This window comes from Triticum aestivum, chromosome 2B (assembly GCF_018294505.1).
Source record: "Triticum aestivum cultivar Chinese Spring chromosome 2B, IWGSC CS RefSeq v2.1, whole genome shotgun sequence".
NCBI lineage: Eukaryota > Viridiplantae > Streptophyta > Magnoliopsida > Poales > Poaceae > Triticum > Triticum aestivum.
Genome location: NC_057798.1, coordinates 505,947,815 through 506,019,903, shown reverse-complemented (window position 1 = coordinate 506,019,903; position 72,089 = coordinate 505,947,815). Strand labels below are relative to the sequence as shown.

Genomic DNA, 72,089 nt, shown 5'->3' with positions numbered 1-72,089 from the left:
GAAGGGATATGTCGCAAACTTGAGAAGGTCTTCATGAACCACCGGTTGGATTGGAAAGAATGAATGAATTGAAATGATAATCAAAGACAAAGGAATCTGAAGGAACCACCGTAAGAATTCGAAAATGACTGACGCAAGAGAATGAATCACCGGGAAGAATTAGAAGAACATATCTGCTTGAGGGGATTTAGATGCAAAAGAACAAAGAGATCATGAGCTGATTAAAGAACACTTGAACGAAGCACCGGGATAATTGGAGAATGAAAACTGGAATGATGGCCTCTGGTGAAAAGAAATGGGAAAACAACTTCTGACATACTCCGGATGGGTAAGAAAGAATATCTGACAAATGGAATAATTCGAGAGGATGATATGAAGCTAGAACCACGAAACTTTGCAAGAATGGGCAAGATTTAAGAGGAACTCTTCTTCGGTCTTCAAATGACAACGAGAAACACCACCAAAATTACTGAGATACTCCGGTAGAACGAAAACCGAAAAGGTTGAGCCAACAATGAAAAGAATTTGGACGAGATCTTGGAGAAGGCATGTGACTGATGAAATCCATTCTTACATCACACTTGAAAAGACTTGAGAATAACTCCGGGGAAATTAGAAGAGTCAGGTAAGATCCTGGGAAAAGACCTGTGGGTTAGGGCCCACTAAAAGAAAACACCATTGAAAAGGATTGTTGAAGAGATAGATGATGCACCGGAACAATTGAAATATTTGAATGAGGTGACAACCTCGAATTAATTCGAACACAGACGAATCTCCTGAGATGACTTGAACAGTCTAGAAGGATAAACTGGCGAGAGACGAACGAGCAGGGAAAACACTAGAGCTGAGGGAAAGAATATAGTCACTACCAAAAACTTCAATTGAGTCCACCGAAAAAGAGATGAAGAATGACGAACGAGACGAGAATTCACTGGTTGAAATGATTTACGAAAGACTGAAGAGGCTCCACACGAAAGGAATTGATGGTCGAAACAGACTCAGACTCCGGAAGAAGAGGGTGGGAGGGCGGGAAAACAAAGGCAACTTGGAAGGGGAAATCGATGAATATCTTGAAGAGGAAACACCGGTTAAAGGAAAGCCCAAGCTTCGCACGAGTAAGAAGGATACTCGATTACGGACTCTGGTTCTGAGAAGAAGAACAGGGAGGGCGGGTGGGAAAATAAGACAACTGAGGATTGAACTCAATGATGAAGAGGCTCGAGTCGACTTGACGAGAAATGCACCGGATGAAAAGAGCTGAGAGCCAACGATCCAGAAAACCAACTGCGTGATCCTAAAGAAAAATTTGAAGGGGAAGAGGAGTAATTCAAAACACCTGCGTCAAGATTCCTTACCAGACCGACGAAGGGACTGAGGAGTAAAAAGAATTCCTACTCTCCGATATAACTAGACTCCGAAAACAGTTTTTCTTCTAGACTCAACAACGGCCAAACTACACGATCAATCAAGGGGGCTCCTAGGGTCGGTCGAGGCTCTGATACCAACTTGTCACGCCCAATATGCGACCCTATCCAAAAGGAACTCGAAGGTCCCACCAAGGATAGACCCGCATATTGAAACGCTTTTGCAAGGTGGATATCATTACATCAACATTACATAATAGATGGGGATACATACAAGAGGCTTACAATGCCACATGAATACAACATCATGATACATCAGAGCACCATCCGACTACGGATGAAACACAAACAGAAACTCAAACGACATCCACCCTGCTAGCCCAGGCTGCCGACCTGGAACCTATCCCCTGAACGAAGAAGCAGAAGAAGAACTCAACGCAAGCAAGCATCGCTCTCGCGTCATGATCATCGCATATAACCTGTACCTGCAACTGTTGTTGTAGTAATCTGTGAGCCACGAGGACTCAGCAATCCCATTACCATGGGTATCAAGACTAGCAAAGCTTAATGGGAACGGAAGGGGTAAAGTGGTGAGGCTGCAGCAGTGACTAAGAATATATGGTGGCTAACATACGCAAACAAGAGCGAGAAGAGAGCAAAAGGAATGGTCGTGAAGCTAGCAATGATCAAGAAGTGATCCTAAACTCCTACTTACGTCAAACATAACCCAGAAACCGTGTTCACTTCCCGGACTCCGCCGAGAAGAGACCATCACGGCTACACACACAGTTGATGCGTTTTAATTCGGATCTGGTGTCAAGTTGTCTACAACCGGACATTAACAAATTCCCATCTGCCTATAATCGCAGACACGGCTTTCGAAAGATTATACCCTGCAGGGGTGTCCCAACTTATCCCATGACAAGCTCTCGCGATCAACGAAGGAATAGACCTTCTCCCAGGAAGACCCGATCAGACTCGGAATCCTGGTTTACAAGACATTTCGACAATGGTTAAACTAGACCAGCAAAGCCTCCCGCTGTGCCGACAAATCCCGATAGGAGCTGCATATATCTCGTTCTCAGGGCACACCGGATGAGCCAGACGTCGGGTTGGCATAGACCCTGGTTGCCCAGGGGGCGCCGGACATCGCTCGGTTCGGACCAACACTTAGACAAGCACTGGCCTGGGGGGGCTAAAATAAAGATGACCCTCGGGTTGGCCGACCCAAGGGAAAGGGATAGGTGGTGGTGAGGCAAATGGTAAAACCAAGGTTGGGCCTTGCTGGAGGAGTTTTATTCGAGGCGAACTGTCAAGGGGGTCCCATAAATCACCCAACCGCGTAAGGAACACAAAATCTGGGAACATAACACCGGTATGACAGAAACTAGGGCGACAAGAGTGGAACAAAACACTAGGCAAAAGGCCGAGTCTTCCACCCTTTACCAAGTATATAGATGCATTAATAATATAAGAGATATTGTGATATCCCAACCAAAATCCTGTCCACCATGGAGAAATCTTCAACTTCACCTGCAACTAGCAACGCTATAAGAGGGGCTGAGCAAAAGCGGTAACATAGCCAAACAACGGTTTGCATAGGAAAGGTGTCAAAGGTTAGGGGTTCATGGCAATATGGGATGGCTCGATAAACAGGTGATAGGTAGCGCAGCATAGCGATAGAACGAAGCAACTAGCATAGCAATGATAGTAGTGAGATCCAGGGTAGCGGTCATCTTGCCTGAAATCCCGCTAGGAAGAAGAACGAGTCCATGAAGAAGACGAACGGATGAAGCCGAACCAAGCGTAGACGAACGAATCCTCACGATCGCAACGAAACAAGAACTAACAAGAAGAGGCACACAACATGGTAAACACACCACACATGAACAAGGCATGATGCACAACAAGCATGAGGCATGACAAGACTACATGAAGCTACTCATGGCAAGAGATGATGCAAACAAGAACAACACAACAAGGCAAGTTTAAATGAGGCCGGGAACAACATATAACAATTCTGGTAAGTCCTCATATGCGAGTTTCGAAATTGGTCCAGATCTGAATAAACATTATGTTGAAGTTGTTAAACATCAAGTTAAGATGCACCAAGATGATCTACACGAGATTCTAGTCAAGTTACATATAAAGTTCATTTAGTTCAGAGCTACGGCCTAGAAGATATGAGCAAAACAAGTCAAACATGGCATTGATGCAAAATGCATACAAACATCAAGCAAATACCTCAAAACATGGATTGAACATGTTAATATGAGACTACATGCAATTCTAAGCAAGTTTCATAAAGAGCACACTCAAAACGGAGCAACGGTTCAACACATGCACTCATACAAGTTTAAAGGACAAGCTGTCCAAAACAGCGACTAGGCATATTGCAAGCATCAAAACAATACGTACAGCACCTCAACATAATAACAAAAGGCATGGACATGATTGACAGGTAAAGCACAACAAAACATGAACACTGAGCTATCTCCAGAAATCACTTGAACATGCTCAAACACACATGGTAAGATTGCAAGTTATAACAATTTCAGACTTTGCAGAAAATAACATCAGGTTGCAATGTTTAGAGCTATCAAACAACATGTTACAGTAACTTATAATAGCAAACAAAGGCATGGCATGAATCTAATAAATGCATATATCAAAAATCCTTTACTGACCATAAGCCACAAAGGATCAGAAAATATGATGGCACCCACGTAAACATAGCAAGTTATTAAACAGATCCAAACATGGCAGGAACAGAATTATGAAGGCATGTAGATGAGCTTGTGCAACTTACTACAGAGCAATACATGGCATGGCAAGGCAACCAATAGTAAGAAGGCATATTTGTGAAGCTAAGCATGGAAAGAGCATGGTCATAGGGTGCATGGATCACTAGGAAAACACATGGAAACAACTGAACTTAATGTTAACAGGCTGACAGCAACATTTTCAAGCAACTTTGGAGCAAGATAACAACAAGCTACAGCAACCTATAAATGCAACCAGGGGCATGGATGGATAGAGGATGACATGTAGATTAAAACATATTTGGTGATCATCTCCAGATTATGCATAGAATGATTAGTAGCAATATGTTTATATAGCATCACGAAATAACAGATTCAGCCTAGCAAAACAGCAACATCAAGTACACTACTTAACGAGATCGATTCACTCACCACAAGTCATTGCATGACAATACAAGCATAGCATCATCAAGAAGACATGTTTATATAACCAACCAAGGCAAGAACAAGTTCATAGCATGCAAGGATCAACTATAGCATCCTTGGCTAAATTAAATAACATGTAAACAATCTGTCAGGAAACATTTTGAAGCAAAAGTAGAGCACTCAAACGACATGCTAGACTACTCCATAATTGCAACAAAGGGCAGGGATGGATAGACAATAACCATATGTTCAAAACATCCTTACTGAAGTATCTCAGAATATGCATGGATCTCTCTATAGCATCAAGTTTACATGGCATCAATATAACAGCAGAACAGGGACTAAAATCAGCAACATCACGATGCCTAGTTTGCATGCTTGTGCTAGTCACCACATTGATCACAAAAATACATGGTAAGCACCTCTGTAAAGAAGACATGGCATAGTTCAAAACACATGAAGACATCAACCTCATAGGATGCACACATCAATCATGGAAAAAATGACAAAAGAGCTCGTTCTGATAACAGACAGCAGAAAACATCATGAAGCACTCTTACAACGATGATTCAGGCATATAGATGACCTCAAATGAATATGATGCAATGGAATGAAATAATGTACTCATCGAGACGAACAATTTGACATATTACACGCATGAAACGGAGCTACGGATGCAGAGATACAGCATGATGAACATGGCATGAAAATGTAAAATAACTCGGGACTTAGAGAAATCTCGGGGAGGGGAAAGTCAACCTCGTCAGATCTGGGCTGCACGGGGCTCGAGGTTGACCGGAGCATCGCCGGAGTTGAGGGAGATGGCCAGAGACGGCGAAGGGGACCGGATCCGAGGCGCTCCTCGCCGGATCCGGTGCCCACAGTGGCGGAGACGAGGTTGGACGGCGATGGAGGGCGAGGCAGGGGCGGCGGCGCAGCTCGGTCGCGGTGGCGCGTGGTCGGGGCGGCGGAGGCGGCTCGACGAAGGAGACCGGCTCAGGAGGCGAGGGGCGGCGCGGGCGAGCGGGCGCGGGCGACGGCGCTCGGGCCGGGAGGCAGACCGCGACGGCGGGCTCCTGCGGCCGGGAGGTGCGGCGCCCACGGCGGCGACCGGCGGCGAGGGGAGGCGGGGAGGTGGCGAGGCCTGCGGTGGCCGGCTGGCGAGGACGCGGGCGGAGGCGGCGCGCCTGCGGGCTGCGGGCGGCGGCGGCGACCGACCGGGCCTGCGCGGGCCCGCGATGGGCTCCACGGGCCGGCGGCGCGGGGCGGCGGCGGGAGGCCACGTGGCACGCCATGATTGGCTGCGGGCGCGGGCGCGGACATGTCCGGCTGCGGCTGGACGCGTCCGGCGGCGGAGAGGGAAAAATCTAGGGTTAGGGATGGATTAGACCGCGAATTTGGACGGGGAGGGCATATTTATAGATAGAGGGAGCTAGGAGAGTCCAAATGAGGCACGGTTTTCGCCCACACGATCGTGATCGAACGACCGAGAGCATGGAGGGGAGTTAGATGGGTTTTGGGCCACTTTGGAGGGGTGTTGGGCTGCAAGACAAAGGAGGCCTTTACGGTTACCCGGTTAACCGTTGGAGTACCAAACGACCTGCAAATGGCACGAAACTTGACACGCGGTCTACCGGTGCTATACCAAGGCCACTTGGCAAGCCTCGGGCCATTCCAAGAAAGTTTAACACCCACTCACAACGAGAGACAAAAGGGGGAACGCCGGAGGGCATAGGAGCGCCGGATTGCAAAACGGACAACGGGGAAAAGGCTCGGATACATGAGACCAACACGTATGCAAAATGAAATGCACATGATGACATTATAAAATGCAACATGCAAGCAAATGACATGGCAACAGCAGCGAATAACTGGCAGACACCTGGCGCATCGGATCCGGGGCGTTACACTTACCCCCTTAATAATTTTGATATCGCCCACTTGTCTTCTCTCTTATGCTTGCATTAGAACTGCTACTGCTTTTGTATGATCCTATTTTGATGCATAGCCTGATTTTGTAACCTGCAATTGTTACCTTACATGCTTATCCTAAACTGCTTAGTATAGGATGGTTAGTGATCCACCAGTGACCCCTCACCTTGTCCTAGTTGCCCCTGCTTTATGTTGGATGAGTTGATCAATGTGATCGGTGTCCAAAGCCCGGCACATCACATCACACCCCCTTAGTTGCTCGACTATGCATAGTTACTATTGAGTGTCGATGGTGATAACTCGTATAGCACTTCTGATGTTAACTTTGTAGTGTAGTTAATCGGCCGTGGTCTTAAAGGTTGATTCCTCCTTCACCACTTCCAATAACTACTTTGTCAAGCAACCCCTCAAGTGTCAACCATCGAGAGTGATTCCTCCAATTTCACCTTGACGGTTACATCAAGTGGGAATCCATCGAGGGTGATTCCTCAGGTTTCCCCCTTGTTATTTTGGACATACAGTTACTTTGACTTTATCATAGAACCATGATTAAGTCAGGTTGACCCCGAGGGGTACACGCAAGAGAAATGTGACGAGTGATGTGAAGTCGGGTCGACCTGGGGGGTACCTGCGAGTTTTCTAAGCGGCATGGCCGGGCATTCTTAGCCCTTGTCGTAAGTCCGTGAGACAGGGCAAAGGGACCACATATCATGGATCATTGATCATTACCTCGCGCTCCTAAGACACTAACGATTTGGATATGTGATCCGAGTAGGCCTCTGGCCTTTTTGCACTGACCACCATACGAGAATAAGTATGTGCCCTCTATGTTTTATGTATCAGACGAAAGCTCTTCGGAAGTCAGCGATGGAGTGGCGTGCACCCGAGTGGCCCGCGTAAGCACCTTCCTTGTATAAGGAGGTTGTCAAGACTAACACCGTCCGTGTTCGCAATGTGCAGGACTGCAAAGGGTGATGGGCCCAAGACCCCTACGCGCTTAGGATGTAGACCGGCGTGCTGGCCTCTCTGTTGAACCTAGGTAGGATTGCGGTGTGTTGATCGGCCGAGGCCGGTCATGACCTGATGGTGTGTCTGGCTGGAGTTGATCGAGCGTGTTGGGTAAGTTTCTGCACCCCTGCAGGGAAGTTGATCTATTCGAATAGCCGTGTCCACGATAACAGATGCTCGGAGTTGTATCCTGGTCGATACAGCTAGAACTGGATGCTGAGGCATGATGAAATGGATATAATTGCTCCGAGATACTTTCTCGCAGGGAGTCGAGGAAGGATCTCTGGGCGTGTTTAATACAACTTACTACTACTTATATTATGCTAATCTGCACTCTTCTAATGCTGCAAGATGCTAGTCTTCAATAGGCTAGGCTTTTCCCCTTCTCTTCTAGCATTCTGCAGTTCAGTCCATAGATACAACCCATTCCTTTGATACTGATGCATACTTAGCTTAGATCTGATGTAGGTCCTGCAAGTACTTTGGATGGGTACTCACAGTTGCTTTGCTACTTCTTTTTCTACCCCTATACCCGATTGTCGTGATCAAATGACAAAGCCCAGGAGCCAGACAACACCACCTGCGACTACTACTACCCTGAGGGTGCCTACTACTACGTGGAGGTCGACGATGATCAGGAGTAGTTAGGAGGCTCCCGGGCAGGAGGCCTTGCTTTTTCGATCGTTGTTGCTTTTGTGCTAGCCTTCTTAAGGCAAACTTGTTTAACTTATGTTTGTACTCAGATATTATTGCTTCTGCTGATTCGTTCGTATTCGAGATGATGTATTCGAGCCCTCAAGGCCCCTAGCTTGTAATATAAAGCTTGTATGACTTAAATTTGTGTCTAAAGTTATGTTGTGGTATCTTCCCATGAGTCTCTGATCTTGATCGTACACATTTGCGTGTATGGTTAGTGTACAATTGAATTGGGGGCATCACAAGTTGGTATCAGAGCCGACTGCTTGTAGGTAGTCCCCTTCCAACTTCTTGGCGAAAGTTGAGTCTAGTCCTTGGAAAATTTGTACTAACATTGTTGTGTGGCTTACGGGCCCACGTCACTAATGGGTGGTATTAGGATCTTTTACTCCTCGATCTTTACTCTGGAACTTAATCTCTCTTCTACTTGGGTTAAATGCTTTTGCTAACTTTAACATTAGGATCTCGTGATCACATCCACCGGAGATTTGTATTAAGCCTTTCTTGAACTGGGAGCCAGGATCTGCTTCATAGTGATCACGGACCACAGGACCCTTTTATCTAGGGCACCTTGCGTCGTCCCTTGTAGATTCCTCGCTCCAGTAGTTTTCCCTAACATTGATGTAGCGTTTGCTATGTCTCGTTGTTGTATCCCTCCACCTTGTGCCAGTGTGCCGCCTAGTTGCCTAGCTGCGTGTGTTTTCGAACTCATGCTACCGATTTTATCCAACTCTTTGTGTGGATCTGTATGTCATGTTTGACTACTATGATGTATCTATCGCACTTCTTTCTTTGTGCATGTTACTTCATGAATGATTCTTTATCTCTGCAACTTCTTAACTGTATTATCGGTAGTCATCCAAAAACCCTTTAGAGGACACTAGTCGCACTTACTAAAATTAGTCTTGAGAACATGTGAACATGAGACAACATCTCGTAACATGGATAAAAATGTCTTATGGTATCTTGTTAGAAGACCATCTCTTAGTTAAAAAAAGACAAGTCTCTTTTACCACACAAAGTTATATGGTATCATGAACATAGAAAATTCTAGGAGCATGATAAGAGCATGTCCAACACATGATGTAGCAATTGGTGCCCAAAAATAATATTAGAGCAGTATAGATAACTTTTTGGCACCAGAACAATTTCTACCGTAACAGTTGATGCAAAAGTGATGCATGAAAAAATTACCAGTAGCACAACAATATATTCATCGGTAGCACTATTGGAATGCACAGTAGCACATCTCTCTCAGGATACGTCTCCAACGTATATATAATTTTTTATTATTCCATGCTATTATATCATCAGTTTTGGATGTTTTATATGCATTATTATGTTGTTTTATATTATTTTTGGGACTAAGCTATTAACCTAGATCCCAGTGCGAGTTGTTGTTTTCCCCCTGTTTTAGAGTTTCTCAGAAAAGGAATGCCAAACGGAGTCTAAACAAAATAAAACTTTCATGATGATCTTTCTTGGACCAGAAGCAAACCAGGAGACTTTAAGATGAAGTCAGAGGAGCCTCGAGGCAGCCACAAGAGTGGAGGGCACGCCTTGGGGGGTAGGGCACGCCCCCTGTCTTGTGGGCCCCTCGTGGGTCTCCTGGCCTAATTCTTTTGCCTATATATACTCTTATATGCCCAAACCACCAGAGGCATCCACGAAAACACTTTTCCACCGCCGCAACCTTCTGTACTCATGAGATCCCATCTAGGGGCCTTTTCCGGCATCCTGCCAGAGGGGGATTCGATCATGGAGGGCTTCTACATCAACACCATTGCCCTTTTGATGAAGCGTGAGTATTTTACCTCAGACCTACGGGTCCATAGCTACTAGCTAGATGGCTTCTTCTCTCTCTTTGATTCTCAATGCCATGTTCTCCTCAATGTCCTGGAGATCTATTCAATGTAATAATTTTTTGTGGTGTGTTTGCCGAGATCTGATGAATTGTGGATTTATGATCAGCTTATCTATGAATATTATTTGAATCTTCTATGAATTCTTATATGCATGATTTGATGTCTTTGCAAGTCTCTTCGAATTATCAGTTTGGTTTGGCCAACTAGATTGGTTCTTCTTGCAATGGGAGAAGTGCTTAGCTTTGGGTTCAATCTTGCGGTGCCCTTTCCCAGTGAAAGTAGGGCAGCAAGGCACGTAATGTATTGTTGCCATCAAGGATAAAAATATGGGGTTTTCATCATATTGCTTGATTTAATTCCTCTACATCATGTCATCTTACTTAATGTGTTACTCCGTTCTTTATGAACTTAATACTCTAGATGCATGCTGGATAGCGGTCGATGTGTGGAGTAATAGTAGTAGATGCAGAATCGCTTCTGTTTACTTGACACGGACGTGATGCCTATATTCATGATCATTGCCTTAGATATCGTCATAACTTTGTGCTTTTCTATCAATTGCTCGGCAGTAATTTGTTCACCCACCATATTATTTTCTATCTTGAGAGAAGCCTCTAGTGAAACCTATGGCCCTTGGGTCTCTTTTCCATCATATAAGTTCTCTTTTCCATCATACAAGTTCCTGATCTACTATTCTTGCAATCTTTTCCTTTCCGATCTATAAACCAAAAATACCAAAAATATTTACTTTATCATTTATCTATCTCCATCAGATCTCACTTTTGCAAGTAACCGTGAAGGGATTGACAACCCCTTTATCGCATTGGGTGCAAGTTTGTTTGATTGTTTGTGCAGGTATTCGGTGATTTGTGCATTGTCTCCTACAGGATTGATAGCTTGGTTCTCAAACTGAGGGAAATACTTATCTTTACTTTGTTGCATCACCCCTTCCTCTTCAAGGGAGAAACCAACGCAAGCTCAAGAAGTAGCAGGAATAATTTCTGGCACCGTCGCTGGGGAGATCAACGCCAAGTCAGGACATACCAACTACCCATCATAAAATCTCATCTCTTGCATTACATTATTCGTCATTCGCCTCTCGTTTTCCTCTCCCCCACTTCTAAAACGATTTTTGAAAAGATTCGCCCTTTTCTTCGCCTTCTTTCTGTATGTCTTTTTGTTTATGTTTCCATGTGCCTTCTATTTGCTTGCATCTTTGCTTGCTATAAATCTATTGATATGGATCCACTTAAAGTGTTCTACTTTGATCATCTTCGATCTATATGTGCTCGTGCTGAAACCCCAACTAGTTTAGTTGAGGGAAAATCTTTAGATGAGCATGCTCATTTTGTGCGTCATCGTTTGTCTGAAAAAGGGAGGCTCTTATGGAATCAAATAAACAATTTGTTGTGTTATGCTTGGAATTTTTGTGAAATTTATGATTTTACTTGTTGCTCTAAAAACCCTAAAAACACCTTCCCTACCTATGTGAGTTTAATGATAATTAAATCTTATCTTCTTATGAAAAGGGTGTTTACTGTTACTATGATACCAAACAAAGTGAAGAATTTGATACTTTTAAGGGTGCTTCTGAAGTTGCTTCTTTGATTGAAAAGTATGATATCACTCTCTGCAAATCTGAAAATTTTGACATACTTAAATATTGCTATGAAAACTATGCTCATAATGTCTATGTCAAAGAATTTATTGAGAGAATGACCGTTGCTTTGGAAGAAAATAATGATATGCATGAACATATAGATAGTTATGATTCCTATGATTTATTGAAATATACATTGATAAACATGATGCTTGTTGTTCGTGTGGCCATGATGCCAATATTTATGGAGATGAATTTGCTATAGTCCCTTATGTTAAACATGAAATTGTTGCTATCGCACCCATACTTGATAGTTCCTTCGATGAAAAGCATGATTGCAATGATGTTATTATAAATTCTATTAATGTCAATTGTGTTAATGATATGCAAAACTTCAAGCTTGGGGATGCTAGTTTTTCTATGTCCACTATTTGTTGCAATGATCATGATTGGGGTGATTCTTCTTATGATCTTGAAAATTTATTTAAGCCCCATGATGAATATGAGATTGATAATAGTGTTTGCAATATTATTGGGAGTGGGTTTGGAAGAGTGTCAACTTTAGATCCCACGTATTTGGAGAATGTTCAATCTTATGAATTTTTTGATTAAGGTGGGTTTGGAGAGGTCATGACTTTAGTTAATCCCACTATTTTGAAAGAGTGTCAACTTCGCATGCATGTGGATCGTGTTGAGAATATGTTATGTGATAGCTATATTGTTGAATTTTCTTATGATCCTACATGTAATTATTATGAGAGAGGAAAATATGGTTGTAGAAATTTTCCTATTACTAAATTACCTCTCTTCATGTTGAGATTGCTATCGTCTCTTTCTTCTTCCTTGCATATGCTAGTTTTTGATTGCCTTGATAATTTGTTTGCTTATAAAATGCCTATGGATAGGAAGTATGTTATACTTAGATGTGTTTCTCACGTGTTTTATGATGCTCTCTTTGTGCTTCAATTCTTCTCTTTTATGTGAGCATCATTGGAATTGTCAATGCCTAGCTAAGGGCATTAAACAATAGCGCTTGTTGGGAGAAACCCAATTTTATTTTTGTTCTTTACTTTTTGTTCCTGTTTTGCTTTGAATAATTCATCTAGCCTCTGGTTAGATGTTATTTTGTGTTCTAGTTAGTGTTTGTGCCAAGTAAGACCTTTAGGATAGCTTACGGTGATAGTTGTTTTGATCCTACTGAAAAACAGAAACTTTTGCACCCAGTAAATAGTTTCCTGCATTTTATTGAAATGTGCTTTCAATCTGATTCTTTTTTCTCTGGATTGGTGCACAAATTTCCCAGGGTTTCCTAATTTTTTAGAATTTGTGGAGTTACAGAAGTGTTTGAGAGTTACAGATTACTACAGACTGTTCTGTTTTTGACAGATTCTGTTTTCTTTGTGTTGTTTGCTTATTTTGATGAATCTATGGGTAGTATCGAGGGATATGAACCATGGAAAAGTTGAAATACATTAGATATTACACCAATATAAATAAAGAATGAGTTTGCAATAGTACCATAAAGTGGTGATTTATTTTCTTGTACTGACGGAACTTATGAGATTTTCTGTTGAGTTTTGTGTTGTGAAATTTTCAAGTTTTGGGTAAGGATTTGATGGACTATGGAATAAGGAGTGGAAAGAGCCTAAGCTTGGGTATTCACAAGGCATCCCAAGGTAATATTCAAGTACAACCAAGAGCCTAAGCTTGGGGATGCCCCGGAAGGCATCCCCTCTTTCGTCTTTGTCTATCGGTAACTTTACTTGAGGCTATATTTTTATTCACCACATGATATGTTTTTTGCTTGGAGCATCTTGTATTATTTGAGTCTTTGCTTTTTAGTTTGTCACAATCATCCTTGTTGTACATACCTTTTGAGAGAGACACGCATGAATCATGATTTATTAGATACTCTATGTGCTTCACTTATATCTTTTGAGCTAGGCAATATTGCTCTATATCTTCACTTATATCTTTTTAGAGCACGGCGGTGGTTTTATTTTATAGAAATTGATGAACTCTCATGCTTCACTTTTATTATTTTGAGAGTCTCTAAGCAGCATGGTAATTTGTTTTGGTTATAAATTTAGTCCTAATATGATAGGCATCCAAGATGGATATAATAAAAACTTTCATATAAAGTGCATTGAATACTATGAGAAGTTTGATTCTTTATGATTGTTTTGAGATATAAAGATGGTGATACTAGAGTCATGCTAGTGAGTAGTTGTGAATTTGAGAGATACTTGGTGTTAAAGTTTGTGATTCCCATAGCATGCACGTATGGTGAACCGTTATGTGATGAAGTCGGAGCATGATTTATTTTTCAATTGTCTTCTCCTACCAATCTATCTCCCTAGGAGCATGCGCATAGTACTTCGTTTCGATAACTAATAGATTTTTGCAATAAGTATGTGAGTTTTTTTGTGACTAATGTTGAGTCCATGGATTATACGCACTCTCGCCCTTCCATAATTGCTAGCCTCTCTTGTGTCGCGAAACTCTTGGCGGTACCATACACCCACCATATACCTTCCTCAAGATTGCCACCATACCTACCTATTATGGCAATTCCATAGCCATTCCGAGATATATTGCCATGCAACTTTCCACTGTTCCATTTATTATGACATGCTTCATCATTGGCATATTGCTTTGCATGATCAGGTAGTTGATATCATATTTGTGGCAAACTACCTTTCATAATACTTTCATACATGTCACTCTTGATTCATTGCACATCCCAGTACACCGCCGGAGGCATTCATATAGAGTCATATTTTGTTCTAAGTATCGAGCTGTATTTCTTGAGTTGTAAGTAAATAAAAGTGTGGTGATCTTCATTAGAGCATTGTCCCAGTGAGGAAAGGATGGTGGAGACTATGATTGCCCCACAAGTCGGGATGAGACTCTGGATGAAAAAAATGGAAAATAAAAAAAGGCCAAAAAAAAGAGAAAGGCACAAATAAAAAAATGGGAGAAAAGGGGAGAAGGGGCAATGTTACTATCCTTTTTCCACACTTGTGCTTCAAAGTAGCACCATGATCTTCATGATAGAGAGTCTCCTATCTTGTCACTTTCATATACTAGTGGGAATTTTTCATTATAGAACTTGGCTTGTATATTCCAATGATGGGCTTCCTAAAATTGCCCTAGGTCTTCATGAGCAAGCGAGTTGGATGCACACCCACATAGTTTTCTTTTTGAGCTTTCATAAACTTATAGCTCTAGTGCATCTGTTGCTTCGAAATCCCTACTCAGTCACATTGATATCTATTGATGGGCATCTCCATAGCCCGTTGATACGCCTAGTTGATGTGAGACTATCTCCCTCTTTTTGTCTTCTCCACAACTACCATATTCTATTCCACCTATAGTGCCATATCCATGGCTCACGCTCATGTATTGCATGAAAGTTGAAAAGGTTTGAGAACATCAAAAGTATGAAACAATTGCTTGGCTTGTCATCGGGGTTGTGCATGATTTAAATATTTTATGTGATGAAGATTGAGCATAGCCAGACTATATGATTTTGTAGGGATAGCTTTCTTTGACAATTGTTATTTTGAGAAGACGTGATTGCTTTATTAGTATGCTTGAAGTATTATTGTTTTTATGTCAATATTAAACTTTTGTTTTGAATATTTCGGATTTGAACATTCATGCCACAATAAAGGAAATTACATGGATAAATATGTTAGGTAGCATTCCACTCAAAAATTATTTTTTTATCATTTACCTACTTGAGGACGATCAAGGATTAAGCTTGGGGATGCTTGATACGTCTCCAACATGACTATAATTTATGAGTGTTCCATGCTATTATATTATCTGTTTTGGATGTTTTATATGCATTATTATGCTATTTTATATTATTTTTGGGACTAACCTATTAACCTAGAGCTTAGTGCCATTTCCTGTTTTTTACCTGTTTTAGAGTTTCGCGGAAAAGGAATACCAAACGGAATAAAACTTTCACGATGATCTTTCTTGGACTAGAAGCAAACCATTAGACTTGGAGAGGAAGTCGGAGGAGCCTCGAGGCGGCCACAAGGGTGGAGGGCGCGCCCTGGGGGGTAGGGTGCGCCCCTTGTCTTGTGGGCCCTTCGTGGGTCTCCTGACCTAATTCTTTTGCCTATATATACTCTTATATGCCCAAACCACCAGAGGCATCCATGAAAAAACTTTTCCACGCCGCAACCTTCTGTACCCATGAGATTCCATCTAGGGGCCTTTTTCGGTGTCCTGCCGGAGGGGATTCAATCACGGAGGTCTTCTACATCAACACCATTGCCCTTCTGATGAAGCGTGAGTAGTTTACCTCGGACCTATGGGTCCATAACTACTAGCTAGATGGCTTCTTCTCTCTCTTTGATTCTCAATACCATGTTCTCCTTGATGTTCTTGGAGATCTATTCGATGTAATACTTTTTGCGGTGTGTTTGCTGAGATCCTACGAATTGTGGATTTATTATCAGCTTATCTATGAATATTATTTGAATCTTCTCTGAATTATTATATGCATGATTTGATGTCTTTTGCAAGTATCTTTGAATTCTCGGTTTGGTTTGGCCAGCTAGATTGGTTCTTCTTTCAATGGGAGAAGTGCTTAGCTTTGGGTTCAATCTTGCGGTGTCCTTTCCCAGTGACAGTAGGGGCAGCAAGGCATGTATTGTATTGTTGCCATCGAGGATAAAAAGATGGGATTTTCATCATATTGCTTGAGTTAATTCCTCTACATCATGTCATCTTACTTAATGTGTTACTCCGTTCTTTATGAACTTAACACTCTAGATGCATGCTGGATAGCAGTCGATGTGTGGAGTAATAGTAGTAGATGCAGAATCGTTTCAGTCTACTTGACACAGACATGATGCCTATATTGATGATCATTGCCTTAGATATCGTCATAACTTTGCGCTTTTCTATCAATTGCTCGGCAGTAATTTGTTCACCCACCGTATTATTTTCTATCTTGAGAGAAGCCTCTAGTGAAACCTATGGCCCCTAGGTCTCTTTTCCATCATATAAGTTCTCTTTTCCATCATACAAGTTTCCGATCTACTATTCTTGCAATCTTTTACTTTCTGGTCTATAAACCAAAAATACCGAAAATATTTACTTTATCACTTATCTATCTCCATCAGATCTCACTTTTGCAAGTAACCGTGAAGGGGTTGACAACCCCTTTATCGCGTTGGGTGCAAGTTTGTTTGATTGTTTCTGCAGGTATGCGGTGATTTGTGTGTTGTCTCCTACTAGATTGATACCTTGGTTCTCAAACTGAGGGAAATACTTATGTCTACTTTGCTGCATGACCCTTTCCTCTTCAAGTGAAAAACCAACACAAGCTCAAGAATTAGCATCTCCCTCTAACTGATCCCCTCTGACCTCCATCTTTCCCTCATGGATCTCTCCCCCCTTACCAATCCCTCTCTTCCACCCTCATCGGATCGAGCCATGCTTCCGCGACCTCGACCGAAAGGCGCTAGTATGAGGCAGAGGATGGAGTAAACTACAACACCGACAACATGCAACAACAGGGAGCTGAATGCGCGATGACCTCAACCCAAAGGTGCACGGTGCCGGCTAAATCGAATGTGACTACAATGAATCGCCGCCCACGTGCTCCACCCTGACGTCGCCACCCACGTGCTCCTCTCTGTGCGATGACCTTGACCCAGAGGTGATATTAGGCATTAGAGGGTAAAGCAAACAACAACATCGACAACATGCCATGAAAGGGAACTGAGCACGGCGACCTCGAACTAGAGGCGTGTTGCCAGCCGGATCGAACGCGACAACCATGAATCATCATCCGCATGCTCCACTCTAAGGCCAACTCCAACTCACGACCCCAAACATGCATCTGTTTTGTCCGGATTTTGTCTGTTTGGGTAGGGCAATGGGGCGGCAGGCAGTTGTTTTCTTGTTTGCTTTGGCCGTGTGCCCACCAGGCAGACGCATCTGATCTGTCATAGCCGGTGGAGCCCCTATGTATACATTTTATGAACTATACACATTGTAAATAGTTTTTACAACCAAATAAATCAAACATAGCCAATAGTTTTACAAACAAATTGAAATTGTCTTGAATAAAAAATAGGTTTGCAAAAAAATAGTTTCACATACGAATAAAAACACAATCAAATAGTTCTGCAACCCAATCGGAATTGTCTTGAGTAGATGGAAAGAAAATGAACCGATACATCTACTGGTTGCCAATGTGATTCCACATGTGCTCAACCAAGTCATCTTGGTGTTGGGGAACGTAGCAGAAATTCAAAATTTTCTACGCATCACCAAGATCAATCTATGGAGATTCTAGCAACAAGAGAGAGAGAGGGAGTGCATATTCAAACCCTTGAAGATCGCTAAGTGGAAGCGTTGCAAGAACGCGGGTGAAGGAGCCGTACTCGTAGCGATTCAGATCGCAGTTGATTCCGATCTAAGCACCGAACAATGGTGCCTCCGCGTTCAACACACGTACAGCCCGGGGACATATCCTCCTTCTTGATCCAGCAAGGGGAGAGGAGAAGTTGAGGGAGAACTCCGACAGCACGACGGCATGGTGGTGATGGAGCTCGTGGTTCTCCGGCAGGGCTTCGCCAAGCACTACGGAGGAGGAGGAGGTGTTGGAGGAGGGAGGGGCAACGCCAGGGAAGAGGTGCTGCAGCCCTCCCACCCCCCCCCTCTATTTATAGGGTGAAGGGGAGAGGGGGCCGACCCTTCTAGATCCCATCTAGAAGGGGGGCGGCGGCCAGGAGGGGGAGACTTGCCCCCCAAGCAACATGGAGGCGCCCCCCCTCCCCTAGGGTTTCCAACCCTAGGCGCCTTGGGCCCTTTGGGAGGGGTGCACCAGCCCACTAGGGGCTGATTCCCTCCCATATTCAGCCCATTAAGTCCCTTGGGGAAGGTGGCCCCACCCGGTGGACCCCCGGACACCTTTCAGTGGTCCCGGTACAATACCGATAACCCCTAAAACCATTCCGGTGACTAAAATTGGACTTCCAATGTATAAATCTTCACCTCCGGACCATTCTGGAACTCCTCGTGATGTCCGGGATCTCATCCGGGACTCCGAACAACCTTCGGTAACCACATACTATTTCCCATAACAACTCTAACGTCACCGAACCTTAAGTGTGTAGACCCTACGGGTTCGGGAATCATGCAGACATGACCGAGACAGCTCTCTAGCCAATAACCAATAGCAGGATATGGATACCCATGTTGGCTCCCACATGTTCCACGATGATCTCATTGGATGAACCACGATGTCGGGGATTCAAGCAATCCCGTATGCAATTCCCTTTGTCAATCGGTATGTTACTTGCCCGAGATTCGATCGTCGGTATCCCAATACCTCGTTCAGTCTCGTTACCGGCAAGTCACTTTACTCGTTCCGTAATGCATGATCCCGTGACTAACTACTCAGTCACACTGAGCTCATTATGATGATGCAATACCGAGTGGGCCCAGAGATACCTCTCTGTCATACGGAGTGACAAATCCCAGTTTCGATTTGTGCCAACCCAACAGACACTTTCGGAGATACCTGTAGTGCACCTTTATAGCCACCCAGTTACGTTGTGACGTTTGGTACACCCAAAGCACTCCTATCATATCAGGGAGATCCACAATCTCATGGTCTAAGGAAATGATACTTGACATTAGAAAAGCTTTAGCAAACAAACTACACGATCTTGTGCTATGCTTAGGATTGGGTCTTGTCCATCACATCATTCTCCTAATGATGTGACCCCGTTATCAATGACATCCAATGTCCATGGTCAGGAAACCATAACCATCTATTGATCAACGAGCTAGTCAACTAGAAGCTCACTAGGGACATGTTGTGGTCTATGTATTCACAGATGTATTACGGTTTCTAGTTAATACAAGTATAGCATGAACAATAGACAATTATCATGAACAAGGAAATACAATAATAACCATTTTATTATTGCCTCTAGGGCATATTTCCAACAGTCTCCCACTTGCACTAGAGTCAATAATCTAGTTCACATCACTATGTGATCGTAATGATTACAACACCTATTGGGTTTGATCATATCTCGCTTGTGAGAGAGGTTATTAGTCAATGGGTCTGAACCTTTCAGATCCATGTGTGCTTTACAAATCTCCATGTCATCTCCTAGATGCAGCTACCACGTGCTATTTGGAACTATTCCAAATAACTGCTCTACTATACGAATCCGGTCTACTACTCAGAGTCATCCAGATTAGTGTCAAAGTTTGCATCGGCGTAACCCTTTACGACGAACTCTTTTACCACCTCCATAATCGAGAGAATTCCTTAGTCCACTAGTTACTAAGGGTAGGTTTGACCGCTGTCCTATGATCCATTCCTGGATCACTCTTGTACCCCTTGACTGACTCATGGCAAGGCACACTTCAGGTGCGGTACACAGCATAGCATACTGTAGAGCCTACGTCTAAAGCATAGGGGACGACCTTCATCCTTTTTCTCTCTTCTGTTGTGGTCGGTCTTGAGTCTTACTTAATACTCACACCTTATAACACAGCCAAGAACTCCTTCTTTGCTGATCTATTTTGAACTCCTTCAAAATCTTGTCATGGTATGTATTCATTTGAAAGTACTATTAAGCGATTTTGATCTATCCTTATAGATCTTGATGCTCAATGTTCAAGTAGCTTAATCCAGGTTTTTATTGAAAAACACTTTTCAAATAACCCTATATGCTTTCCAAAAATTCTACATCATTTCCGATCAACAATATGTCAACAACATATACTCATCAGAAACTCTATAGTTCTCCCACTCACTTCTTTGGAAATACAAGTTTCTCATAAACTTTGTATAAACCCAAAATCTTTGATCATCTCATCAAAGCGTATATTCCAACTCTGAGATGCTTACTCCAATCCTTAGAAGGATTGCTGGAGCTTTGTATACTTGTTAGCATCTTTCAGGATTGACAAAACCTTCTGGTTGTATCACATACAACCTTCCCTCAAGAAAATCGTCGAGGAAACAATGTTTTGACATCCTATCTGCAAGATTTCATAAATAATGCAGTAACTGCTAATATAATTCCAACAGACTCTTCGCATCGCTACGAGTGAGAAAGTCTCATTATAGTCAACTCCTTGAACTTGTCGGAAAACATCTTAACGACAAGTCGAGCTTTCTTAATGTTGATACTTACCATCATTGTTCGTCTTCCTTTTAAAATCCATCTGTACTTAACAGCCTTACGACCATCGTGTAGTTCTTCCAAAGTCTATACTTTGTTTTCATACATGGATCCTCTCTCGGATTTTATGGCCTCGAGCCATTCGTCGGAATCTGGGCCCACCATCGCTTCTCCATAGCTCGTAGGTTCATTGTTGTTTAGCAACATGACCTCCAAGACAGGATTACCAGACCACTCTGAAGCAGTACGCGTCCTTGTCGTCCTACGAGGTTTGGTAGTGACTTGATCCGAAGTTTCATGATCACTATCATCAGCTTCCACTTCAATTGGTGTAGGTGCCACAGGAACAACTTCCTGTGCCCTGCTACACACTGGTTGAAGTGACGGTTCTATAACCTCATCAAGTCTCCACCATCCTCCCACTCAATTCTTTCGAGAGAAACTTTTCCTCGAGAAAGGACCCGTTTCTAGAAACAATCACTTTTGCTTCCAGATCTGAAATAGGAGGTGTACCCAACTGTTTTGGGTGTCCTATGAAGATGTATGTATCCGTTTTGGGTTCGAGCTTATCAGGATGAAACTTTTTCACATAAGTGTCACAGCCCCAAACTTTCAAGAAACGACAGCTAAGGTTTCTCTAAACCATAGTTCATACGCTGTCATCTCAATGGAATTATGTGGTGCCCTATTTGAAGTGAATGCGGTTGTCTCTAATGCCTAACCCGTAAACGATAGTGGTAATTTGATAAGAGACATCATGGTATGCACCATATCCAATAGGGTGCATCTATGATGTTCGGACACACCATCACACTATGGTGTTCCAGGCGGTATTAGTTGTGAAACAATTTCCACAATGTCTTAATTGTGTGCCAAACTCGTAACTCAGATATTCATCTCTATGATCATATCATAGACATTTTATCCTCTTGTCACGAAGATCTTCAACTTCACTATGAAATTACTTGAACCTTTCAATAATTCAGACTTGTGTTTCATCAAGTAAATATACTTAGCATCTACTCAAATCATCTGTGAAGTAAGAACATAACGATATCCATTGCGTGCCTCAGCACTCATTGGACTGCACACATCAAAATGTATTACTTCCAACAAGTTGCTTTGTTGTTCCATATTACTAAAAACGAAGCTTTCAATCATCTTTCCCATGTGGTATGATTTGCATGTCTCAAGTGATTCAAAATCAAGTGAGTCCAAGCGGTCCATCTGCATGGAGTTTCTTCATGCGTACATACCAATAGACATGGTTCACATGTCTCAAACTTTTCAAAAATGAGTCAGTCCAAAGATCCATCAACATGGAGCTTCTTCATGCGTTTTATACCAACATGACTCAAATGGCAGTGCCACAAGTAGGTGGCACTATATCATTACTATCTTATACCTTTTGGCATGAACATGTGTATCACTACGATCGAGATTCAATAAACCATTCATTTTAGGTGCAAGACCATTGAAGTTATTATTCAAATAAATAGAGTAACCATTATTCTCCTTAAATGAATAACCATGTTGCGATAAACATAATCCAATCATGTCTATGCTCAACGCAAACACCAAATAACAATTATTTAGGTTTAACACCACTCCTGATGGTAGAGAGAGCATGCGATGTTTGATAACATCAAACTTGGAAATATTTCCAACACATATCGTCACCTCGCCTTTAGCTAGTCTCCGTTTATTCCGTAGCATTTTATTTCGAGTTACTAACACTTAGCAACCGAACCGGTATCTATTACCATGGTGCTACTAGGAGTACTAGTAAAGTACACATTAATATAATGTATATCCAATATACTTCTGTCGACCTTGCCTGCCTTCTTATCTACCAAGTATCTAGGGTAATTCTGCTCCAGTGACCGTTCCCCTTATTACAGAAGCACTTAGTCTCGGGTTTGGGTTCAACCTTGGGTTTCTTCACTAGAGCAACAACTGTTTTGCCGTTCCATGAAGTATCCCTTCTTGCGCTTGCCCTTCTTGAAACTAGTGGTTTCACTAACCATCAACAATTGATGCTCCTTCTTGATTTCTACTTTCGCGGTGTCAAACATCGCGAATAGCTCAAGGATCATCATATCTATCCTTGCTATGTTATAGTTCATCACGAAGCTCTAGTAGCTTGGTGGCAATGACTTTGGAGAAACGTCACTATCTCATATGGAAGATTAACTCCCACTCGATTCAAGTGATTGTAGTACCCAGACAATCTGAGCACATGCTCAATGATTGAGCTTTTCTCCCTTAGTTTGTAGGCTAAGAAACTCGTTAGAGGTCTTATACCTCTTGACGTGGGCACAAGCCTGAAATCCCAATTTCAGCCCTTGGAACATCTCATATGTCCGCGACGTTTCAGAAAACATCTTTGACGCCTCAATTCTAAACCATTTAACATTACTGGACTATCACGTAGTCATCAAAACGTGTATGTCAGATGTTCGCAACATCCACAAATGACGTTCGAGGTTCAGCACACCGAGCGGTGCATTAAGGACATAAGCCTTTTGTGCAGCAATGAGGATAATCCTCAGTTTACGGACCCAGTCCGCATAATTGCTACTATTAACTTTCAACTAAATTTTCTCTAGGAACATATCTAAAACAGTAGAACTAAAACGCGAGCTACGACATAATTTGCAAAGACCTTTTGACTATGTTCATGATAATTAAGTTCATCTAATCAAATTATTTAATGAACTCCCACTTAGATAAACATCCCTCTAGTCATCTAAGTGATACATGATCCAAGTCAACTAGGCCATGTCCGATCATCACGTGAGACGGACTAGTCATCATCGGTGAACATCTTCATGTTGATCGTATCTGCTATACGACTCATGTTCGACCTTTCGGTCTCTTGTGTTCCGAGGTCATGTCTGTACATGCTAGGCTTGTCAAGTCAACCTAAGTGTTTCGAATGTGTAAATCTGGCTTACACCCATTGTTTGTGAACGTTAGAATCTATCACACCCGATCATCACGTGGTGCTTCGAAACAACGAACTTTCGCAAGGTGCACAGTTAGGGGGAACACTTTCTTGAAATTTTAGTGAGGGATCATCTTATTTATGCTACCGTCATTCTAAGCAAATAAGATGTAAACATGACAAACATCACATGCGAATCATAAAGTGACATGATATGGCCATCATCATCTTGCGCCTTTGATCTCCATCTTTGAGGCACGGCATGATCACCTTCGTCACCGGCATGACACCATGATCTCCATCATCATGATCTCAATCATCGTGTCTCCATGAAGTTGTCTCGCCAACTATTACTTCTACTACTATGGCTAACGGTTAGCAATAAAGTAAAGTAATTACATGGCGTTGTTCAATGACACGCAGGTCATACAATAAATTAAGACAACTCCTATGGCTCCTGCCGGTTGTCATACTCATCGACATGCAAATCGTGATTCCTATTACAAGATCATGATCAATCTCATACATCACATATCATTCATCACATTCTTTTGGCCATATCACATCACATAGCATACCCTGCAAGAACAAGTTAGACGTCCTCTAATTGTTGTTTGCATGTTTTACGTGGCTGCTATGGGTTTCTAGCAAGAATGTTTCTTACCTGCGCAAAAGCCACAACGTGATATGCCAATTGCTATTTACCCTTCATAAGGACCCTTTTCATCGAATCCGATCCGACTAAAATGGGAGAGACTGGCACCCGCTAGCCACCTTTATGCAACAAGTGCATGTCAGTCGGTGGAACCTGTCTCACGTAAGTGTACATGTAAGGTCGGTCCGGGCCGCTTCATCCCACAATACCGTCGAAACAAGATAGGACTAGTAACGTTAAGCATATTGAACAAAATCAACTCCCACAACAACTTGTGTTCTACTCGTGCATAGAATCTACGCAATAGACCTAGCTCATGATGCCACTGTTGGGGAACGTAGCAGAAATTCAAAAATTTCTACGCATCACCAAGATCAATCTATGGAGATTCTAGCAACGAGAGAGAGAGAGAGGGAGTGCATCTTCATACCCTTGAAGATCGCTAAGCGGAAGCGTTGCAAGAACGCGGATGAAGGAGTCGTACTCGTAGCGATTCAGATTGTGGTTGATTTCGATCTAAGCACCGAACAATGGCGCCTCCGTGTTCAACACACGTACAGCCTAGGGACGTCTCCTCCTTCTTGATCCAGCAAGGGGGGAGGAGAAGTTGAGGGAGAACTCCGACAGCACGACGGCATGGTGGTGATGGAGCTCGTGGTTCTCCGGCAGGGCTTCGCCAAGCACTACAGAGGAGGAGGAGGTGTTGGAGGAGGGAGGGGCTGCGCCAGGGAAGAGGTGTTGCAGCCCTCCCACCCCCCTCTATTTATAGGGTGAAGAGGAGAGGGGCCCGACCCTTCTAGATCCCATCTATAAGGGGGGCGGCGGCCAGGAGGGGGGGACTTGCCCCCCAAGCAAGGTGGAGGCGCCCCCCTCCCCTAGGGTTTCCAACCCTAGGCGCCTTGGGCCCTTTGGGAGGGGCGCACCAGCCCACTAGGGGCTGGTTCCCTCCCATATTCAGCCCATTAAGTCCCCCGGGGCAGGTGGCCCCACCCGGTGGACCCCCGGACACCTTTCGGTGGTCCCGGTACAATACCGATAACCCCCGAAACCATTCCGGTGACTGAAACTGGACTTCCCATATATAAATCTTCACCTCTGGACCTTTCCGAAACTCCTCGTGATGTCCGGGATCTCATCCGGGACTCCGAACAACCTTCGGTAACCACATACTATTTCCCATAACAACTCTAGCATCACTAAACCTTAAGTGTGTAGACCCTACAGGTTCGGGAATCATGCAGACATGACCAAGACAGCTCTCTGGCCAATAACCAACAGCGGGATCCGGATACCCATGTCGGCTCCCACATGTTCCACAATGATCTCATCGGATGAACCACGATGTCGGGGATTCAAGCAATCTCGTATGCAATTCCCTTTGTCAATCGGTATGTTACTTGCCCGAGATTCAATCGTCGGTATCCCAATACCTCGTTCAGTCTCGTTACCGGCAAGTCACTTTACTCGTTCCGTAATGCATGATCCCGTGACTAACTACTTAGTCACATTGAGCTCATTATGATGATGCAATACCAAGTGGGCCCAGAGATACCTCTCCGTCATACGGAGTGACAAATCCCAGTCTCGATTCGTGCCAACCCAACAGACACTTTCGGAGATACCTGTAGTGCACCTTTATAGCCACCCAGTTATGTTGTGATGTTTGGTACACCCAAAGCACTCCTACGATATCAGGGAGTTACGCAATCTCATGGTCTAAGGAAATGATACTTGACATTAGAAAAGATTTAGCAAACGAATTACATGATCTTGTGCTATGCTTAGGATTGGGTCTTGTCCATCACATCATTGTCCTAATGATGTGATCCCGTTATCAATGACATCCAATGTCCATGGTCAGAAAACCATAACCATCTATTGATCAACGAGCTAGTCAACTAGAGGCTCACTAGGGACATGTTGTGGTCTATGTATTCACACATGTATTACGGTTTCCAGTTAATACAATTATAGCATGAACAATAGACAATTATCATGAACAAGGAAATACAATAATAACCATTTTATTATTGCCTCTAGGGCATATTTCCAACACTTGGAGCTATATATGAATATGCCAATCACGCATTTCACGATGGGGTTGGGTGAACTGTTCAAACATTGTCAGTTCTTCGTGCTCAGGCTTAACATTTTCACCCTGAAAGTCAAACCATTGGTCGTAGATGCTATCGTCACGCTCATCCTCCACGATGATTTTGTGCATGATCACACAAGCAGTCATCACCTCCCAAAGCTTCTCGGTGCTCCATGTAAGTACAAGGGTGTCGAACGATACCCCGTCGAGATTGAAGCACACCAAAAGCATGCTCCACATCCTTCCTAGCACTCTCTTGCATTTAGGCAAATCTCTATCTCTTCTCTCCTTATGGATTGGGTATTGTATTCATAAGAATTGACCACCGAGGATAGATACCATCAGCTAGGTAGTATCCCTTGTTGTAATGGTGGCCATTGGTCTCAAAGTTGACGTTTGAGAATGGCCTTCCGCAAGTCTTGCGAACAATGGAGAGCACTGAAGCATGTTCATATCATTGTGAGAATCAGCCATGCCGAAGAAAGAATATCATATCTAAAGATCTTGTGAAGCCACTGCTTCTAGTATGACAGTAGCACCTTTCGAATGCCCCTTGTACTGCCCTTGCCAAGCAAATGGACAGTTCTTCCACTTCCAGTGAATACAATCTATGCTACCAAGCATGCCCGGAAAGCCCCTATCGGCATTGATCGCCAACAACCGGTTTGTATCAGTGACAACTGGCTCTCTCAGATACTCATGGCCAAATACTGCCACCGTGACCTTGCAGAAATTGTACATTGGTTTGAGACATGTGGACTCACTCATACGTATGTACTCATCCACAAGATCACCTGGAATTCCATATGCAAGCATGCGAATAGTCGCACTGCATTTCTGGTAAGAGTATAAGCCAAGCTTGCCACGGGCATACTATTTGCACTCAAAGTAAGGGTCATATGCTACTACTCCCCCCGAATATGACTGAACAAATGTCTCGCCATATGAAAGCGACAATGGAATTGATGTGGTTTGAAGAGTGCAACATTCTCAAAGTAATCAGCAGAGAGCAGGGCGTGGCCGCTCTCCCTATTGCGGTTCAAGGCCTAAGCATGCCCCGGGATTGATCCCCTGAACCGAGGCAGCTGCCTAGCAATATGGTCATTGACGACCAATGCATCAACCATAAGCTCTTTGTCATCCAATGAATAAAATGAAGTTGTGGAAAAAATAATCGTCCCCATTATCCATGGTACCTTGTGAGCAAAGTGTCGAACACCTTGCGGTCATGGTGGAGACGCGACCGCGAAATGGTGTTGGGGTCGATGGGCGTCACCAGTAGTCGTAGCTTCCCGGGTATCGGATGCGGCAACTATGGCAGGGGGGTGGGGGGCGGGGAGGGGCAGGCCGCGTAGGGGAAGAGAAAAGAGGGGGTTGCATCCCCAACGGGCGGGCCAGGTGAGGACAAGGGTGCGCATTCCGCCCGTCCGCGCGCTGTCCATTTCGATGCAAATGCGACCCAAATTTGGGCCGGGAATGGGTCCAAAGCGGACAAAAAATGAACATTTATCCGTCTGCTCCCGCGCGTTCGGCCGCAACTTCTGTCCGTTTAGCCCCAGATAGGCGTGACCGAACCATTTGGGTCACGCGTTGTAGTTGGCCTAACCCCAGCACTCCTTGTGCTCCTCTGTGCGCAACGACCTCGTGCCCAGAGGTGATAGCAACTATGAGAGCATAAAGCAAACATCAATACTGCCAACAGACACCAACAAGGAACTGAGCACCATGACCTCGACCCAAAGGCGCATGGTGCCGGCCGGATCGAACACGATGACCATGAATCGCAGCCCACATGCTCCATTCGGACCCTGCCCCCATGTGCTCTCCTCTTCGCGGCTGGATCCAACATGAACAATAGTGGGATCAGCTCATCCCTGTCGGCTTGGGATGGGGTGGTGTGGCACGTCGGCGTCCTCGTGATGGTGAGCACACGCTCGAGCTTAGCGAGCTGGTCGGAGAAGGCGGAGGTGGAGAGGACGAGGACAGGATGACACTTGAGGAAGAAGGCCGAGAAGGCAGAGAATAAGGCAAAGGGGAGCAAGGGGTAGTGGTGGTGGTTGGGGGGCGGCATTCGACCGGTGGCGGGAGATGAAGCATGCACATTGGAGTTCTATTCTGTGGCCGACGGCAGTCGCGGGAGGGCGGCGGGCAGGCAACAAAAAACTTTAGTCTGATGGTTGGGAGTGGGTGCGCTGTATTTGATTTTTTTATGTAGTCGCACAGGTAGTGGCGAAGCTTCTTGGGGGCCAACCTGGGCCATGCCCCCCCAGCTCAGAAGAGAACATCTCGAAATAGGCTTTCACCCCGCTATATAGATATAGCAACCACACGATACAACTGATAGTCCGATGCTGGGGCAAACAGCACAAGCAAGCCCAAAAGAAATAACAGAGAAAGAAAAAGAAACTAATGACAACAGAGTCGGGTCGACAAAAACGATGGTGACCCGCAACCGCTGCGCCCGCCGGAGAATTTCCACCACGCTCCTAGCACTTCGGACCGCCGCATACCAAGCAACACCTTCAGGAAGGAACGCGACGATGCCGACGCTGTTGCCCGGACTGGTCCTAGGGTTTCCCCCGGTACACGGAGGGGCGTGTGGAAGAGGTAAGCCCGGCGCCCTTCGAGAAGGACCGGTGGCGCCCGCGGGCGTCACCGCGTCAGTGCCGGCCAAGCCGACAGGGATTTCTCCCGTCCGCCACACATCCACATCCCCGGCCGCTCCGTCGCACTCCACCAATCTTGCCGCCCACCAACATGCGCCACCACGGTCTTTAGATCACCACCGCCGTCTCACCATGGAAAGAGAAGCGAGACCGACGGATCTGAGAGGGGACAGCCGGGAACAAGGAGCGGCAAAAATCAGCGGCCACGCGGGAGGGGACAACCTCCACCGCCCTTGGCGGTCACCGGCCGGACGCAGCAACAGGAGCACACCAGGCCCACGGCCCGGCCGAGCCAAAAAGGACTCGTGAAGCTCCCGTCACCACGCTGCAGTTAGCGCGCCACCGTCTTCGCAACCCCCCGCACGAGCCGCACCTCCGTCCGTCGAAGCCGTCACACACGACCAAGCGGCAAAGCGGAACCGACGAGGCCGAGAGGAGACAACCGGGAACGATGAGCGGCAAAATCGGCAGCCACACGGGAGGGGACGACCTCCACGGCCCATGGAGGTCACCGGCCGGACGCAGCAAGGAGAGCACACCTGGCCCACGGCCCGGCCGAGCCAGATAGGGCTCGTGAAGCTCCCATTGCCGCGCTGCAGTGCGCGTGCCTCCGTCTCCGCAACTCCCCGCACGAGCCGCTCCTCCGTCCGTCGGTGCCGCCGGCCAGGCCCGCCCAGACCCAGATGGGGCCCAAAAGGGTCCAGATCTGGCCAGAAGGGCGCCGCCGCCTGTCGCCGCGCCAGCCCACAGCCAAGAGGCTGTGCCGCCGCCTCCTCACCATCCGGCTCAGAAGAGAACATCCATACAGTCCTTTGTATTAGGCTTGTTTTTCACTAAAAATCAGCTATAATAGTTATGTTTGCCCCCCTCGAGCCCCCCCCCCCCCCCCCCCCCAAAATAATTTTGGCTCAAGCTCCGCACAGGTGCTACAAATTTGCGGCGGGGGGCAAATTTTGACACGTGATAAGATATATCATCTGTTGGAGCACTATCTTTTAGCATAAAATACCATAAAAACATATTTTGGGCACGGCAGATTCTTTTATCATCTGTTGAAGATGAGCTAAGAAAACATGAGGAGGAAAGAAGAAGCAGGGCAAGGTAGCAGGCGTGGCAAAGAAGATGGGAGAGGAGGGCACAAAGGTCGCACTTTAACGACCGTCATGTGGCACATTCCTTGGATAATATTTGGTCCAGAGGATCAATTGCTAGACTTTTTAACCCTCTGGGATGACTGAAATAACCATACCGCCCCTGGTAAATTTCCAGGTCTGCCCACAGGCACCTGGCTTGACTCGCCGCGAACAGATCCTGGGATCTCTCCTCCCTCCGACCCTCCCTCTTCGTCTCTCGTTTCCCTCTCTTTCGGTCGCTGCCCCGACGCCCTCTCGACCTCGGTCCAAGTCCGGCAGCCAGGGCGACAGCGACGGCAAGGTATGCTCCGTCCCTCCCTTATATTTTACCCTCCTACGAGTTCCTTGATTGGTTGAACCCCTCCTTGAAACCCTAGATGAGAAACTCGTTATTCGACATAGATGTTGTGTCAAAAATTCTTAGCGTTTTCCTTTTCTAATTTAAGGAGTAGCTCCGTTTTTTCTTCCTTTGATCAAATATTTTTTGTGGAAAAACTGGAGAAAATATATGAGAAAGTGAGCATATATCTCTGAACAGAGAGGTGCGCTTGAGCCTCCTGCTGCCCCAGCGCGTGCTCCTGGTGCGTGGCTACCGTTCAGGTGCAAGCCATATATGCTTGTGGAAAAGAAGCAGAGGGGTGGGGGTTAGATTTAAGTGACTACTTCATTTTGTATAACACATGTCCGGAACTCATTGATTGGCACATCAACTTCAGGGCATGTGGCACACCAATTTGGCCAAATAAATCATCAAGGTTGCACCAACTTCAGGGCAAATGATAAAAAGTCCTGTTTCACCGTCTCAATCCCACATGGCGGTAGCGGCGGCGCAGCTCCGTGGATCAGCCACGGTCGCTCAGAGGCATGTAGCCTTCAGAGTACCCTCCTCCTGCCGGTGGCAACGTCACCCTCTCGCTGGTTCACTAAAGGTATTACCCCGATCCAGACAGTAAACACTATCTATTCATTCCCTGTTATATTTTCTTGTGTTTGGTTGATACTCTACTCATCTGAAGAACATGTTATTGTTGTTTTGCAAGTTCTTGATCATTGACCACTAGAATATTTGGTTGTTATGCAAAAGTTAACAGTCATGTGATTTTCATAAAGAAGAAAAATATTAAGTTTATGTACAGTCTGCCTGAGGCACTATGAAACAACACTGACAGTTGCACTTGACAATTTAGTAGGGGTAGCAGGGGAGTTTTCCATTTGCACGCATCTGGCAATTTGATCATTGATGGTGTTGTGCACCTTGTCTAAAGAAAATTATATCACAAAGAGGCGAGAAAATGGTTCTGCGGTGCTGGTTGGTGAATCTGCTTGTAGAAATTTGGAACAATAAACATTTGAATTCATGCTTCTGTAGTTTTAAGTGTTATCGTTCTTGTACCAGTCGGGTTCATGAAGAGTTGAAGCTGTTGCCTACTCCTGTGCTCTGATGTGCTAGCATGGACCAAGTATAATCACATGATCAAGCTATCCAATTTTAATAGAGTCAAGTGTTTTCTGCTCTTATTGGGAGGACCTAGAGATGAGAACCTAAGCTGATTTAGTTGTTCTGTTGTAATTTATAAGGTGAATAATATAGGCCACAAATCACCATTGGTAGTAAATGCATTTTGGTGGACACATGTCTTGAGATGCATTTTGGTGTTATAATATTCTGCAAAAAGTTACATTATTTCCTGCAGCATCAGGCCATGCTCTTCCACAAGATTAGCTTGGGCATAATGACCAGAAGATTTGTTTCTTAGAGAAAATAATGTAAAACTAAATAAAAAGGTTGACTTTACCTTTTAAACATATTTTATTGCCTCAGCTTTCAGTTTCTACCAGTGGAGTGGGTGGGAAGCCGTTTGGTTTTAGTGCCAAAATTGCAACAAAATGTGCAAATGAGAACACTCGGACTGAAGAGTTGAACTCGAGATCAGATCAAGCAGGCGAACATGTAGAAGCAGTTGAAGATGTGACTCCCCCAAAGAGGAGTGCTAAGATCCATGATTTTTGTTTTGGGATTCCTTTTGGTAAGTAACTGTTTTTACAACAAAGGCAAAATCCTGTCATTCTTTTATTGAATAATCATGTGGGTGAATGTAAAATTCCGCCGCTGAAGTTTCCTGATAAGCGTAATTTTGCCCATACCAGTTTCTTGTTTAGGAGAATTACTAGTATGTTGTAAATCGATTTTATTTTTCAGCTTCTTAATGAAACTGAAGCTGTAGGTCGTAACTGTTTGAAAGTAAAGATGAGCTTCTCACTGCATAATTACCCAAACTTACTATTAGAGTGTTGATTGACCCTACAAGTTTCAGAAAAGCTACAATTTTCCTTATAGAGCAAAAATCCTTACGGATGTCAGATTGCCCTTGCTATATAGGTATGATAAATAATCCCAAACCAGTCGAAAATGAGAATGTCATGAGTGCTTTCTTTTGCAGTCATACTTCAAACAGGAAATGTTCCTTATTACGTTAACGGTTCCATCAGGCTTGAATGGTATCCGGTAGATAGTAGCACTGAAAACATCGACTCTGTTAGCTTGGATGTGTCTGCATAACAAATAATTTCGTTTGGTAGTGCAGGTGGTCTTTTGTTCTGCATGGGGCTTCTAGGCTACTTCTTCTCTAGGAGTACTGTAAGTCTTGTCCTAGGTGTTGCACCTGGGCTTGCTACGCTCCTTCTTGGTACCCTCAGTTTAAACTTTTGGAGGAGTGGAAGATCCAGCTTCCTGTTTATATTGGGCCAAGCAGGTGAGATAACATTCCATATTCTTGGTGTATTATATGTTTGCTTGTTCTGTATTACATGTTTGCTTATTGACATGTTCAATTTGCTCCCTTTTAGCAATTTCTGCTGTCCTTGCATGGAAGTATTCCCATGCATACTTACTGGTAACTACCGTGAACGTTCTGTTTTTATGGATCATTCCTTCCGTAACAGTGAGTTAATCATAGTTCTGTCTTGCAGACAAATAGAATTCTTCCTTGGGGCTTCTACGCTTCACTGAGGTACCTTACTGCTGATGTATAACCCCCTTCATTTTTCTCGTGGAAATAGAAGACCTTGATGTATTGTTACTCTTTCTTCAAAATGGTACAGCACTGCGATGGCTTGTTTCTATGCGTACGTGCTGCTTGCTGGAGGAAACCCACCACCCAAGAAGTTGGCGCTGGCACCATCATCGTAGAGCCAGGGAGCAGGCATACCTTTCTGTCCTAGCTTAATTTGACATTTGTGCTCCATAAAATGCTGCGAGTACGAGCACAGAAGAGTTTGTCTTCTATATTTGTATAGGTTTCCTAGTCTTAGGTTCGCTTGTGGCGAGCTCTTGGATTTTTGGTGGAACATCGAGCAAATAATACTGGCAGGATGGTTGTAATGATCCTGATGAGCATTTTTTCTTTCGGCTACTTGAACATGATGAAGGATAACCAGTTGCCTCTTGACGCACTTTTTTGGTGGATCACCTGACAACAACACGTTTGATATTCCACTGAACATATAGCCTTGATACGTAGAACGGGCAGAATTTTGAACGATTTGGTCGTGTATTCAGGCGATGATTCTTTGGGTAGCAAATATGAGCAGAAGCCACCTGCTCCATTGCATGAGCGAAACAATAGTTCGGGAGTAGAGTTTTAATGGGAACACACGAGTTATCAAGCTGTTTTTCTTTTTCTTTTTTGCGGATAATCACAAAGTTCTATTCCATGGCCATAGGGTTACAATCTGCTAATACAAAATCATGAATGGATTGGGGGCCTCGTTGCAACCAACAGGCGGTGTTGTGAGCCGTACGAGCATAATTAGCGAGACAATGTGAAACCTATTCTGGGATCTAGCTATATCAACCGGTTTAAACTCCCGTTCTACCATTCGATTCTTGATTTCCTTCACCAGATTACCAAATGGTGATTTGACGAGGGAAGCATCAACATAGAAGAGAGCTATCATTGAGTCCGACTACACCACAACAAGAAGGCTAGACTATTGAAGGGCTAGCAACATTCCTATCATTATTGCTTGAATCTTCGCAGCGAGAGCATTGTTGCAATAGAACAGAAGTTGGCATGAAGCAAAAATAATCTCACCGTTGTTCCTCAAGATCATGCCCGCTCCTGCTGATCCATCCTCTGAGGAGAAAGACCCATCCACCGATAAAGCCAACCAATCCGTTGGTGGCGATGTCCCTGGGGGCACCGGCGGAAGAACCTTCATACTCTGCACCATTAGCAATATCGTCAACAAGAGACTTGCCTTTGATTATGTGTTCGGTTATGAGATGTCATATATTGTGGACTGAGTTAAAATAGCTACATAAGAAACTCATCAAAGCTTTCATGGATTTTTTTTACCGTGAACCAGGCCATGTTGAAGGTTCCAAATCCTCCATATTAACATGATGATCATATCTCAAATGCCACTTGAATGCAGTGCAAAAAAAAAATTTAACAACCATTCTTCTTCGGTGTATAGAACTTGTTCCTTATTAGGTATAGGCCAGACTTTAGTCATCGAATCCCATAACATAGCTGCATTATCACATGTTACCGGAGCATGATATGTATCCTAGTTTGCCTTGCCGCACAGTGGGCATGTCGCGCATCGAGCTAGGTGATGGCGACACTTACATGGCATGGTATAGCTAGTGCCCCGGAGATCACCTTCCATGTCGTGACCTCCATCCTATGGGGCACAACTGCTTGCCAGACCAAGTCACACAACTTTCGGTAAATATCAGGCAAGAGCTCGAGGCTTCTGGCGAGAAAGAGTTTTGTGTGCCTCCATCGCAAGTTTATATGCACTGCGAACACTAAATCACCTCTGGGGGTCTGGCTACTACGCGAGGAAATCTAGGTGATGTACGAATTTGTCGAATAACCACCACGTCAGCAGGATAAAAGTGTTGGTTCAATAAGTTTGGAATCCAGGCACCGTTGTTAGCCAAAAAAATCCAAAACTCTATTGAGTCTACATTGTCGCTTTGAGGTTATAGGGCGGAATGACGGTCCCCTAGGAATCCATCGGTCTTGCTAGGTCCGAATAGTTGTGTCATTCCAAACCCTCCAGATGAGGCATTTCTTCACCAGTTGAAGACCATGTTCAATTCTTTTCCAAACAACAGAGGCATTCCTGGTAAACACGATATCAACAAGGTTGCCATTGGGAAAGTACCTCACTTTTAACAAAGGTGAACAAAGGTTGTCACAACTGATCTAGTGACCGCCACACTTGTTTGGACAAGAGAGCTTGGTTGAAGGCCCTCATGTCTCTGAAACCGAACCTTTCTTTCTATTTTGGTAGAACAAGCTTGTCCCAAGCAACTTTTGGTAGGACTTACTTGTAATTGTGGGGATGTAGAGGGTGAAAACTATAAAAGCACATGTATATACATCTCACAGCTGGGAATGAAAGAGATAGCATTCTCCAGAGAAATCTTCTCCTCCTCTCCCATGACCTTCCTCTCACCTGAGCTTCACCCAGGATCTACAAGATGGCATCAGAGCAGGCCGGGGGTTCGCGCCGGAATCGCATAGATTGATGGCGCTGAGTGTTGGAAGGCAAAGGCACATGTTCTGGGGCCTGATTTGCTGCGGCAGAGAATCATATCGGGGCTGCCTGTTTGTGTGCTTGGCTGCGGTGGAGCAGAGGACCGGCGGCCGCTGTAGTGGAGCAAGGGAAGGCGCCGGCTGCGGTGGTTCAGGGGAGCCAGCTGGGAGCAGGGCAAAATAGCCAACAGACTGGAGACAGAGGTGAGTGGTACCCAGGAGGGTGTAGTACAGCTGCTGCTGAGGGGTTGAGTAGGATTTATTCAGGTGAAGGTGAGAGTGGTGAGTTGGTTCTTGGGTGCAAAGTTGAGGTGCAGCTAGAAGGTAGGCTACAGGATTGATTCACAGGGGAGATTACTCGCTTTGAGGTAGTGATTGAGGGTTGTACAGTACTATAGTGTGACCCTGAAGAACTTGCAAGATGGGAGAAAATGTGAATGCTCATGTGGCAGTTGCAGCCGGGGAACTTGCAGCTGTGCTTCAGTCTATGGATGAGAAGTGCAGAGCTCTTTGATGCCATCAGCAAGCAGGCTGGAAACTCAAGACCAGATATTGAAGCCAAGGAAGAGATTCACCCATTGCAAATGCCACATGTGAAGCTAGAGGGTGCGGAAAATTATTCCAGTTGGGCAGAGCATGCCGAAACCATCTTGATCTCGAGGAACCTTGAGGGGTATATACTGGGAACAGTGGAGAAGCCTATGGAGGAAAATTCAAAAGAGGCCCATAAGTGGAAAACAACAAATGCATTGGTGAGAGCTTGGATTTTAAGCTCAATATCATCTCATATTGCAAAGCAAGTTGAAAGGATCAAGGAGGCCTCAGAAATTTGGAGGCTCCTAAAAGGGACATATTCAGGTGTAGGGAATGAGATGTTGGCATGTAGGATTCAAAAGGAACTACATGAGCTAGGCCAGGGTGAGAAGACTGTTGTGGAATCTATGTCAGAACTAAAAAGGTTGTGGAGTGATCTTGATTACTATGATCCAGTTGAGATCGAATGTGGGAAATGTGTTGAGAAACATAGTAAGTGGACTGAAATAAGGCATGTTAGGGACTTCTTAAATGGTCTCCATCCTAAGTTCAAGAATAGGATACCAACACTTTATGGTAGTGGGAAGTTGCCCAGTCTAGAGCAAGCAATTGATGCAATTATAAGCGAGAAAACTAGGTTGAAATTGGAGGCAACAGGACCCGTGGCCCAAGGTGTGTCACAAAGACGTTCGGCTCTTCTTGCCGCCGAGAGTGGTAATTATCCAAGACAAGGAACAAATACTCATGAGAAGAAGTGCTTTGAATGTGGTCAGCTAGGACACTTGAAGGCTATCTGCCCACAACTAATAGGAGGAGGTCGTGGTAGAGGCATGGACTGGCATGGCAGAGGGCGTGGTCGCGGGCTTGATGGACATGGTGGTGGTCGTGGAAGAGGTATGCGGTCAATAGGAAGGGCACGCATTTTCTAATGTTGCTGAAGAATCATCTAGGACTGTGAGCATCGAGATGATCGCCGATGAGTTAGAGAAATGACGTCAATTAAAGAATTTGAGCCTTTGTGATCTGCGGCCCTCGAAGACACAAGGATCATCTTCGCCAGCCAACTTTGTTGGTAACAACTCTTATATTATGGGATGTAGTGATAATTTTACAACAGGGGCACAATGGTTAATTTACTCTCATGCATCTAGACATACGGCTGGATCTAATAAGGATTTTTACAATTATGTTTCTAATCTAAGAAAGGAAAGTGTACAATTAGCTGATGGTTCTACTCAAGCGATTGTGGGGTCTGGAATGGTCAAGTGTAGTCCAAATATGTCACTTTCTTCTGTCTTGCATGTCCCCGCATTTCCAATTAACCTTTTATCGACCAGCTGTATTACTGAAGAATTGAATTGTGCTGCTATATTCTTTCCTACTTGGTGAAGGAAATATGCCCTAGAGGCAATAATAAAATTGTTATTTTATATTTTCTTATTTCATGATAAATGTTTATTATTCATGCTAGAATTGTATTAACGGAAACTTGATACATGTGTGGATACATAGACAAAACACCGTGTCCCTAGTAAGCCTCTACTAGACTAGCTCGTTAATCAAAGATGGTTAAGTTTCCTAACCATAGACATGTGTTGCCATTTGATGAACGGGATCACATCATTAGGAGAATGATGTGATGGACAAGACCCATCCATTAGCATAGCATATTGATCGTTCAGTTTTATTGCTATTGTTTTCTTCATGTCAAATACATATTCCTTCGACTATGAGATTATGCAACTCCCGGATACCAGAGGAATTCTTTGTGTGTGATCAAACGTCACAACGTAACTGGGTGATTATAAAGATGCTCTACAGGTATCTCCGAAGGTGTTTGTTGAGTTGGCATAGATCGAAATTAGGATTTGTCATTTTGAGTATCGGAGAGGTATCTCTGGGCCTTATCGGTAATACACATCATAAGAAGCCTTGCAAGCAAAGTGACTAATGAGTTAGTTGCAAGATGATGTATTATGGAACGAGTAAAGAGACTTTCCAGTAACAAGATTGAACTAGGTATGAAGATACCGACGATCGAATCCTGGGCAAGTGACATACCGATGGACAAAGGGAATAACGTATGTTGTCATAACGGTTCGACCAATAAAGATCTTCGTAGAATACGTGGGATCCAATATGATCATCTAGGTTCCGCTATTGGTTATTGACCTAAGATGTGTCTCGGTCATGTCTACATAGTTCTCAAACCCGTAGGGTCCGCACGCTTAACGTTCGATGACGATATAGTATTATATGAGTTATGTGATTTGGTGACCGAATGTTGCTCGGAGTACCGGATGAGATCACGTACATGACGAGGAGTCTCGAAATGGTCGAGAGGTAAAGATTGATATATATATATATATAGGATGATAGTATTCGGACACTGGAAGTGTTCCGGAGAGTATTGGGTACATATCGGAGTACCGGAGGGGTTACCGGAACCCCCGGAGGGAAGATATGTGCCATATGGGCCATGAGAGGGGAGCACACCAGCCCACAAGGGGTGGTGCACCCCCTATGGAAGGAGGCCGAGTGCGAGAAGGGAAAGAAGGGATTCTCCTCCCCTTTCCTTCTCTCTTCCCCCTTCCCTTTTCTTCTCTGACAATTAAGGAATGGGGGGAGGCCGAATTGGGGAGGACCCCAAGTAGGATTCGGCCTACTTGGGGCGCCCCCTGACTGCCTCTATTCCCCTCCAGCCTATATATATGTGGGGAGGGGGTGCCTAGAAGACACAACATCAACTGTTAGCCGTGTGCGGCGCCCCCTCACAGTTTACAACCCCGGTCATATTCTCGCGGTGCTTAGGCGAAGCCCTGCGCAGATCACTTCACATCACTGTCACCACGTCATCGTGCTGACGAAACTCATCTACTTCCTCGACACCTTGCTGGATCAAGAGGATGAGGGATGTCATCGAGTTGAACGTGTGCAGAACTCAGAGGTGTCATATGTTCGGTACTCGATCGGTCGGAGCTAGAAGAAGTTCGACTACATCAACCGCGTTGTCAAACGCTTCCGCTTTCGGTCTACGAGGGTACGTAGACACACTCTCCCCCTCTCGTTGCTATGCATCTCCTAGGTAGATCTTGCGTGAGCGTAGGATTTTTTTTTGAAATTGCATGCTACGTTCCCCAACACTTGGTGCATATTTCAGGAACTTGGGACTGGAAGAAAGCTTGGGATGGAGAGCATGCATGGTGGGTTATATTACTTGGATAATAAGATATTCCCTATTGTGGCTGTTACGGTGTGCTCACCCCTAGAAGAATTTCTACTTCAACATCGCCACTTGGGACATCTATCTTTTGCCACTCTGGGTCAACTCTACCCTAATCTTTATTGTAAAATTAGCAAGGAACAACTAATATGTGATGCTTGTCAGTTTGGAAAGCAAACTAGGAGCTCTTATTTGTCATCTGATAATAGAAGTGATGTACCTCTACAAACTATACACTCAGATGTATGGGGGCCCAGTGGGGTGACATCGATAAATGGTTACCACTATTTTGTTACATCCATTGACTGTTGCACTAGAACTACTTGGGTCTATGTTTTGCGTCATAAGAGTGATGTGTTTGAATGCTTTAGAGATTTTTCATAATATGATTAGGACCCAATATTATGCATGTGTGAAGGTACTACATTCAGATAATGGTACCGAGTATGTGAATAGATAACTTGATGAATATCTATCAAGTTACGGAATTATCCATCAGACTACCTATCCGGGTACATCTGAACAGAATGGACTAGCAGAAAGGAAGAATAGGCGTCTCCTAGAGATTGCTCGGTGTATGATGTTTGCCATGAATGTTCCAAAGTTTTTGTGGAGTGAAGCAGTCATGACTGCGGCCTACTTGATGAACAAGATGCCATCCAGGGTGCTTGGATATAAGACACCAATCGAATGTTTAACCGGAAACACTACATATGTGGTTCCACCAAAAGTATTTGGATGTACATGCTTTGTGAAGGATTATAGGCCTTCAGCTGGTAAGCTAGATCCAAGGGCATTAAAGTGTATATTTGTGGGGTATTCTAGTAAGCAGAAAGGTTACAAGTGTTAGTGTCCTTCGAAAAGGAGAATGTTCATGAGTATGGATGTGGTATTTAGAGAACATGAACCATTTTATGGGGAACCAACTAATTTAATGGATGTGTTTCCTGATTTGTTTACCGATGACATGTTAGATGCAGATTGTGGGACAGGGGGAGACAAGGAAGAGGGAGCCGGTGACGCAACATCAAAAGGGATGATAATTGGGGTAATCCCTGTAGAAGCAGAACAAGAACAAAGAAAGGATGAGAAGTATGATACATCAAATGAAGCACTCTGATGGACAAAACCAAACGAGGAAAGGGAGATGCAGGTGTATACACGAAAATGACATACCCAGGAACAAATGCAAGTGTTGGATCCTGAACCTAAACCTGAGGCTTATGGACAACAACATGAGTAAGAGCGGGAAGCTGACCAACAAGATGACACTCAAAGTCAACCTAATGACTCCAGACCTTCCTCGTACAGTGGTAACATATCTTCTCAATATGATGACCTTGATGTTCTAATAGTTCATAGAAAGCAGCCATGGTCTGAGGCTGGGAAGTTGCCCTCTAAATTGGATCCATATAATGTCTCTAGCTATGTCTCTTATGACATTGTTGGTCCTTCTTATAAATCCTTTATCACAGCACTGGATTCTGTAGGACCCTTACCACGGGACTGGCAGGAGGCAAAGTTAAACCCAAAATGGAGGGTAGCTATGATAGAGGAGATGACGGCACTTGACAAGAAATTGTATTAACCGGAAACTTAGTACATGTGTGAATACATAGACAAAACATATAGTCCCTAGTATGCCTCTACTTGATTATCTCGTTAATCAAAGATGGTTATGTTTCCTAACCATAGACACGTGTTGTCATTTGATGAACGGGATCACATCATTAGGAGAATGATGTGACGGACATGACCCATCCGTTAGCTTAGCATTATGATCGTGTTAGTTTCATTGCTACTGATTTCTTCATGACTTATACAAGTTCCTTAGACTATGAGATTATGCAACTCCCGAACACCGGAGGAACACTTTGTGTGCTACCAAACACCACAAAGTAAAAGGGTGATTATAAAGGTGCTCTACAGGTGTCTCCAAAGGTGTTTGTTGGGTTGGCATAGATCGATATTAGGATTTGTCACTCCGTGTATTGGAGAGGTATCTCTGGGCCCTCTCGGTAATGCACGTCACTATAAGCCTTGCAAGCAATGTGACTAATGAGTTAGTTGCGGGATGATGCATTACGGAATGAGTAAAGAGACTTGCCGGTAACGAGATTGAACTAGGTATGATGATACCGACGATCGAATCTCAGGCAAGTAACATATCGATGACAAAGGGAACAACATATGTTGTTATGCGGTTTGACCGATAAAGATCTTCATAGAATATGTAGGAGCCAATAGGAGCATCCAGGTTCCGCTATTGGTTATTGACCGGAGATGTGTCTCGGTCATGTCTACATAGTTCTCGAACCCGTAGGGTCCGCACGCTTAACGTTCGGTGACGATTTGTAATATGAGTTATGTGATTTGATGTACCGAAGTTTGTTCGGAGTCCCGAATGAGATCATGGACATGCCGAGGAGTCTCGAAATGGTCGAGAGGTAAAGATTCATACATTGGAAGGTTGCATTTGGACATCAGAATGGTTCCGAGTGGTTCGAGCATTTTTTCGGAGTACCGGGAGGTTACCGGAACCCCCCGGGAGAAGTATTGGGCCTAGTGGGCCTTATTGGAGGAGAGGAGAAAGGGCCACGTGAGAGGGGCGCCCCTCCCCTTGCCCAAACCGAATTGGACTAGGGGAGGGGGCCGGCCCCCCTCTCTCTCCCTTACCTTTCCCTCCGGTGGAAGAAAGGAAGGGGGGGGGCGAATCCTACTTGGACTAGGAGTCCAAGTAGGACTCCCCCTGGCGCGCCCAAACCTGGCCGACCTCCTCTCTCCCTCCCTCCTTTATATACGTGGCCAAGTGGCACCCCAACAGCACAACAGACAACACAAGTTGATCTTTTAGCCGTGTGCAGTGCCCCCCTCCACAGTTACACACCTCAGTCATATCGTCGTAGTGCTTAGGCGAAGCCCTGCGTCGGTAACTTCATCATCACCTTCGCCACACCATCATGCTGACGAAACTCTCCCTCGGCCTCAATTGGATCAAGAGTACGAGGGATGTCATCGAGCTGAACGTGTGCTGAATGCGGAGGTGTCGTACGTTCGGTACTTGATCAGTTGGATCGCGAAGAAGTTCAACTACACCAACCGCGTTATTGAAACACTTCCGCTTTCGGTCTACGAGGGTACGTGGACACACTCTCCCTTCTCGTTGCTATGCATCACCTAGATAGATCTTGCGTGATCGTAGGATTTTTTTTGAAATTATCGCGTTCCCCAACACTCAATACTCTTCCTCCTAATAAAAGGGTTGTTGGTTGTAAATGGATATTTACCTTGAAACAAAATTCAAAGGGAAAGGTAGAAAGGTATAAAGCCAGGTTAATGGCTAAGGGGTATAGTCAAACTTATGGAGTGGATTATGATGAGACCTTTGCACCAGTGGCGAAAATGAACACCATTAGAGCTCTCATATCTATAGCTGCAAATAATAAGTGGAAATTATTTCAAATGGATGTTAAAAATGATTTTCTTCATGGGGATTTGCATGAAGAGGTTTATATGGAGATTCCCCCAGGGTTTGGTACACAAGAGAGGGTGAAGTGTGTAGGCTGAAAAAATCTCTATATGGTTTGAAACAGTCACCCAGAGAATGCTTTGGAACATTTAGAAATGAGATTTGTTCTATGGGGTTTAAACAAAACAATGCCGATCATACCCTATTTTACAAGCACAATCATGATAGAGTTACTGTCCTTATTGTATATGTTGATGACATAGTCATTACAGGGAATGATGACGGTAAGATCTCCTGGTTGAAGAAGGCACTCGCAAGATCATTTGAAGTTAAAGACATGGACTATCTTCACTATTTCCTTGGGATCGAAGTAGCATATGGTGTACAAGGTATTTATCTCTCACAAAGGAAATATGTGATAGATTTACGCAATGAAACTGGAATGTTAAATTGTAAACCAGCAGCCACATCAATTGAACTTAATCATCGCATAATTGCTGACTCTGGGGATTCTGTGGATAAACAATAGTACCAGTGATTGGTTGGGCGACTTATATACTTATCACACACTAGACCAGATATTGCATATGTCGTAAGTGTGGTGAGTAGATGTATGCATGACCCATGGTCTATTCATATGGATGCAATAAACAGAATTCTTAGATATCTTAAGGATTGGCATGGAAAAGGAATACTGTTTTCTGCTCATGGACATCTGAATATTGAGGGACATACCGATGCTGATTGGGCTGGGTGTTTAGATGATAGAAGGTCTACATCAGGTTATTGTATGTTTGTTGGTGGCAATCTAGTTAGTTGGAGGAGTAAGAAGCATAGTGTAGTTGCAAGGTCTACGGATGAGGCTGAATTTAGAGTAATGACATCTGGGTTATGCAAGTTAATGTGGTTAAAAATGCTACTAACAGAACTTCATTTGCTTGGTGGTGTACCACTCCAACTATATTGTGACAATCAAGCTGCATTTAACATTGTCCACAATCCAGTTCACCATGATAGAACTAAGCATGTAGAAATAGATAGACATTTCATCAAAGAAAAACTAGATATGGGGATTCTCCAGGTTACTTATGTTAAGTTTGTAGATCAGTCAGCAGATGTATTGACAAAGGGGTTGAATGTTGTATCTGTTAAGAATTGTAGCAAGATGGGGCTTATTGATATCTTTGCCCCATCTTGAGGGGGAGTGTTGGTAGGGCTTGTAATTGTGGGGCCGTAGAGGGTGAAAACTATAAAAGCACCTGTATATACATCTCACAGCTGGGAATGAAAGAGATAGCTTTCTTCTTGTGACCTTCCTCTCACCTGAGCTTCACCCAGGATCTGCAAGAGCAACCCATGTCAATTTCCTTCTTTCTTTCTCAACTTCCCACCAATACAGACACATCATTCTAGTAAGATCATCTCAACAGAATATGGGAGCTTAAATACACTCATCAAAAAGGTATGTATAACCCGAGGGATTGATTTGATAAGAATTTCCTTACTATAGGATGCTATGTATCTTTCTCTCCAATCGATAAGCCTTTTACTAAGCCTGGATTGTACATTCTATAACCTTTCTTTATACATTCTGCCTTGTGGCACAGGCAGCCCAAGATACTTGGGGTCGAGAACTTCTTAAGTGGTCATCCAAACCCATCATCACCTGAAGTTCTTTGTTGGAATCATTTCTCTTATGCTCATGGGCTGCAAGTTTGTATAGATTGTCCCAACCTTGGCATCCACGAGCAGCATTGCAACTGCTCCTATGCCATCCATGTCCAGGTCTGGACAATTATCTTCCTCCATCTCTTGCCCCCTATTCCATGAAGCATTGGCTACGAGCCACTTACCAAAGCAGGAAGCACTTGGCTCATGCTCCCCAGTGTAAACATGCCCCATCTTTGCCACAAACCTCATGTAAATGTGGAATGTTCTCATAGTTTGCATGAAAGATCAGCATCTCATCTCCCTCGGTTGTATTCTAGCGAAACAAGGGAGCTCCTTAATGATGTCAAGCAACATATGAACGTAGGCAAACATACTTTATGTGTTCATGTTAACATGTACCAACTTCCTCACCTTCCTTGCAAGAGTAGTCACCAAGTTAAGATGCAACTAATCTAGTGTCACACCAACATTCCTTGTAATGCTACCATACTTTGCCGGCAGAAATCCAAAAATCTAGAAGTTCTAGGGCTCCTCATACATGATGTGATACTGACAATCAAATTGTACCATGAAAAATAGGATGTCCTCCACGATCCTGAAGCGCACTTCATGCGCCACCGCCCAAGCAAACTACATCGTAATTTGCGACGAGTTCTGACCAAATGACTTGGCAGTTAGAAGCCTTACCAACACCATCCACTTCACCCCACTATTCGGATTGTTCAAACATTTGGTCCTTGTGAACACTCGCATTGCCTTTCTCCTTCAGATCAAAGACTCTGCAACACTCCAAACCGGGCTCAAGCATAATGCCCAAAATGTTGGACTCTTCCTTCCCCTTAGTAGAGCCATTTGGTCTTCTCACGGTGTGATACATCTCTTATGGACTCAAACCAATCTAGAACTCTAAGCAAACCGCTCGCCAAGGCCGGGAAGCTGGACCAACCAACCCCATGATCAACCTGAACTAAATGTTCATGGAGAACCAGTTCACATCACGAGGAAAAAGCTTGAAAAGAGAAGCCCTTGTCGGATACAAAAAATGGCCGACATAGTACTGAAACCCTAGAAACCTAGGCATCTTCTACACACAAATAGTTTCTTTTTGAGAAAAAACAATAGGCTTTTTTTACGGGAGAAAAACAAGGGTCGCGCTAACTGTCACACGTGTGACAGAAAGGGAGACGCACCACACGTCTCTAATGTAAACAGATTGTCACGTCATCGCATGCATGCATGCAGGAATCTTTTTGGATTTTTAGTTTTTAAAATGTTTTATCTCTTAAACGAAAATTTCGATTGAAAATCCGTTTTCACCATTAAATCCCTCGCGATGAGATCTTAGAAACTAGATCCCATGTTAATATGTTTTGATGAAAATTTTTTTGGATTAAAAGTTGCCATGTCTATTGCATATGAATTGCCATGATGTTTAATCTGAAGTTGCCATGATATGTTTCAGCTATTTTCTTCTATATTTAAAAGTAAATTTTGACATTTATAAAACGGAGAATTAAGAAACTAGACTTGCCATGAACCATAAACTAAAATTGCCATGATACATGCACGTAAAATTGCCATGGTTCATACAAAAATTAATTTTCATGGTCAAAGTACTGGAGTTGCCATCATCAAAATACTAAAATTGCCATGATCTACAAACTAAAATTGCCACATGGCAACTTTAGTTTAAGCCCTATGGCAACCGCAGTGTAAACATCGTGGTAATTTCTGGCAAAAAAAAATTCGTCAAAACATATCAACATGGGGCCTAATTTTGAAGATCTCGTCGAGACGGATTTAATGGTGAAAGCGGATTCTTAGTTCACTTTTTTATTTAGGAGATACAACATTTTTAAGCCAAAAACCAAAAAAAATTCTGCTGATGTCATCTATTCATACGTTGCAAAATGAGTGATGATAGAGGCGTGTGGGCGATGTACAAACACCCACACGTGTGGGCGTTAACATTTCCGAAAAACAATAGGCTTGTGTTTGTTGGGGAACAAAGTTAGTCTTTTTTTAAGGGGGCGGGAAGAAAAACATAGTCGGTGGAAGCCCATTGTCTCTCAGAAGCGCAGTGGCCTCACGACTTCCACCGAGCCCAAAGACGTAAAGCCCGGCCCAAGTGAATCGACTCGCCAGCAACCAGCCAGGTCAGCCTTCAAACTAGGGTTTTGCCCTCCCGCTCCGAGAAAGCAAACAGCTCGAGCTCCTCCGATTCCGCCCGCCTCCGTTCCTCCGCATCTTCCCGGCCGCCGCCAAGATGAAGCTCGTCAGGTAACGCACCCCCCCCCCCCCCCCCCCCCCCCCCCCCGACACACACACTTTTCTTCCCTTCTTTCTGATTGGTTTTGTTTTCCGTTCCTCGCTGATCTGGTTGGTGTAATCGTCCGCGAATTTGTTGCGGATTTGGGCGTTTCTGTTTGGCCGCAGGTTCTTGATGAAGCTGAACAACGAGACGGTCACCATCGAGCTCAAGAACGGCACTACCGTCCACGGCACCATCACCGGTATGCTTCGACCTCACTCCTCCCGAGTGTGAAATCCTGAAATTTAGGGGTTCTTTCAGCGCGTTCGTGTCTAGGATCCGTTAGCTTTGTCCCCTTGCTCGGTATTTTGGAGATCTAGTGGCATGTGCTTGTCTGATTGTTAGGTTTAGAGCTCGTAGAAGTGAACATATCTTCTATGGCCAGTTAGTGATTTCCTTTCGTAGTTGAAGGATTATGTAATTATTACAGTGTGGCACTGAGATGAAGATGATTAGCTCCATTAGTTTTGTGATGTTTCTCTGCAGTGTCTGTTCAGCTTGGTTAATTAGCAATTTGATTCATATGAACTGTGTGGAGTATGTTTACATTCAGCCGATCTTCTCTTATTTGTCCGGTGCCTGTTCACTGCTGATGTTAAATACATGATGTATTTTGTATAATGATATCTTCAGTAATCTACTCCCTCCGTTCCTAAATATAAGTCTTTTTAGAGATTCCAATATGGACTACATACGGAGAAAAATGAGTGAATCTACACTCTAAAGTGCGTCTATATACATCCGTATTGAAATCACTAAAAGGACTTATATAGGAACGGAGGGAGCATATATTATTCCAAGGAATATAGTGATGGCATCTCCTTATGATATAGTGGAGTAATGTACATTAGTTGCTGAGAATGAGAATGCATTCGGATGTGCCTCTGTATGTCCCCTCACAAACTTTCTTCTTGTTGCTCCCTGATGATTTTTTATACTATCAAACCTAGAAGAGAACACACTTGCTGAAAGGTGCAACAAGCAATATAAGGACGTTTTATGAAATTTAATTGCAACTGGAGAACCATTTGTTTTGTTTTAAGAAGAGTACTGTAGCAAATATGACTTGAAGATTGAATAATGGTTTTCATATTTCTACATTCGGTTTGTTACTTGAGGTGTTCTGGCCTTAGGGTTTATAATGTTTGCCAAATTGCATTTTGTTGGGTAGATTCCATAAGTTTCCACTGCTTATTAGAAGAAGAAAAAATGCATCCTGGAAGATTCGTATTATGTAACTTCTTGTTGCAGTTTAGAAACTCGGTTTGCCCAGCTTTACCCTTCAGTCATGTATAATTTGGGAAATCATCATTTGGATCCTGTCTGGCTCTTCAGTTTAGAAACTTGGTTTGCCCATTTTCTAACTCGGGAAATCATTGCTGGGACCCTGTCAGGCTCTTCAGTTTTGCAACCCCGATAGCATTGCGTTGCTGCAACTATTTACCAACTGATTGGTATCATGATTACTGTACTGCAGATCCTCTGACTGATGTATATTTTGTAGGTGTTGACATAAGCATGAATACTCATCTGAAGACCGTAAAGCTCACAATGAAAGGGAAGAATCCTGTAACCCTTGATCACATCAGTGTGAGAGGAAACAACATTCGGTACTACATCCTCCCTGATAGCTTAAACCTGGAAACGTTGCTGGTTGAGGATACCCCCAGGGTCAAGTCTAAGAAGCCAACTACAGGTACACAGTTTTACCACAGCTGTTCTAAGGTCAGTTTCCACAAGAACTGTAAACTGACCAGCCTACCTTTTGTTCCAGGGAAGCCTATGGGTCGGGGTCGCGGACGCGGCCGTGGGCGTGGTCGGGGCCGGGGGCGCTGAGCTTTATTGTTCCCTGCTTTGGAAGCTCGTGCAGTGCAAGTCCCTACAGCGTAACCTGCTTCCTCTGCGAGCTATGTCGAAGAATGTTTCTGTTCTGTTAGAAGATGTCAATCTAAGTACGTGTTGATGCGGAATCATCTCGCCTGTTTGACCTATGTTCTTATATATGTTCGTAATGCATTTTCTCGGGAATTTCACTTGCAGGCCTCCAGACTTTTGAAATGCTAAGTGGCATCCTGTGCTGTTACTTGTTACCCTGGAATTCTTGCCCTTGTGCTTTTGCGTAGCAGTAAGTTGTGTTTGAGTAGAAGCTGACCCTTTTTCTTCTGTGGCAATGCTTGAGATTAAACTGGGCTGGGGGCATTGGTATTTCAGATTACGCGTTGACATATTCATCTGAATCATGCACATGTGAACATTTCTTGCCTGTATGATGCGATGTTAGGCTTGATCATTTTCTGTGATTTGATTTTCTGCCCGGTGTGGTTTAGCTTCCTAGTATAAGTTTGGAACAAATGGAATCATCATTTTTACTTGCAATGTCTACACAAAATACAGTTAGATGATGGGTGATGTTGGTTCCACTTCTCTCTTTCGTCATAGGCTACGTTTGATGCTGTGGTGGTCTTTTTTTAGAGCGTTTATATATCCTGGAATCTCTCCATCTTGTTTGTTGAGACAAACTGGAATGTAACTCCAAAGGCTTACTATAGTCAAGTAAAAGTTTTTGGAATGTGTTCGCCAAAAAAAAAATTAGTTAGGTAAAAGTTTTTGTAACCGGCCACATTCCACAGCGGAATCAGACATGACCTCTCGGCCGTGATGTATCCATCGTTCACGCAGTGCCGTGCCTAATCATGCAACGAGCGTTGTGGGCGAGCGACAGGTTTGGCCGGCCCATGGTGGTGTCATGTTTTGGACAAATGTTGGCCGGAGCATTTGCCTCTTGTCTCTTCACCGTCTTACGTTTCAGGATCGGGACGAATTAAAACCTCGACGGCGATCAATTTCTTATAAGCTTTATCAAAGTGTTAGAACAAAATTTTGATAATAACCCCTCGCATAAATGCGCATCCCAATCGAATTGATTCCATCCTGTCAACCCCTTTTCCATCCATCCATGCCCTCCCGTCTTCTTCCGTATGCATTGTCAATGGACACCGCCAATCAACCATGCCGCATGCATTATCCTCTTCCATCTTCTATCTAAAAGGCAAAAGACAAATATTCCGCAGCAAAAGATGGACGAAAAGCAGAACCTAACCGCCTGTTGCTCTCTGCAAATTGATTCCCCCCACATGCCCCTCGATGCCAAGATGACACATCACGGCATCAATAATCCCGTCTTTGTTAGAGCATCCACGCCCCCTAGGCCCCCTTTTTTGTCGCCGGCGCCGAAAATTTGGCCCAGCCGCGCACCCAAAATCTCAATTTTCGCCGGCTTGGGCCATTTTGACGTCGGTGGATCCAGGCTGAACCCGACGCGCTGGGAGGCGCCTGGGGGCGTCGGGGAAACATATTTTGGCGCGAACGGGAATGAGCCTGCCGAGTCAGCGACTCGCCGCCTTCGTCGTCCTCATCGCCTCGGTTTCTGGGGGAATCAATGCCAAGGCTGCCGCGCCAGTCAGCCTTCCATTGATGCCTCATGGGCGGCGCAGTGAAGGCGCCGCGACGCGCGTCCTGCCCGCTCCCGCCACGCGGCACCCGGCGGGCAGCTTCTCACCGCCCAACTTAGGCTATAAAAGCCGACCTCCCGCCACCGGTGAATGCCACGCCGTTCTCGCCACCTCTCGCCACCGAAGCCCCTCTCTCCCACTCTTCCCGCGCTGACGACCAATGGTCGAACGTTACCCAGGCGACGCCGCGGCGGCGAACGGCTTTGGCCGACGCCATCTGCGCGAGGACGAGGCGCGCCTCCTCTACGAGGCCGACTACCCGGCGCCCCCAGACATGCGAGTGCCGGGCTCGTGGAGACTGAGCGCCGGTGGCGTCTCGGTGCTCCCGGTGCCCACCGGCGCTAAACGGCGCGCCGAGATAGCATGCATCCTTTCGTCGCTGTCGGAGGCACATCGAAACAAGCCGAGGTACGCTGCCAACAGCCACACGCTGTGGACGATGTACTTCGACCGCCGCCACGCCGACCAGGTCACCTCCGCAAACAGCGTCGTGCCCCGCGGCCGCCTCAACGCCGACTACGGCGCGAATGGTGGGGCGTGCCCGGCCGCACCCTCGAAGCCGTCCTCGACCACATCGAGGCTGGCAACACGCCGCGCCCCGAGTACCCGGCGCCCCCGTCCTTCTCTCGCCGCCGCGGTAGTTCTTGGCCGCCGCGGAGAATGGAGACGGCGACCTCCTTGTCGTCGGACTCCGGTTTGCTTTCCTCCGGGTCGTCGGCGCTTCGCCCGGTCAAGCCGGAGCCACAGGAGACGCCGCTTGGTCGCCGCACCCGCATCGGCGCCCTCGTCATTAGAGAGGGCGGCCGCCCTTCCCCTCATCCCCTCCGCCTCGTCCAGCCGAAGACCGAGCCGGGGTTGCTCCCCATGAAGAAGGAGCACGAGGAGATGGCCGCTGCCGACGAGACCGCCCTCAAGTGGTTGAAGGCGGACTACGTCCGCGAGCAGGTGGAGCGCCAGCGTCGGGCCTACGAGGAGATCAAAGCTCGGCGCCGCGGACGCGACGAGGGCGGCATCGTCGTCCTCGACAGCGATGACAAGGACACGCTCGGGCCGTCCCATCCCCCGCGCGTCGGCGACCCTGGTCAGGGGTGCAGCAGGGACGGCGGCGGCGCAGGCGAGACGCAGGGCGGCGACGACTACACCCGATTCTACAGTCTCCTCGGCATGTAGAAGGCGGGTGGCGACAACGGCATAGTAGGGCTAGGCACAGTTGTTTTTAAATCATGTTTTTTGTTTTTTTGTACAAATTTGAATGAAATCGCCGAGTTTGTGTCGTGTTTGTGCCGATTTGTGGCCGGCCTGGGGCGGCGACTGGGAACATGTTTGCCCCCACGCCGAAATTAACGCCGGTTCGGTCCCAGGCGGCGCTTTTTTGGCGTCCTGGGGGCCGAACGACTGGAGATGCTCTTTAGACATAGACATGTGTCTTGGGCTAGGCCACAAGGATCGAGATTCCTCCTTATAAACGGGGTCAATTTGTTAAGGTTTTTGATCCGGTTTTTTTGATCACTCTCCTGGCATTATGACCATTTTGAGCAATATATTCAGGTGAAGGGACTCCTCCCCCGGTGATTAAAAAAAAAGTTCGAGATTCCTGGCATGGCGGAAAGGCAACCAGGAGATTTCCTATCACCCGACCGTTCCACACAGTCTAGCTTCCCTGGCAAGCGATGCCCTGCACACCACCGTTGAAGCCAGAAAGAAGGGCGCTCGTTGGAGTGGTTACATAGTTGTCCAGCTCCATCAGTTTTGCTCTCTCTTTTCGAGCGAAGTGTAGCCGCCGGGTTAAAATTTTCTCTGATAAAAGGGCGTGCCCGCGCTGCTCCAGCCTGCCTGCCTGCACGTTCCAAAACCCTCACGCCGCAGCACCGTCGCTTGCCTAGAGAGAGAGAGAGATCAAGGTTTATATAGGGGAAGAAAAGAGAGGAGGGCAGGCAGGCAGGAAGGATGTGCTTCAAGTTGAACAGCAAGGAGAGAGTGGGGTGCTGCCTGCTGGTGTTGCTGTGCATCGCGCTCCTCGTCGGCGTCCTCTTCGGGATGGGCGTCTTCCGCCACGGCTACGACAAGTTCACCGAACTCGGCCGCAACCACACCTGCTACGACTGCCACACCAACTAGCCACACCCTCACCGGCTCACGCGCCGTCGGCTTGCTGGCCTACTCATGTGCATGTATGTATGTATGTATAGCAAACTGTGCAGAATTTTGTTGCTCTGGTACGCAACCGAGGCTACAGACTGTTTTTGTGTTGCTGCTGCTGCTGTTACTGTCTTCTACTCCTTCTGATCCATATCAATTGTCGTTCAAACTGAAGTATCTAGAACAGAAATACGGGCTCTTGGTTTCTTGGGTTGCATCGATCATTTTGTAGGAACGATCTGGAATGGTTTGGCCTATTTCCAGACCTTATAAACCTTAAGGCCGTGCTTGGATTGAGTGTATTGTAATACAGGTGTATCAATTCTACAAGTGTATCTTACGGGATTAGGCTGATTTCCGGCCGGAAACAATACATACGTCTAGGGGCCTGTAATTTTTACAAGTATATCCGAGGGAAATATGATAATCCAAGTGCGGCCTAAGAGGACAAATATATATAATACTACTCCCTCCGTTCCATAATAAATAAGTTAAACTAAAACCACAAAAATTATACTTCCTCCGTTTCTAAATATTTGTCTTTCCTTGTTTCAAAAAAATAATTTGTCTTTCTAGAGATTTCAACAAGTGACTACATACGGAGCAAAATGAGTGGATCTACACTAAAAAATATGTCTATATACATCCGTATGTGGTAGTCCATTTGAACTCTCTAAAAAGACAAATATTTAGGAACGAAGGGAGTATTATGAAAAGCAGGGAGTAGGTTGCAACTCAACAAGTACTGCAGTCAACAAACAAGCAAAATTAGGGTCGACGAAACTTAGAAATGCTATGGAAACTTTTTGCATATGCAAGAGATCTCTAAGAAAAAAAATACACCGTAGACAAAAAGGAAGGGGAAAACCAGAAAAAAGTCAATCATGTACAAATCATTTACAAGAGAAGAAAAAATATATTTCATGTTACAAGAAACACCTCTAAAACTCTCCACAAGATATATTCTACTTCCAGTCAAACAGCAACAGGATTCATCCGATAAAACTCGACCTATTTCGGATGGTTCATGTTGAGTGACTCAAAGTCAGAATTTCTAACGCTGAAGTGCCTTACAGAACCACAGGTTACCTAGTTAGGCACACATCTGCAACTACTCATAACAAAAAAGGTGTTCAATAACTTTAAAACCTGAGGACCCAAATGTTTTGAGGTGATTTAAACATACACATTGAATCATACATTCTTATTTAATCACACGTGCAAATGGATATAATTCGTGAATCCTAAATGACACGTCCCGACTGGAAGCATCTGATGGATTACAGTGATTGTATACAGTATAAGGTAAGGAAATGAACTGAACCTATTTTGACTAGCTCACTGGAACATAATCCATAGGCGCGTGAAATAACAAAGCACCCTGGAGTTACAATCACTCGGCAACTCAAAATAATGCAACAGGTATTGTAACAGATGCCATGCGATTTTGTACATCACTGATCATGGATCGTTCCATTAGCCGCAGCAGCTGCCACCTTGGGAAGACGAGGCACCAGCACCTCCAGCTTGGCCAGGAACTGCATAGCCAACTTTGATTCCATAGGACTGCAAAAATTAAGAAGAAAAATCAGTCCATGCTCAGGGCCAGGAACAAAGTACTGTAGTGAAAGCAGCAATGTAACCTCTTTTGTCAGTTCAACAGGCAAAATGTTAAAAGAAAGTGTTGGCAGGAAAGTGGCATTTGCTGCAATAGCAACACTGCTGCCCTACCGCTTATTGACTTCTTCTGCCAACGATGGAGGGCAACGGATCTCTCTTTTTCAGCACGAAGAAAAGAATCTCCTTACTCCATTAAACTACTACAGTGAAATTTATGTAACATCGTCATCATCTTTTAGTGATCTTATTAGGGTCCATATAAAGGCTCTCAGTAAAGTGGTGGGGTTTCTGTAAGATGGGAATGAAGCAAGGCATATGCACGTGTTGTATCTTGTGCTTCGCAATAAAAATATTGTAACTTGTAAGGCAGGTATTCACGCGTTGCAAAGTGGAGTAGAACATACATCAGAAACCTGAGCCTGAAATCACCTAATAATATAAAATGATGTAACCTAAGCATCACACGGCACTTAAAAGGCATCTCTACATACCAGGGAAATTTTGTGGCACAACATGTTGATTAATAATGTAATTAAGTTGCATAAATGATTGCTAATATACAATTTTCACTAAGCAGACCAAAGAAATAATATGAGATTTGAAATTGAATCTCATTTACGTACTCCCTCCGTCCGGAAATACTTGTCGAAGAAATGCATAAAAATGAATGTATCTAGAACTAAAATACATCTAGATACATCCATTCCTCCGACGAGTATTTCCGGACGGAGGGAGTACATCAAAGACAAATTTTGTGGTGCATAAGTAATACTAATAAAGATAACATTATACATTCTCACTTCTCATTAGGCAGAGCAAAGAAATGATTTGATATTTGAAATTTCACCTCATTAGATACATCAAAGACACCATCCTGAATTTTCTTGTATATTGCTCCAGCAGTCTTGACAAAGCCCTGCATTTCAAATAGAATGAGACAATGGTCCAGGGAAAGGCCTTAGTTGCACAGAGATACATCAAGAATCAATCATCACCTCCTCGACATTTTGTGCAGTTTTTGCAGATGCCTCCATAAAGATGAGACCATTCTCCTTGGCAAACTGCTCGCCTTCCTCGAAGCTCACAGCACGCCTATGGGATAGGTCACATTTGTTTCCAACTAGCATTATTGTCATGTTGGCGTTTGCATGTTGCCTTGCATCTTCCAGCCAGCTTGCAAGATGATTAAAGGTTTCCCTCCTAAATTCGGTATGACACGGATATTAACACCATGGTCAGCTGGTTTCAGATAAGTAACTATGCACTTAATCTAACCAGGCAGCTTTCACTATATCGGGCGTACCTGGTGATGTCATAAACCAAAAGAGCACCAGCAGCTCCCCTGTAGTATGATCTAGTTATCGATCTGAATGATTCTTGGCCTGCCTGTAATGTTAACGCAAGCACATAAGACCTTTTCTTCTCCTTTGCCTTGACAAACTGAATATGGCACCAAGGTTTATGGCATGACAACGAGAAGGAAGCTAAACTAGACATTTGTGCTATCTCATGAGAGCTAATTCATACAGAAACTCGATGGAAGTCACAATTATCAATGGTGAACCCAGAATCCAGTACAAACGGCAGTTCTAATTCCCAAGCAGGTTAGGATTACCCTAGTGAGGTACGTCATTCCAAGCGCCACCTCTTTCCATGTGCACCTTGTACTAACTGCTACAGTATGAACACAAATCGATCTAGGCGCGCCCAGGGCGTGTCAACATGTGGCCTAGGAAAGGAAAAGAGAAATGAGGAATTGAGTGCGGAGAGGTACCGTGTCCCAAATCTGGAGCTTGATGGGCTTGTTGTCGATGGTGATCATCCGGGCGCCGAACTCGACGCCGATGGTGAGGTCATGGACGGGCTGGAAGCGCTTGTCGGTGAACTGCAGCAGCAGGCACGACTTGCCGACACCTGCACGACCACCCGACCGTCAGCGCGAGCCAGATTCAGCAGAGGCAGGTATAGATCTCCCAGACGACCGCAGCAGCAAATTGCCGCACGGATCCGTCCAATCTCCCGGAAACGAGCAGGGATCGGCGGAGGCGGGGAAGAGGGGAGCACCTGTGTCGCCGATGATGATGTACTTGAAGAGGTAGGCGTACGACATCTCTCCTCCGCCGCGGCCGCAGCTACTCCGGGGAGAAGACTCGCGCGCGGGGTTCAGGGGATTTGGAGAGGAGCAGCGACGAGGGAGGCGTGCGTGCCGTACGTGCGAGGGGGGATTTCCTCTCCTCTGTTTACTTCGGAAGGAAGGAGACGTGGCTACGTGGTGAACTGATCTGGGGGCGGTTCGCTTCGGCGATTTAGCCAGCCAGCGGTCGCGTGCGGGTTATTGATTTCGAAATCGGTATGTCGCTGTCCCTCGGCCGACCAGGACGGTGGGAGCAAGCAAGCCAGCCAGCTCCAAGCTCCAAAGATGGGGTGCCGACTTCCCGTGGATGCAGAGCGAACTGGATTGTGATGACGAAACTAGTCGGCCTGTAGACCCGCCGAGGGACGGGCAAGTTTTGGATCGGGATTAGTTGAAATCTCCACGCCACCGTTTTCCTTTCTTGGAGCATCTCCAGCTGTGTCTTCAGAACGGTCTTTCGAGACGTTTTTTTCGCGTTGGCGTTCAAAAAACGGTCCAGTTATGTCCTCAGGAGCCTGTTTTTACCGGCCTGGGTCGAAATCAGCGCCGGCGGAGCCATGCCGAATCCGGCGCGCTGGGGACGCCGGGGCAAGTGGTTTTAGCGCGAAACAAACGCGGGCCCGCCGAGTCAGTGAGACGGGCGCTTCGTCGCACTCATCGCCTCGGTTCCCGCGGGAATCAATACCAAGGCTGCCGCCGCCGGTCAGCCTTGCCATTGATTCCTCACGGGCGGTGCGTCACGGGGCGGCACGGCGACGCCTTCCCTTCCGCCACGCGTACACACGAGCCCGCCTATTTAAGCCGCCGGCCTCCCTCGCCTCTGGCCACACCAGCCTAGACGCCGAGCTCTTCCTCTCCAGCGCGCCGCCGTCGAGCCCTCCCTCTCCCTGTACGTCGCCGTCGAGCCCTTCCCCCTCCCATCTCTTCCTCTTCCGATGGCCGCACGTTTTCCCGACGACTCTGCGGCGGCCAATGGCTTCGGCCGCCGCTCGCTCCACGAACAGGAGTCTTGACTCCTGTTCGAGGCCAACATCCCGACGCCGCCGGACATGCGCGCCGGGCCGACGGGGTGGAGGCTGAGCAACGGGGGAGTGCCCGTTTCCCCGTTGCCCGACGCCGCGGCGCGTCCCCACTACTTTGCCGCCGAGGTCGAGCTCGTGCGCGCCTCCCTCACCGACGAGCAGCTCGCCCTCCCCCAGTACGACGCCGACAACCACGCGGCTTGGGCGGACTACTTCGCGCGCCATCAGGAGCAACGGCTGGCGTCCACCAACGGGGCGCCGGTGGTGGGCGGCACGAAGAACAGTGAGGGGCGTCACATGTGGTGGGGTGTCCCTGGCCGCATGCTCGAGGGCGTGCTGGCGCACCTTGAGGGCGGCAACAACCCGCCGTTGGCATACCCCCCGGCGGCCCGGCCCAGCGCCGACACGCAGGGGAATGGCTGCCCAGGAGGTTCGTCACTCCCTCGTCTTCCTCCTCGCATTCCTCGTCGCGATCTTCTTCCCACTCCTATGGCTCTCCGGCGCTGCTCGGCGTCAAGGCCGAGCCCGCGACGAAGACGCCGCTCGTCCGGCGCACTCGCAGCGCCGGCATCGTCATCAACGAGGGCGGCCGGCGCGCCTCCTCGTCGGCTCCTCCACGCTTCGTCAAGTCGAAGACGGAGCCGGGGCTCGCGCCGGTGAAAACGGAGCCGGGGCTCCCCGCCGTGAAGACGGAGCCCGACGACGCTGAGCTCGACGACGACGTGGCCCTGAAATGGGTGCGCAAGGATTTCGTGAGGATGGAACGGGAGTGCCAGATCGCCGCCCTGCGGCGCTCCGAGCAGCGCCGCCGGGGCCGCGAAGAAGGAGGAGTCGTCGTCCTCGACGAGAGCGACGAGGACGACGCGCCGCCGCCACCAGTCCGCCACGGCGACGCCAGGCAGGGATCTAGCAGGGGCGGCCGCGTCAAGGAGGAGAAGGCCGACGACGACGGCGACTACTCCGCTTTCAGTGATTTTTTTTAGTTTATGTTTGTAAACGCGCCGCGAAACAATATATACCAAAGTTTGCCAAAATTTAGATGTGTTTTAACCGGACTTCGCCGAACTTGTTGAATTTTTAGAAAAATCAGACGCGTCTGGGGCGGCCCCGGGGCCGACGACTGGGGACCAACTCACCCCACACCTTTTTTTGCGCCGGCTCGTCCCCAGACAGCGATTTTAGACGCCCCCTTAGGGCCAACGGCTGAAAATGCTCTTATGTACACCACAAGAAGGAAGGAACCGGCGTGCCAACAGTGCCATTGCCACTCCAACTCGTGCTCTCCAACTCCCTCTGACACAGGGCGCACTTGAATTGGATAGATGATATTTGGTTGGCTACAAGCTACAAGTATGCCGTCTCACGCTGGACACGGAAGACTCACGAGGCTAGTCGGCCACCTGAGGATAGCGAAATGTTGTGTTGGGTTGCCCCATTTTAGAGCGTACCATTATTCACCAGCAACCACGTCAATTTAAAAAAAACTATTTCCTCTGTCTCATAATGTAAAATGTTAACATTACACTAGTGTGAAAAAATGTCTTACATTATGAAACGGAGGGAGTACCTCTGTTTCTAAATTGAACCACTGAAACGTCATATTTAGAAACAAAGAAGGGTGTAGCAATTAGTTTTGTTGTCCTTTTTATAGAGTTGAAAAGCCTTTTTTGTTCTGCTGTTCTCCCTATATGGTACAAGTACAATCTTCCGTTTCTTTGACATTCCAAGATGAAATATTTCTTTTTAGGAAATGTAGCTACTTTTGGTAGTCTTCACTGGTTTTTCATCACAATAAGCAACCAACTTCCGCCTTCTATAGTGTCCTCGATGATTATGCACCGTGTAGTTTATGACTCAACTCCCTTGAAGGTAGGGTGAACATCAAATCAGTCGGCTTTAGGGTTGGCTTCTCGGGCTGGATACAGAAGGGCCACAAACCACCTGAGGATAGGAAAATGTTAGGCTAGGCGGCTTATACACTCACCTGAGGATAGAGAAAATGGTAGGCTAGTCGGCTTGTACACCCACCTGAGGATAGAGATAGAGAAACGTTGGGCTATTCCACTCAAAGATGTATCGACTGCCGACCATCAGCCATGTCAATTAGACAAGTATTAAATATTTTTGTTAGTTGTTTAAAGCCTTATTTTTTTTATTCTCTTTTAACCTTTGTCATCTTTGGCATTTTGGGATGAAATGATATTTTCACAAAATACAAACAACCTTCACTAGTGACCACCTTTTTCTGTCAAAAGGTAGCAGTGAGTTGTGACTTCCTTGAACATAGGGCAAACATGAATTAGATCAATGAACTGTCTTGCTTCAACGTTGGATTCTCACGCTGGATATGAAAGGTTCACGAGGCTGGTTGGCTTGTAGACCCACCTAAGGATAAGGACTTGCTGGATTGTCCCACCCAGAAAAAGATTGAACTATTAACCTGTCACCATGCCAATTTAACAAAAGTATCAATTAGTTTTGTTGTCGCTTTTTAGGCCATTAGAAGCTTTCTTTGTTTTGTTGTTTAACACCCAGAAGTAGTTCTCTCTTTGGTTGTTTGAAACAAGCGTACGTTAGGTCTCGCTATAAGCGAGACATAGTAGCGCCCGCCAATGCTAGTTCCCCCTTAAAAGATTTCCGCTAAAGAACCGCTGGACCTGGCCCATGCGAGAGCGTGCTATAGGCGATGCTAGCTTTTGTCTTGCAGTAAGCGAGTTCTAGCAACACCCGGCCCGTTGGGTGTTTACGAATAAAAACATGTCTCAGCATAACTTTTTCGCACTTTTTGGTGAAGCGCCCACTTGGTGGTGGAGAAAAAATATGCAAGCCAGCAAATCATTATTCTTGTAATAGGCTCAAATCTGCAACACACTGGAATCTCAGCGAAGAATAGTGAGCTTTTGGTACTTAACGCACATCCTTATGTGTACTGGGCCGGCCCAGGTAGGAGGCTCACAACTATTTTTTTTCTTTCTATTTTCAATACCTATTTTCTGTGGGGGGGGGGGGGGGGGGGGGGGGGTTCGGTTCACATTTTCAACAAAGTTTTTTCTTTCATTCTCTTTATCATTTTTATGGTTTTTAGTGGCCATGTCCATTTTTTAATGCAGTTCCCTATTTTCTTTCACCTTTTTATCTATTTAAATTTATGAATATTGTTTAAGGTCCATGAACATTTTTTTGAATATTTCAAATTAAAGAATCCTTTAAATGTCATGAATACTTTTAAAAATGGTGAATAGTTTCCAATTAGTGTAAATGTTCTGAAATTTGAGATTTTTTAGTTTGCGAATATAGGTAATTTTCACACACCTTTTTATTTATTTTTGAATATTTTTGTATCTAGGATGGATTTTTTATTATAATATTTTTTATTTCATAATAATTAAAATATTGGGAATAGTGCATATATTAAATACAATATTTTCATGAAAAGAAACCTAGTTGAAAACCATAAGGCTGTGTTTGGTTCACAGGGTTGTGAAAGGGTTTTGGCAGGGATTGAGGTGGATTTAATCTCCTGCAAGTCAAAATCCCCCCAAATCCCCTCCAATCCTCTTGACAAAGGATGTAACCGAACAAGGCCTAAGGGGTTTTTCTACGGATGCACGGTACCTTCCTTGCGCTTACTGTTGGGGATATAACTACTGAGTATAAACCGCCCAGGAGGGGCCGGATTATACTCACAAGGAGTCATCCGTATAGAAGCCCATGAAGACAAGGAGTATGGCGCTTCACTACAGAGACTAGAAGGCCCAGAACCCAAGGGCGGATTAGGGCCCATAGACGTAAACCGCCATGAGAGGTGTAACTTGTATTGTAAGTTAGGAAAAGGAAGAAACTGAGTCAGACACTTGTATGAGCCGGCCTCAGGATTATGTAGACCGGCTGGGCGTCAACCTGTGTATATAAAGGGACAACCCGGCGGCGGTTCAGGGACAAGAAAGAACAACTCGAGAACTAGGCAAAGCGGATTCACTCCCTGGTTATCGAGACCCCATCAATTCCACCACAACTGGGTCGTAGGGTCTTACCTTCACCGCAAGGGGACGAACCAGTATAAACTCCTTGTGTCCTTTGTCCGGTTTAACCCCTCTAAGCTAACCTAGCCGCGATGGCTCCACGACTAGGTCCTCACACTAGGACATCTGACGTGATAATTCCACGACAGTTGGCGCCCACCGTGGGGCTATCGCACGATGGTTTCAAGTTCTTGGAGGGCAAGTTCGAAGGACTCAAGGGATATGCAGTGGGCCGAATGACCAAGACTCGTCGCGGCAAGCTCTACATCGATGACGCGGGCTGGGGCCCCGACGCCAGCTCAATTGAGTATGGGTACCGGGTCCCCTTTGGAGGAATTCACGTCTTCATCGGCAAGATTAGCGAACCGGGCCCTGAGCCGGACATCTGCACCGACCTCGTCAAGACGGCTCAGCATGCAAGTCCTGCCCGGGTTCAGCCCGCCATGAAGCGTGCGTTTGTAGGATGCATCCATGGTACCGAATCTGAACCAGTATCCGATGGTGAGACGGCCGTCTATTCCGATGGCGAGTCATCCACCTGGGTTACTGAGTCATTGTATCAAGTACCGGATGGCCGGTTCGAGGGCTGTTCCGATGGCGACAGTATTCCGGACCCCTTCTAACCGCCAAATCGGGTTGCGATCTTCATGGCCGGTACACAGCTCGCACCCCACTCTTCAGCAGCGGCGGCGATGATTTCCGGAGCGGCAGACAGGGCAGGAGGCTCCGCGCGCCTGCCGACTCAAGTCTTGTCCGGTTTGTTGGACGCTTTAGCAATGTTGTTGACTACTGAGGTTAATCCGGATAATTGGGATGAGCATATGCGGAGGTCAGAAAGTTGCGGGATCAGATAGCTCCGGCCAAGTAGGACATGGCTGCTGAGGAGACCAGGATAGCCGAGGAGCGGGCCGCTTTGAATGCTCAAGCTCAGCGAGTTCATGCAGAGTCTTATCGGCTTATGTTGGATCATAATGCTTCAAACGAGGTGATGAGCAGGAGGCACCAGTCTCGTCTACCGCCGGTTTACGAAGCAAGGAATCTCTTTAGCACAGCAGGAGCGGGGACCAGTAACCTGCCCGCAGTGAACCGAGTTGAAGCACCCAAGACAGGAGCGCCGGATCAGCCACGCACGATGGACCCACCTCAGCAGAACCATGATCCCCCACAATACGTGCCAACACCACTAGGTCACTTTCCTACCCCTTTGAATAATATGATTGCTGCAGCGTCAAGATTGGCTGCTATTCCAATGGAAGGTGATTCCCCCGCAGCGGTTGAGACACGGCGGGCTAGAGATCTACTCCAAACAGCAATGGTTCAGCAGCAGGCTTATTCATACAGTTGTGACAGGATTCACTCTACCCCTCGCCCAAGCCGAAGTTACAGTAGGCATGTTGAAGAGCCAGCTGTATCAAGCAGCGGACGAGATCATAATCCACCATGAAGGCCTAACCCGGCAGGAGGGAGGAATAAGGCACAAGATGTAGTGGACTAGGGACGAGCGCGCCGAGGAGCCGGTTTAACTGCGCAGGATGTGGAGCGTCAGCTTACGCCGGTTCGTGCAACTACTACAGTAGAGCTAGGAGTTGGTTTTACCACTTTGGGGCGTCGTGTCTCACACCAGCCCTGCGCAATGTGCGGTTGCCTAAGGACTTCAAGGGTCCTCGGAAGGTGCCCAATTACACTGCTGACTTACACCCCGAGTTATGGGTTGAAAGCTATGAGATGGCAATGGAGATGCTGGATGTGGATGGAGCGACGTGTGCTAAGTACTTCAGTATGATGTTAGAAGGAACAGCTCGCACTTGGCTAAAGAGTTTACCACCTAATTCTATTAGGTCATGGGACGAGTTGAAGAGCTGGTTTATCAGCAATTTCAAGGACACATGCAAGCAACCGATATCAATTGTGGATCTGGCCGCTTGTGTTCAAGGAGAGAACGAATCAACCACCCATTGGGTGCGCCGGGTTTCTGAGATCCTGCATTCGTCAGACCGCATCAACGCAGATTCAGCAATTTTAACGTTGGAGGGCAATTGCAAGTTTAAGTCTATGAAGTTGAAGTTGGGACGACTCAAGCGTCACTGCAATGATATGGGAACACTTATGGGAGCTAGGCATGATGATGGCAATGATGCTCACATAAAAGATAAGAATCGAAACATAAAGAGAGCATCATGAAGAATATGACTAGCATATTTAAGTCTAACCCACTTCCTATGCATAGGGATTTTGTGGGCAAACAACGTATGGGAACAATAATCAATTAGCATAGGAAGGCAAAACAAGCATAAGTTCAAAACTTTAAGCACATAGAGAGGAAACTTGATATTATTGCAATATGTAGAAGCATATGATCCTCTCTCATAATAATTTTTAGTAGCATCATGAATGAATTCAACAATATAACCAGCACCTAAAGCATTCTTTTCATGATCTACAAGCATACAATTTTTATTACTCTCCACATAAGCAAATTTCTTCTCATGAATAATAGTGGGAGCAAACTCAACAAATAACTATCATGTGAGGCATAATCCAATTGAAAACTAAAATCATGATGACAAGTTTCATGGTTATCATTATTCTTAATAGCATACAAGTCATCACAATAATCATCATAGATAGCAACTTTGTTCTCATAATCAATTGGAACCTCTTCCAAAATAGTGGAATCATCACTAAATAAAGTTGACACTCTTCCAAATCCACTTTCATATTCATCACAATAAGATTCAACATCCTCTAAAATAGTGGGATCAATACTACCTAAAGTCGACACTCTTCCAAACCCACTTTCATCAATATAATCATCATAAGTAGGAGGCATGCTTTCATCATAATAAATTTTCTCATCAAAACTCAGGGGACAAAAAATATCATCTTCATCAAATATAGCATCCCCAAGCTTGTGGCTTTGCATATCATTAGCATCATAGGTACTCAAAGAATTCATACTAACAACATTGCAATCATGCTCATCATTCACATATTTAGTGCCAAACATTTTATAGATTTCTTCTTCTAGCACTTGAGCACAATTTTCCTTTCCATCATTCTCACGAAAGATATAAAAAAGATGAAGCGTATGAGACAAACTCAATTCCATTTTTTTGTAGTTTTCTTTTATAGATTAAACTAGTGATAAAATAAGAAACAAAGAGATTCGGTTGCAAGATCTAAAGATATACCTTCAAGCACTCACCTCCCCGGCAACGGCGCCAGAAAAGAGCTTGATGTCTACTACACAACCTTCTTCTTGTAGACGTTGTTGGGCCTCCAAGTGCAGAGGTTTGTAGGACAGTAGCAAATTTCCCTCAAGTGGATGACCTAAGGTTTATCAATCCGTGGGAGGCGTAGGATGAAGATGGTCTCTCTCAAGCAACCCTGCAACCAAATAACAAAGAGTCTCTTGTGTCCCCAACACACCCAATACAATGGTAAATTATATAGGTGCACTAGTTCGATGAAGAGATGGTGATACAAGTGCAATATGGATGGTAGATAAAGGTATTTGTAATCTGAAATTATAAAAACAGCAAGGTAACAAGTGATAAAAGTGAGCGTAAACAGTATTGCAATGGTAGGAAACAAGGCCTAAGGTTCATACTTTCACTAGTGCAAGTTCTCTCAACAATAATAACATAATTAGATCATATAACTATCCCTCAACATGCAACAAAGAGTCACTCCAAAGCCACTAATAGTGGAGAACAAACGAAGAGATTATGGTAGTGTACGAAACCACCTCAAAGTTATCCTTTTTGATCTATCTATTCAAGAGTCTGTAGTAAAATAACATGAAGCTATTCTTTCCGTTCGATCTATCATAGAGTTCATACTAGAATAACACCTTAAGACACAAATCAACCAAAACCCTAATGTCACCTAGATACTCCATTGTCACCTCAAGTATCCGTGGGCATGATCATATGATATGCATCACACAATCTCAGATTCATCTATTCAACCAACACAAAGTACTTCAAAGAGTGCCCCAAAGTTTCTACCGGAGAGTCAAGACAAAAACGTGTGCCAACCCCTATGCATAGGTTCATGGGCGGAACCCGCAAGTTGATCACCAAAACATACATCAAGTGGATCATGTGAATATCCCATTGTCACCACAGATAAGCACGGCAAGACATACATCAAGTGTTCTCAAATCATTAAAGACTCAATCCGATAAGATAACTTCAAAGGGAAAACTCAATTCATCACAAGAGAGTAGAGGGGGGAGAAACATCTTAAGATGCAACTATAATAGCAAAGCTCGCGATACATCAAGATCGTGCCATAGAGAGAACACGAGAGAGAGAGAGAGATCAAACACATAGCTACTGGTACATACCCTCAGCCCCGAGGGCGAACTACTCCCTTCTCGTCATTGAGAGCGCTGGGATGATGAAGATGGCCACCGGTGAGGGATCCCCCCTCCGGCAGGGTACTGGAATAGGGTCCCAATTGGTTTTTCGTGGCTACAGAGGCTTGCGGCGGCAGAACTCCCGATCTATCTTCTCCGTCAATGTTTTTAGGGTATATGGGAATATATAGGTGAAAGAAGTTGGTCGGGGGACGCTCGAGGGGCCCATGAGACAAGGGGGCGCGCCCAGTAGGGGGGGGGCGCCCCCCTCCCTCGTGGCCTCCTTGAAGCTTCCCTGGCTTGTACTCCAAGTTCCCTAGATTGCTTCTGTTCCAAAAATAAGTTTCCCAAAGGTTTCATTCCGTTTGGACTCCGTTTGATATTCCTTTTCTTTGAAACACCGAAATAGGCAAGAAAACAGCAATATGGGCTGGGCCTCCGGTTAGTAGGTTAGTCCCAAAAATGATATAAAAGTGTAAAGTAAAGCCCATAAACATCCAAAACAAGTAATATAATAGCATGGAACAATAAAAAATTATAGATACGTTGGATACATATCAAGCATCCCCAAGCTTAATTCCTGCTCGTCCTCGAGTAGGTAAATGATAAAAACGGAATTTTTGATGTGGAATGCTACCTAGCATATTTCTCAATGTAATTTCTCTTTATTGTGGCATGAATGTTCAGATCCAAATGATTCAAAATAAAAGTTCATATTGACATAAGAAATAGTAATACTTCAAGCATACTAATAAAGCAATCATGTCTTCTCAAAATAACATGGCTAAAGAAAGTTATCCCTACAAAATCATATAGTGTGGCTATTGCTCTATCTTCATCACACAAAGTATTTAATCATGCACAACCTTGATGATAAGCCAAGCAATTGTTTCATACTTTAGTAATCTCAAACTTGTTCAATTTTCACACAATACATGAGTGTGAGCCATGGACATAGCACTATATGTGGAATAGAAGGGTGGTTGTGGAGAAGACAAAAAGGAGAAGATAGTCTCACATCAACTAGGCGTATCAATGGGCTATGGAGATGCCCATTAATAGATATCAATGTGAGTGAGTAGGGATTGCCATGCAACGGATGCACTAGAGCTATAAATGTATGAAAGCTCAACAAAAGAAACTAAGTGGGTGTGCATCCAACTTGCTTGCTCACGAAGACCTAGGGCATTTTGAGGAAGCCCATCATTGGAATATACAAGCCAAGTTCTATAATGAAAAATTCCCACTAGTATATGAAAGTGACAACATAAGAGACTCTCTATCATGAAGACCATGGTGCTATTTTGAAGCACAAGTGTGGAAAAAGATAGTAGCATTGTCCCTTCTCTCTTTTTCTCTCATTATTTTTTCTTTTTCTCTTTTTTCTTTTCCGTTTTTTTCTTTTTTTTTCTTTTGGTGGGCTTCTTTGGCCTCTTTTTTCATGGGCTTCTTTGGCCTCTTTTATTTTTATAAAGTCTGAGGTCTCATCCTGACTTGTGGGGGAATCACAATCTTCATCATCCTTTCCTCACTGGGACAATGCTCTAATAATGAAGATCATCACACTTTTATTTATTTACAACTCAAGATTACAACTCGATACTTAGAACAAGATACGACTCTATATAGATGCCTCCGGCGGTGTACCGGGATATGCAATGAATCGAGAGTGACATGTATGAAATTATGAAGGTGGCCTTGCCACAAATACGATGTCAACTACATGATCATGCAAGGAGCAATATGACAATGATGAAGCATATAATAATAAACAGAACGGGGGAAAGTTGCATGGCAATATATCTCGGAATGGCTATGGAAATGCCATAATAGGTAGGTATGGTGGCTGTTTTGAGGAAGGTATATGGTGGGTGTATGGTACCGGTGAAAGATGCGTGGTACAAGAGAGGCTAGCAATGGTGGAAGGGTGAGAGTGCGTATAATCCATGGACTCAACATTAGTCATAAAGAACTCATATACTTATTGCAAAAATCTACAAGCCATTGAAAACGAAGTACTACGCGCATTCTCCTAGGGGGATAGATTGGTAGGAAAAGACCATCGCTCGTCCCCGACTGCCACTCATAAGGAAGACAATAAATAAATCAAATTGTGCTCCAACTTCACCATAAAGCGGTTCACCATACGTGCATGCTACGGGAATCACAAACTTCAACACAAGTATTCTTTAAATTCACAATTACCCAACTAGAATGACTCTAATATCACCACCTCTATATCTCAAAACAATTATCAAGTATCAAATTGATCATAGCATCCAATTCACTTTCTATGATAGTTTTTATTATACACAACTTGGATGCCCATCATTCTAGGACCAATTTAATAACCATAGCAAATACCATGCTGTTCTAAAAGACTCTCAAAATAATATAAGTGAAGCATGAGAGATCAACAATTTATTCAAAATTAAGCCACCGCCGTGCTCTAAAAGATATAAGTGAGGTACTAGATCAAATGACAAACTACTCCGAAAGATATAAGTGAAGATCAATGAGTAGTTAAATAGTTATGTAGCTATGTCAGGACTTTCTCTCATTTAAGTATTTCAGATCTTGGTATTTTATTTAAACAGCAAGCAAAGCAAAACAAAATGGCATTGCAAGGATAGCACAACTCATGTGAAGAAGCAAAAACTTAGGTTCAACCGATACTAACCGATAATTGTTGAAGAAGAAAGGTGGGATGCCTACCGGGGCATCCCTATGTTGGGGAACGTAGTAATTTCAAAAGATTTCCTACGCACACGCAAGATCATGGTGATGCATAGCAACGAGAGGGGAGAGTGTGTCCACGTACCCTCGTAGACCGAAAGCGGAAGCATTAGCACAATGTGGTTGATGTAGTCGTACGTCTTCACGGCCCGACCGATCAAGCACCGAAACTACGGCACCTCCGAGTTCTAGCACACGTTCAGCTCGATGACGTCCCTCGAACTCCGATCCAACCGAGTGTCGAGGGAGAGTTCCGTCAGCATGACGGCGTGGTGACAATCTTGATGTTCTACCGTCGCAGGGCTTCGCCTAAGCACCGCTACAATATTATCGAGGAGGACTATGGTGGAGGGGGGCACCGCACACGGCTAAGAGATCAATGATCAATTGTTGTCTCTAGAGGTGCCCCCCTACCCCCATATAGAAAGGAGCCAGGGGGAGGGGGTCGGCCGGCCAGGAGGGGCGTGCCAGGAGGAGTCCTCCTCCCACCGGGAGTAGGACTCCCCCCTTCCTTGTTGGAGTAGGAGAGGAGAGGGAAGGAGAGAGAGGGGGAAAGGAAAGGGGGGGAGGGGCACGCGGCTGCCCCTTGGCCGCCTCTCCTCTTCCACCACTTGGGCCCATGAGGCCCATTAACCTCCAGGGGGGTCCGATAACCCCCCGGTACTCCGGTATATATCCGATAACCCCCGAAACCTTTCTGGTGTCTGAATATAGTCGTCCAATATATCAATCTTCATGTCTCAACCATTTCGAGACTCCTCGTCATGTCTGTAATCACATTCAGGATTTCGAACAAACTTAGGTACATCAAAACTCATAAACTCATAATATAACTGTCGTCGAAACCTTAAGCGTGCGGACCCTACGGGTTCGAGAACTATGTAGACATGACCGAGAACTGTTTCCGGTCAATAACCAATAGCGGAACCTGGATGCTCATATTGGCTCCTACATATTCTACGAAGATCTTTATCGGTCAAACCGCATAACAACATACGTTGTTCCCTTTGTCATCGGTATGTTACTTACCCGAGATTTGATCGTCGGTATCTCAATACCTAGTTCAATCTCGTTACCGGCAAGTCTCTTTACTCGATACATATTGCATCATTTCGTAACTAACTCATTAGCTACATTGCTTGCAAGGCTTATAGTGATGTGCATTACCGAGAGGGCCCAGAGATACCTCTCCGACAATCGGAGTGACAAATCCTAATCTCGAAATACGCCAACCCAACATGTACCTTCGGAGACACCTGTAGAGCTCCTTTATAATCACCCAGTTACTTGTGACGTTTGGTAGCACACAAAGTGTTCCTCCGGTAAACGAGAGTTGCATAATATCATAGTTGTAGGAACATGTATAAGTCATGAAGAAAGCAATAGCAACATAGTAAACGATCAAGTGCTAAGCTAACGAATGGGTCAAGTCAATCACATCATTCTCTCAATGATGTGATCCTGTTAATCAAATGACAACTCTTTTGTCCATGGCTAGGAAACATAACCATCTTTGATAAATGAGCTAGTCAAGTAGAGGCATACTAGTGACACTCAGTTTGTCTATGTATTCACACATGTATCATGTTTCCGGTTAATACAATTCTAGCAAATAATAAACATTTATCATGATACGAGGAAATAAATAATAACTTTATTATTGCCTCTAGGGCATATTTCCTTCAGTCTCCCACTTGCACTAGAGTCAATAATCTAGATTACACAGTAATGATTATAACACCCATGGAGTCTTGGTGTTGATCATGTTTTGCTTGTGGAAGAGGCTTAGTCAATGGGTCTGCAACATTCAGATCCATATGTATCTTGCAAATCTCTATCTCTCCCACCTGAACTTGGCCCCGGATGGAATTGAAGCATCTCTTGATGTGCTTGGTCCTCTTGTGAAATCTGGATTCCTTTGCCAAGGCAATTGCACCAGTATTGTCACAGAAGATCTTCATTGGTCCCGATGCACTAGGTATGACACCTAGATCGAAAATGAACTCCTTCATCCAGACTCCTTCATTTGCTGCTTCCGAAGCAGCTATGTACTCCGCTTCGCATGTAGATCCCGCTACAATGCTTTGTTTAGAACTGCACCAACGTACAGCTCCACTGTTCAATATAAACACGTATCCGGTTTGCGATTTAGAATTGCCCAGATCAGTGTCAAAGCTTGCATCGACGTAACCGTTTATGACTAGCTCTTTGTCACCTCCATAAATGAGAAACATATCCTTAGTCCTTTTCAGGTATTTCAGGATGTTCTTGACCGCTGTCCAGTGATCCACTCCTGGATTACTTTGGTACCTCCCTGCCAAACTTATTGCTAAGCATATGTCAGGTCTGGTACACATCGTTGCATACATGATAGAGCCTATGGCTGAAGCATAGGGAACATCTTTCATTTTCTCTCTATCTTCTGCTGTGGTCGGGCATTGAGTTTGACTCAACTTCACACCTTGTAATACAGGAAAGAATCCTTTCTTTGCCTGATCCATTTTGAACTTTTTCAAAACTTTATCAAGGTATGTGCTTTGTGAAAGTCCAATTAAGCGTCTTGATCTATCTCTATAGATCTTGATGCCCAATATGTAAGCAGCTTCACCGAGGTCTTTCATTGAAAAACTTTTATTCAAGTATCCCTTTATGCTATCCAGAAATTCTATATCATTTCCAATTAACAATATGTCATCTACATATAATATCAGAAATGCTACAGAGCTCCCACTCACTTTCTTGTAAATACAGGCTTCTCCAAAAGTCTGTATAAAACCATATGCTTTGATTACACTATCAAAGCACTTATTCCAACTCTAAGAGGCTTGCACCAGTCCATAAATGGATCGCTGGAGCTTGCACACTTTGTTAGCATCTTTTGGATCGACAAAACCTTCTGGTTGCATCATATACAACTCTTCTTCCAGAAATCCATTTAGGAACGCAATTTTGACATCCATTTGCCATATTTCATAATCATAAAATGCGACAATCGCTAACATGATTCAGTCAGACTTAAGCATCGCTACGGGTGAGAAAGTCTCATCATAGTCAATCCCTTGAACTTGTCGAAAACCTTTTGCAACAAGTCGAGCTTTGTAGACAGTTACATTACCATCAGCGTCAGTCTTCTTCTTGAAAATCCATTTATTCTCGATGGCTTGCCGATTATCAGGCAAGTCAACCAAAGTCCATACTTTGTTCCCATACATGGATCCCATCTCAGATTTCATGGCCTCAAGCCATTTTGCAGAATCTGGGCTCATCATCGCTTCCTCATAGTTTGTAGGTTCGTCATGGTCAAGTAACATGACTTCCAGAATAGGATTACCGTACCACTCTGGTGCGGATCTTACTCTGGTTGACCTATGAGGTTTGTTAGTAACTTGATCTGAAGTTTCATGATCAATATCATTAGCTTCCTCACTGATTGGTGTAGTTGTCACAGGA

General features: G+C 45.0%; 2 protein-coding genes and 1 pseudogene across 4 annotated transcripts; 2 read left to right on the top strand and 1 right to left on the bottom strand.

Moving 5' to 3' along the window:
• The first annotated feature begins 30,440 nt into the window (after positions 1-30,440).
• Positions 30,441-33,768, top strand: LOC123045721 (protein FATTY ACID EXPORT 1, chloroplastic). The gene is made up of 7 exons (XM_044468897.1): positions 30,441-30,632; positions 31,048-31,260; positions 32,154-32,358; positions 32,917-33,084; positions 33,179-33,225; positions 33,302-33,342; positions 33,434-33,768. The coding sequence occupies exons 2-7, from the start codon at positions 31,108-31,110 to the stop codon at positions 33,519-33,521; spliced, it is 702 nt and encodes a 233-aa protein (XP_044324832.1). The 5' UTR covers positions 30,441-30,632; positions 31,048-31,107; the 3' UTR covers positions 33,522-33,768.
• A 13,135-nt stretch (positions 33,769-46,903) lies between these two features.
• On the top strand, positions 46,904-49,391 carry LOC123045720 (small nuclear ribonucleoprotein SmD1a). 2 transcript variants are annotated; one of them, XR_006421557.1, is made up of 5 exons: positions 46,904-47,060; positions 47,217-47,293; positions 48,596-48,787; positions 48,866-49,043; positions 49,132-49,391. XR_006421557.1 is itself a non-coding variant. In XM_044468896.1 (4 exons), the coding sequence occupies exons 1-4, from the start codon at positions 47,047-47,049 to the stop codon at positions 48,925-48,927; spliced, it is 345 nt and encodes a 114-aa protein (XP_044324831.1). In that variant the 5' UTR covers positions 46,904-47,046; the 3' UTR covers positions 48,928-49,391. The 2 variants fall into 2 exon arrangements, 1 of the variants encoding a protein (XP_044324831.1); XM_044468896.1 differs by having other exon boundaries at positions 48,866-49,391.
• A 4,534-nt stretch (positions 49,392-53,925) lies between these two features.
• On the bottom strand, positions 53,926-56,721 carry LOC123045719 (ras-related protein Rab-2-A-like; annotated as a pseudogene). The gene is made up of 6 exons (XR_006421556.1): positions 56,427-56,721; positions 56,137-56,276; positions 55,666-55,748; positions 55,358-55,562; positions 55,210-55,278; positions 53,926-54,308 (listed from the first exon to the last, which is right to left on the bottom strand). The product of XR_006421556.1 is annotated as a ras-related protein Rab-2-A-like (transcript).
• Between the last annotated feature and the right edge of the window lie 15,368 nt (positions 56,722-72,089).

Bases quoted from the DNA above. Each gene is read 5' to 3' on its own strand.
- LOC123045721 (XM_044468897.1), top strand. From the start codon at position 31,108: ATGATAAAAAGTCCTGTTTCACCGTCTCAATCCCACATGGCGGTAGCG. The intron at 31,261-32,153 runs GTATTACCCCGA...TTATTGCCTCAG, and splicing joins CTCTCGCTGGTTCACTAAAG to CTTTCAGTTTCTACCAGTGG. The intron at 32,359-32,916 runs GTAAGTAACTGT...TTGGTAGTGCAG, and splicing joins TTGTTTTGGGATTCCTTTTG to GTGGTCTTTTGTTCTGCATG.
- LOC123045720 (XM_044468896.1), top strand. The intron at 47,294-48,595 runs GTATGCTTCGAC...TATATTTTGTAG, and splicing joins CGTCCACGGCACCATCACCG to GTGTTGACATAAGCATGAAT. The intron at 48,788-48,865 runs GTACACAGTTTT...CTTTTGTTCCAG, and splicing joins GTCTAAGAAGCCAACTACAG to GGAAGCCTATGGGTCGGGGT.